Here is a 72,089-nt window from a genome sequence, read left to right on the forward strand (position 1 = left end):
ACCTGTAACTCCAACAATAAATGATATGATGTTCTCTTCGGGACTTCAAAGGTATTCAAATATATGGCACATATACATACAGATATACCCAACACACATAAATAACAAAATGAATCTTTTAAAAATTCCTTAGAAATTTGCCTATGTTATATCCTTTCCTGTGATCTTCACTAAAGTATAAGCTCTTACTATTTTTAGAAATGGTTTTAAACAGAAAGAATGGTGAGCATGACAATTGTATACAACTAAGTCATCTCTTCAGGCACTTTGGGAAGAAACCTGGATTGAATCCAGTTGTTTTTTTATTTCATCTTTGGCTTCGACTTCTCTCCTTCCTTCCTTTCAAATCAATCAACAAACCTCTTCCTGGTCTATACCCTTGATGTTTTCTTTCTCATATTTTAAAAATATTTCCCTTTCAATCTCCTACTGTTATACTGTGTATTCCTTGGAAGAAAGTAATATATTCGGTAAATTCCCTGGTGGTGTTTCTAAAGCTTTAAAATCCTTAATGTCATTAATTCATTTTCTTTTTGCTCATATTTATTTCAAGACTCACCTGGTTTGAGCCCCGTATTAAAAGAAGAGAAATAAAGATTTGCCTCTTGCTTTGGGAAAATTACAACCGACATCAGAGAAATAGCATAGAAAATGTATGCTGCCACAAGAACAGTGAGGAAAAAGCCCAACACGAGAGTCACACAAGGGTAGAAACAGTATGAGAGGAGGTGATTATTAAGCTTTGTAAAAGTCACTCACCTATGTTCAGCCGACAAAGATGGAGAGACCACAGTGTTGCAAATGCAGCATGCAGAGGACTGTAGAGGAAGCAGTGCATGCGCGAAGGCACAGAACAGACAGCTTTTAAAATGATCTAGGTGGAAGCAGGACTAGTTAAGATATTTGTTCAATTGCTTAACTTTGGTCAAGTGATCACAGGTGATTATTGAAATTAAGGAATTGGGCTATATACTTTAATCAGAACTATACCCCTCCCCCTCATGTATATCACAAAATGCCTGGGTCTAGGCCTTTGTATTCTGTGTCTATTACAAGGTGATACCTTTGGTTTCTTATCTGAATCATGCATTAAAATTGTGTGTGTGCATGTGTGTGTGTGCATGTGCACATGTAATTTTTTTACCCCCAGGGTTCTTTGCAATGACCAGCAGCCTTCTGGTCTGTCATAATTACTCTGCTATAAGCTTAATAGACTATGTGATTGACTGTTTTTCATAAAATAAGTTCTATACAATATCCATGGGCTTTTGCTTTGTTTTGTTTTTCTCTGTATTTTATCCAGACATGGGCATGTGTCTGGGGAGCTGAGGGACTTTCAGATGGACACCATCTGTCTTACTAGCATTTTTCAGTAGTTGCAAAATCCCTTAAGCTTTGGTTCTACAGAGTTGCAAGAGCACAGGATAAAGATGGCCTTCCTGAAATGCACTAGTCAGGTAATCATCGTTGTATTTCTGCTTGAGGAATTCAACCGGTTTTCTTGCTGATGTTCCATGGAAAGAGAAGCCAGACACTATAATACCCAGGCCCTAAGCTTTTCATCATAAGGTGACTCATCTTGGTCTCCAGGTTCAAAACCCATTTGATTCATCTGCTAAGTCTTTTCAAAGTACTGATTAGAGCCTCTGTAGCTCAGAGTGGTGTGTCACCAAGGTCCCTCACAGTTGGAGACAAATTAACATTGCTTTGCAAGGAAACTTAACTGAAAGAACTTTTACTGGAATTCAAAAGTGCAACCTAGATATGCCATTTTAACGTGTCTGTGTTTTGTGAAAATTAGGAAGTAATTCATTCCTTTATGAATTCTTGAAAACTCAGTCTTTGGAGATATTTGCATTCCAGATCCTCTTGGCACATTCCATTCCACTCAACATAGGTAATATCTTCATAATCATCATTACTTCTAAAAATACACTTAATGAAGGTAAAAAATGTTTCTGACAGTAATGATAAGCACTGGACTCACAGGCTGGCTGGAAAGAAGTGTGGTGAACCCAACGCTTTAGAGCCTACATTTATTCGGACATCAAGTGGTATATGTCAGTGGAATTGAAGATTACCGTGTTAAGCTAAATAAGCCAGAACCAGAAAAGATACCTATTTCATTATTCCTTTCTTTTGTGTAGAACCTAGAAGACACATATATGAAAATAGAAAGGGAGCTATTTTTTAAGAGGAAGAGGGGGTAAGGAGACAAGAGAAAGCAACAGAGTAAATGTGATCGAAGTACATGTCATACTTGAACAAAAATGTAATTATGCATCCCAGCATGTTGAATAACAAATACAACCTGATAAAATACTTATTTTTTCTTCTACTAATAGAAGAAGAGACAAGGAGAAAAGTGGTATTCCTATAACTCTGCGTCATAGAACTGTCCTTTGTAGCATAAATAAAGCATTCATACACAAAGAGGTAAACAGTAAACCTTTATGCTTGCTCCTTCCCTGTGTCCTTACAGGTTCACCCTTATCCTGATTCAGGAAAGCTCTCACAAATCATCTCACTGACCTTGGCTTTGTGATGCCATAAGATCAAAGTCTCCCTGGCTTGGGAGTAAACTTTCCATTAAGTTTATTGAAGCACTTTGGGGCCATATATGATCCTATAATTTAGCAGTAAAATAGGATGATTTCTACAGAAACCACTGTCCTGGGCTTTAGCCACAGATTTTCAATATTACAGTAAACATAAAAAAAAAATCACAATCAGGGACTTTATAGCCTGAGCCAGTATGACATTTATAAGGCTTTTGTGAGTGAAGCACCCTAGGCTTGAGTCACAGGCTCAGCCTGACAGCATCCTGTCTCTCTCTCTGTCTCTCTGCATCATTTATGGGACCCCTCTTGGCCTCTGAGTGTTGTATGAGCACTAAGAAGGCATGCTATAAATCTTTTCTGATACCTTTAAAGGGGAATTTGATCATCTCTAAAGAGAAAGACATTGGGTCAGCTCTATTCAGGATGCTCAAGGGGTGATGGAGTCTAGAATTGAGTTCCTATTTACCACAAAATACAGATACACTCTCTGACTAAGGAGTCTTCTTGACCATTCCTATCAATAGCCTTAGGTTTAGCTTTGTTCCTGGAGCAATTCAGCAGAATGGAAGCTGATAACATAGTAGCTTCCCTCTTTCTTCTTTTCACCTACCACACGTATCTCCATTGCCAGTGTCTTTACAGCCTATGAGCTTACAATGGACTTTGGTTCATCGTACAATGTTATTTCCTAGTCTTTTTGTATGTATCATTTTCCCCAACAAAGACTATAGCTCCCAGATCTTCCATTCAAGTTAATAATCAAACTCCTTTTGTGTTCCCAAATGCCTGCTCATAATCACCGCATCGTAAATGTTAGCTGGCTAAATGAATGGATGAAGTTGGATTTGAAAATATGTCACTGATGTAGTTCTTCCTTTAAAATAAATCTGGCATGGTAATACATGCCTTTAATTCTAACCCAAAGAGGTATAGGTAGGTAGATCTCTGTGAGTTCAAAATCAGGATGGTATACAAAAAAGTGAGTTGAGGCCAGCTGGAGCTGTACAGTGAGACCCCAATCTCTAAAAAAAAAAGTATCAAAAGACCTTAAATCTCCCTTTCAACTTTTTTTTTCTCCCAAGACAAACATCAACACCTTTGCATATCCTGTACCTAATCCTCTCTTCCAGCATGTCCCCATCATTCTGTGATGTCCCAGTTTCCTGGGTAACCACCATGGGTCTCTATGCCTAAAAGAAAAGACACTCTTACATTTGCCGCAGAGACATATCTACTCCTGGATATCACCTTTTCTCTGAACTTTAATCATGCCTAGCATTTCTGTTTTATTTATGGAACAGACATTTATAGAAATATCTGTTCCCTTTGTAATTCTGAATTTGTCCTTCAAAACGCAGTTGAGTGTTGCCTTATTTTATGTTTGTTAGCATGAAAGTGTATCATGTAACCATCTGTGGTACATAGCCAGGTACACTATGAATTACTAATATGCTTATTTGTTTACTTCTCATCCCACAAAACCACACACTACTCTTTAAAGATTTTCTTCTTTGAGCAAGATGCCTACAGTAAGGGGAAGACATCAAAGTAATATCCCTAAGACATTGTTAACAATGACAGGGGTTTTACAAGGTTTGATAGGAGGTGGTTATTTATTTTAATTGCCATAGTATATTGTTGCAACCATCCTGGGCATGCTTCAAGGAAGAAGAGAGAAGTGGGGTTTTCCAGGGAGTCCAATTTGTTAACTAAACAAGTTCCAAATCAATCGCTATACCTACATCAAAGCAACTGAAAACCAGTGAGGTGTCAGCAAGTGACCTTCAGCTAGATTATTATGGGGGTGGGAGCACAGGGAAGGGTGAGTGGAGAGAGAATTCTCTTTTAAGCTTTTGAATAATCCTTTTCCCTAATAAGTGAAACTTAGTCACATGTGAACTAGAGTCCCTAGAGTATGTGGCAAGAACTATCTTCTCAGATTTCTGTACCTTTGTGCTGCTTACCAGGTAAGTATACACATATACACATATACACACACACACACACACACACACACACACACACACACACACATATATATACAGAGGGTACACACATGCATAGACACTCACACAACACATTCACACACACACACACACACACACACACACACACACACTCACAAATGAGTGGGTGGGAGTTTCTCCTGCCTCTTTTCTCATCTTCCGCTAATCTGTGATGAACAATGTAAGAATCAGCAATGATTCTAGAATAGAAAGGACATTTGCTATTAAGTGTTTAAGGGAAGAAACGTGTTTGAAAAGTAAGTGACTTGAAGAATCCGTTGTGTCCCCTAAGACACTTGCTGATCTCAAGAAGTGTCACAAGTGCTCCAGGTGAAATTAATTTCTAAAATATTCCTCCAGTGGAGGGAGTTGGAGTGGGGGAAGCAGAGGAAGAAACCATTAAGATATGTTGTAACTATGTATGAAATTTCAAAGAATAAATTTATAATATTAAAATTCAAATTACTAACTTTATTTTAAAAGTTATTGTAAACATACATTTCACTTACCCTCTAAATATGGAATAGGCCTGTGATGATTATGTTCATTCAGAGACAGAGATACACACTGAGATGTATATGCATGCATATGTACATACATACAAACAAAACATACATCACTTGCTTGAGCATCCTGAGACCAAGGAGTCAGAACAATATTTGGTGTCATCTTCTATCATGGTGATTTGCACAATAATGCTGCTGCTGCTGCTGCTGATGATGATGATGATGATGATGATGGTAATGATGATGACGTTGATGATGATGATGATATTTTGAGGTAGGGTCTTCCCAAGTAACTCTGGCTGGTCTGGAACCTACTATGTAGTCTCATGCTGGCCTTAAGCTCACAGAGATCTGCCTGCCTCTGACTCCTGAGCACTGAGATTAAAGGAGTGTGTCACCACACCCAGCACCTTCAATATATGCCCCACTTACAAACAGCTGCTTCTTCCATTGGAAAAAAGATGAAGGACCTGCCCTTTAGAGAGCTTCAAGCTTCCAAAGGACCTGCCCATGGGTGTGGACTGCAAGCACACCAGAGAACCAAGGTTCTGAAAATTCGGTTTCTCTTTTCTGTCATAGCCCCCACACTGCTGCTATCTGCTGAGGTCAGTGGTGTGCTTGGCACTGTTCAGCTCACAAGGGAAAGAAAACTGTGCTGGCCAGTGGGGTTTGGAAAACGAGGCTTCTAATACCTAGAATACATGTAAGAACTGGCATGAGTGGGGAGCAATCTAAGCCATGGCTTAAAATACCATTAAAATAATCATTAAAACCAGGCGCCTAACAGGCCCCATGTTCTAGGCCAAAAACACAGGAAAATGTAAGTTGGTTGGTACTTTTTTTTAACCACTCTGTAACTGTAGGCTCTTTTTGCAATCAGCAGGGACAGGGTAAAAATTTCCTTCCTAGATATCCAAGGACAGAAGTATATTTTTGTGAATAGTGTTATTACATACTACTGGCCTAATTCCAAAGATTATGTTGGGACAGTAACATGGTTTGGATTGATTTTGGTTTGTTGAGTTGGAGTTTTACGTAACCCAGGTTGACCCCCAGCTCAGTATGCTGCTGAGAATGACCTTAAGCTCCTGTGCCTTCTATCTCTACTTCTCACGTGTTGAGATTACAGCTGTACAGTTCACATGCTTATTAGAATCTTATAGATCTAATCCAGAGAAGAACACTGTTTCCATATAGAATCCTGTCCTGGTATATGGTCAAAATGCCTTTCACACTAGCAGAAATACTTGCAGATGTATTAAACTAGGGATGCTATATGGTAGTCCTTATATAGAGTTGGCACGAGGGTCGGAGTCAGAGGAGAAATAAAGAGCAAAGGAAAAGCTAAAGGGATAGGGAAAAGCCACGAATCCATAGAACAAGTGACTTGTGGAAGATTGTGGAAGAAAATGGCTTCTCCCTAGAACTTCCCAGGAGGGTAGAGTTTTGTGACATCTTGGATGTGGAATGCCAGGTTCTCCAAAGTCTAAGATAGGGCATTTTTATTGTTTTAAGTTACTAAAGACTATTAAGATAATTAGATAATTATTCAGCACAGGGTAGACACTAACATATAGAGATTTTTTTCAATTTTTTTATTGCTTTTCCTTTATTTATTATGTGGAGGGAGATGTGGGTATGTGTGTCAAGACAACAAGTGTGGTGGTCAGAGGACACGGTATCAGTCGGATTTCTCCTGCTATGTAAGTTCTAGGAATGGAACTCAGAGCATCAGGCTAGGTACCTGTACTGGCTAGTTTTATGTACACTTGACACAAGCTAAAGTCATCTGAGAAGAGGGACCCTCGATTGAGAAAATGCCTCCAACAGATCAAGTTGTAGGCAAAACCTGTAAAGCATTTTCTTAACTAGTGATTGATGTGGGAGGGCCCAGCCCATTGTGGGTGGTGGCATCCCTGGACTGGTGGTCCTGGGTTCTGTAAGAAAGCTGGCTGAGCAAGCCATGAGGAGCAGGCCAGTAAGCATCACCCCTCCATGTCTTCTTCATCAGCTCCTGCCTGTAGGATTTTGCCCTTCTTGAGTTCCTGCCCTCATTGCTTTTGGTGATGAACTGTTATATGGAACTATGAGTGGAATAAACCCTTTCTTCCCCAAATTGCTTTTGAGCATGGTTATTTCATCAAAGTAATAGTAACCCTGATCAAGACAGTAGAAGATGTCTTTTTTTTTTTTTTTTTTTTTTTATTTTATAACACCATTCAGTTCAACATAATAGCCACAGAAACCCCTGTTCTCCCCCTCTCGCCCACCCCTCCCCCCAGCCCACCCCCCATTCCCACCTCCTCCAGATCAAGGTCTCCCCCGAGGACCGGGGTTGACCTGGTAGACTCGGTCCAGGCAGGTCCATTCCCCCCTCCCAGACCGAGCCAAGTGTCCCTGCATAAGTCCCAGGATTCAAACAGCCAACTCATGCAACGAGCCCAGGACCTGGCACCAATGCACAGCTGCCTCCCAAACAGATCAAGCCAACTGACTGTCTCACCCGTTCAGGTGGCCTGATCCAGTTGGGGGCCCCTCAGCCTTTGGTTCATAGATCCTGTGCTTCCATTCATTTGGTTATTTGTCCCGGTGCTTTATCCAACCTTGGCTTCAACAATTCTCGCTCATATAAATCCTCTTCTTACTCACTAATTAGACTCCCAGTGCTCCACCAGGGGACCAGCCGTGGATGTCTGCCTTCAGATTCCTCAGTCCTTGGATGGGGTTTATGGCACCACTATTTGGGTGTCTGGCCATCCCATCACCAGAGTAGGTCAGTTCCTGCCGTCTCGCGACCATTGCCAGCAGTCTTTTGAGGGGGTATCTTTGTGGATCTTCGTGGGCCTCCCTAGCTCTCTGCTTCCTCCCCTTCTCACCTTCTCATGTGGTCTTCTTTTACCATGGTCTCCTATTCCTTGTTCTCCCTCTCTTTTCTTGATCCAGCTAGGATCTCCCACTCTTTCCCTCGACTGTCGCCCTTCATTGTTCCCACTCATGACCAGGCTATTCATGTAGATCTTGTCCATTTCTCCGTGTCTTTTTTTGGGGTCCCATTTTCCAGGTAGCCTCACTGGTGATGTGAGTAGCAGTCTAGTCATCCTTGTTCCACATCTAGCATCTTCCTATGAGTGAGTACATACCTTATTTGTCTTTCTGAGTCTGGGTTACCTCACTCAGGATGATTTTTTCTAGATCCATCCATTTGCCTGCAAACCGTGTGATGTCGTTGTTTTTCTCTGCTGAGTAGTATTCCATTGTGTATATGTGCCACAATTTATTTATCCATTCTTCAGTTGAAGGGCATCTAGGTTGTTTCCAGGTTTTGGCTATTACAAACAATGCTGATATGAACATAGCTGAGCAAGTGCTCTTGTGGTATGATTGAGCATTTCTTGGGTATATGCCCAGGAGTGGTATAGCTGGATCTTGGGGGAGATTGATTCCCAATTTTCTAAGAAAGCGCCATATTGATTTCCAAAGTGGTTGTACAAGCTTGCATTCCCACCAGCAGTGGAGGAGAGTTCCCCTAGTTCCACATCCTCTCCAGCATAAAGTGTCTTCAGTGTTTTTGATCTTAGCCACTCTGACAGGTGTAAGGTGGTATCTCAGAGTTGTCTTGATTTGCATTTCCCTGATGATTAGGGAAGTCGAGCAATTCCTTAAATGTCTTTCAGCCATTTGGAATTCCTCTGTTGAGAATTCTCTGTTTAGTTCTAAAGCCCATTTCTCAATTGGACTGTTGGTCCTTTTGATGTCTAATTTCTTGAGTTCCTTATATATTCTGGATATCAGTCCTCTGTCAGATGTGGGGTTGGTGAAGATCTTTTCCCATTCTGTAAGCTGTCGCTTTGCCTTGTTGACCGTATCCTTTGCTCTACAAAAGCTTCTCAGTTTCAAGAGGTCCCATTGATTGATTGTTTGTCTCAGTGTCTGCGCTACTGGTGTTATATTTAGGAAGTGATCTCCTATGCCAAGGCATTCAAGACTATTTCCTACTTTTTCTTCTAGCAGGTTCAGAGTAGCTGGATTTATGTTGAGGTCTTTGATCCACTTGGACTTAAGTTTTGTGCACGGTGACAGATATGGATCTATTTGCAGCCTTCTACACGCTGATATCCAGTTATGCCAGCACCATTTGTTGAAGATGCTTTCTTTTTTCCATTGTACACTTTTGGCTTCTTTGTCAAAAATTATATGTCCATAGGTGTGTGGGTTAATGTCAGGGTCTTCAATTCGATTCCATTGGTCCACATGTCGGTTTTTATGCCAATACCAGGCTGTTTTTATTACTGTAGCTCTATAGTAGAGCTTGAAGTCGGGGATTGTGATGCCTCCAGAAGTTGTTTTATTGTACAGGTTTCTTTTAGCTATCCTGGGTTTTTTGTTTTTCCATATGAAGTTGAGTATTGTTCTTTCCAGATCTGTGAAGAAATGTGTTGGTATTTTGATGGGGATTGCATTGAATCTGTAAATTGCTTTTGGTAAGATTGCCATTTTTACTATGTTAACCCTGCCTATCCATGAGCATGGAAGATCTTTCCATTTTCTGAGATCTTCTTCAATTTCTTTTTTCAGGGACTTAAAGTTCTTGTCATATAGGTCCTTCACTTGCTTGGTTAGTGTTACCCCAAGGTATTTTATGTCATTTTTGGCTATTGTAAAGGGTGATGTATCTCTAATTGCCTTCTCAGCTTCTTTGTCCATTGTATATAGGAGGGCTACTGATTTTTTTGAGTTGATCTTGTATCCTGCTATGTTGCTGAAGGTGTTTATAAGCTTTATCAATTCCTGGGTGGAATCTTTGGGGTCACTCAAGTATACTATCATGTCGTCTGCAAATAGGGAAAGCTTGACTTCTTCCTTTCCAATTTGAATCCCCTTAATCTCCTTATGTTGTCTTATTGCTCTGGCTAGAACTTCAAGTACTATATTGAATAAGTATGGGGAGAGTGGACAGCCTTGTCTCGTTCCTGATTTTAGTGGAATTGCTTTGAGTTTCTCTCCATTTAATTTGATGTTGGCTGTTGGTTTGCTATATATTGCCTTTATTATGTTTAGGTATGTTCCCTGTATTCCTGATCGCTCCAAGACTTTTATCATGAAGGGGTGTTGGATTTTGTCAAATGCCTTTTCTGCATCTAGTGAGACGATCATGTGGTTTTTTTCTTTGAGTTTGTTTATATGGTGTATTACATTGATGGACTTTCGTATGTTGAACCACCCTTGCATCCCTGGGATGAAGCCTACTTGATCATGGTGGATAATTGTTCTGATGTGTTCTTGGAGTCTGTTTGCCAGTATTTTATTGAGTATTTTTGCATCAATGTTCATGAGGGAGATCGGTCTGTAGTTCTCTTTCTTTGTTGCATCCTTGTTCGGTTTAGGAATCAGGGTAATTGTAGCCTCATAGAAGGAGTTGGGTAATGTTCCTTCTGTTTCTATTATGTGGAACAATTTAGAGAGTATTGGTATTAACTCTTCTTTGAAGATCTGGTAGAATTCTGCGCTGAAACCATCTGGTCCTGGGCTTTTTTTGGTTGGGAGACCTTTAATGACTGTTTCTATTTCCTTAGGGGTTATTGGACTATTTAAATAGTTTATCTGGTCTTGATTAAACTTAGGTATGTGGTATCTATCCAGAAAAATGTCCATTTCTTTTAGGTTTTCCAGTTTTGTGGAGTAGAGGTTTTTGAAATATGACCTTATAATTCTCTGGATTTCCTCAATGTCTGTTGTTATGTCCCCCTTTTCATTTCTGATTTTGTTGATTTGGATTCTCTCTCTCTGTCTTTTGGTTAGTTTGGATAAGGGCTTGTCTATCTTGTTGATTTTCTCAAAGAACCAACTCTTTGTTTCATTAATTTTTTGTATTATTCTCTTAGTTTCTAATTTATTAATTTCACCTCTCACTTTGATAATTTCCTGGCGTCTATTCTTCCTGGGAGACTTTGCTTCTTCTTGTTCTAGAGCTTTCAGATGTGCTGTTAATTCCCTAGTGTGCGATTTCTCCAACTTCTTTATGTGGGCATTTAGTGCTATGAATTTCCCTCTTAGCACTGCTTTCATAGTGTCCCATAAGTTTGGGTATGTGGTGTCTTCATTTTCATTGATCTCTAGGAAGTCTTTAATTTCTTTCTTTATTTCTTCCTTAACCCATTGGTGATTCAGTTGAGCATTATTCAGTTTCCATGAGGCTGTAGGTTTTCTGTAGTTTTTGTTGTTGTTGAAATCTAGCTTTAAACCATGGTGATCTGATAGAACACAGGAGGTTATTCTGATTGTTTTGTATCTGTTGAGATTTGCTTTGTGGCCAAGTATGTGGTCGATTTTAGAGAAAGTTCCATGGGGTGCTGAGAAGAAAGTATATTCTTTCTTGTTAGGATGGAATGTTCTGTAGATATCTATTAGGTCCAATTGGGTCATGACATCGGTTAAGTCCTTTATTTCTCTGTTAAGTTTCGATTTGGGAGATCTGTCCAGTGGTGAAAGTGGGGTGTTGAGATCTCCCACTATTAATGTGTGGGGTTTTATATGTGGTTTAAGCTTTAGTAATGTTTCTTTTACATATGTGGGTGCCCTTATGTTTGGGGCATATATGTTCAGAATTGAAACTTCATCTTGGTCGATCTTTCCTGTGACGAGGATGTAATGTCCTTCTTGATCTCTTTTGATTGATTTTAGTTTGAAGTCTATTTTGTTGGATATCAGGATGGCTACCCCTGCTTGTTTCTTAAGACCATTTGATTGAAAAGACTTTTCCCAGCCTTTTATTCTTAGGTAGTGTCTATCTTTGAATTTGAGATGTGTTTCTTGTATGCAGCAGAAGGATGGGTCCTGCTTTCGTATCCATTCTGTAAGTCTATGTCTTTTTATAGGTGAATTAAGTCCGTTGATATTAAGGGATATTAATGACCAGTGATTCTTCATTTCTGTTATTTTTGGTGGTAGTGTGTGTGTACTTCTCTTCTTTGGGGTTTACTGTTGTGGCTTTATCTATTGCCTGTGTTTTCAAGTGTGTATCTGACTTCCCTCGGTTGGAATTTTCCTTCTAGTGCTTTCTGTAGGGCTGGGTTTGTGGATAGGTATTGTTTAAATCTGGCTTTGTCTTCGAATGTCTTGTTCCTTCCGTCTATGATGATTGAAAGTTTTGCTGGGTATATTAGTCTTGGCTGACATCCATGGTCTCTTAGTATCTGCATTACATCTGTCCAGGTCCTTCTGGCTTTCAAAGTCTCCATTGAGAAATCGGGTGTTATTCTGATGGGTTTACCTTTATAGGTCACTTGGCCTTTTTCCTTGGCTGCTCTTAATATTCTTTCTTTATTCTGTACATTTAGTTGTTTAATTATTATGTGTCGAGGGGACTTTTTTTGGGGGTCTAGTCTGTTTGGTGTTCTATAGGCTTCTTGTATCTTCATAGGCATTTCCTTCTTTAAGTTGGGAAAGTTTTCTTCTATAATTTTGTTGAATATATTTTCTGTGCCTTTGAGTTGGTATTCTTCGTAAGTTTGGTCTTTTTATGGTGTCCCAGATTTCTTGGACATTTTGGTTCATGACTTTGTTGGCTTTAGTGTTTCCTTCGACTGATGGAACTATTTCTTCTACTGTATCTTCAATGCCAGAAATCCTCTCTTCCATCTCTTGCATTCTGTTGGTTATACTTGCATCCGAAGTTCCTGATCTTTTACTCAGGTTTTCTATTTCCAGCATTCCCTCTGTTTGTGTCTTTTTCATTTTTTCAAATTCCCTTTTCAGATCTTGGACTGTTTCCTTTGTTTGTTTCATTGCTTTTTCATGATTTTCTTTCAGTGCTTTATTGTTTTCTTCCAGGATTTTAATGTTTTCTTCCAGGACTTTATTGTTTTCTTGGAGGGCTTTATTGTTTTCTTCTAATTTGTTTGCCCTTTCCTCTAGTTGTTTACAGCGTTCTTCCAATTTTCTTGTCTTTTCCTCTACACAAGCCTCTACCTTCTTCATGAAGTTACTCATAAGGCTACTTTCTTCTGCTTCTTCCAATTTTTGGTGTTCAGGTCTAGATGTTGGAGGCGAGCTAGGTTCTGGTGATGCTGTATTGCTCTTCATTTTGCTGTATGTATTTCTGCTTTGACGTCTGCCCATCTCCTTGTGATTCCTTCTTGGTCTTATCAGTGGACTTGTTTCACAAAGAGCTGACAGACTCAGGAAGACTCTCTCTCTTGTCCAAAAGGGAGTTCTCTTGTCCAACTCTTTGGTCCAGAAGGGAAGTCAGGGGCAAGCTCTGGTCCAGAATGGCAGTCGGGGACAGGCTGGGAGCTGGGGGCCGGTCTCTAAGTCTCAGGAAGTGGGTGGGGTCTTGGGCAGATGGGCGTGGGGGCAGGGCGCGGAGACTGCAGGGGCTGCCGGGGGCTTGGAAATGGGGATCCCTCCCGGTGGGGCTAGAAGGGGAGCTGCCCAGTGGCCAGAACCCGGCGCCAAGCTGGGCAGGTCCTCCCGGGGTGGCAGGTGGCCAGGGATGGGGTCCGGGCTGGACCCAGGCACTCACCTCTGGTCCAGAAGGGAAGTTGTCGGGGGCAGGCTGGGAGCTGGGGGCCGGTCTCTAAGTCTCAGGAAGTGGGTGGGGTCTTGGGCAGATGGGCGTGGGGGCAGGGCGCGGAGACTGCAGGGGCTGCCAGGGGCTTGGAAATGGGGATCCCTCCCGGTGGGGCTAGAAGGGGAGCTGCCCGGTGGCCAGAACCCGGCGCCGAGCTGGGCAGGCCTCTCAGGAGTGGCTGGTGGCCAGGAATGGGGTCCGGGTTGGACCCGGGTACTCACCTCTGGTCAAGAAGGGAAGTTGTCGGGGGCAGGCTGGGAGCTGGGGGCCGGTCTCTAAGTCTCAGGAAGTGGGTGGGGTCTCTGGTCCAGAAGGGAAGTTGTCGGGGGCAGGCCCAGTAGAAGATGTCTTTATCCTTTGAGCCAACTTACCCACCCTGGAGGTGTATAGAAATTCATACATTCACAAAGTTTTGCCAAGGAGTAGAAGTAGAATTAAGCTACCTATTTAGACCTCTTCACAAAGTATCTGGAGATAATTTCACAGCAAATATATTCTCTACAATTTTTCAGGACATAGTCTATGTGCTTTAAAGATATATAACTTGAAGACATAAGATGTATCTAATGGTTAATCTTCATTGTCAACTTGACCAAATTTAAAATCACCTAGGAGACACACATCTGTACATATCTGTAATGATGTTTCCAAAGAGGTTTAACTGGCAAGAGAAGATCTCCTTTGAATGTGGTGGCACCATCCCATAGACTGAGATGCCAGGCTGAATAAAATGGGAAAAAAAAAGCTAGCTAAGCACCCACATTCATCTCTCCTTGCTTCCGGCTGAAGACAGAACATAACAGCTGTTTCACTCTCCTGCTGTCCTGTCTCCTCTGCCAGAATGGACTTTATCCCTTCAAACCATGGGCCAAAGTAAACCCTCTCCCTTAGGTAGCTTTTGACATATGCTTTGGCATAGAATGAGAAAAACAGCTAATACAGATACGTTCATGGTTCTTTTGTGTTTAAGACATCACCTGCAGAATGGCTGAGAAAGGAGTATTTTATTTCCCCTTCCCACCAGTCCAGAATAGTCTAGACAATGTGCCATGTTTGCTGCGCATTCAATCCTCATGGCCATTCCGGAGCATCTCTCTGCTTCACTCCTGAGTGCCAGTCCCACGGATCCAGCTAACATTGCAAGACATGCTTCTGTCTCTTCCTCTATGACTTTGAACCATAAGCAAGAGAGCTCTTCTACTCCCTGTGGGGCTTTAAGTACTCCTGGGACACAGGTTGCTGTCTTCCCATTAACTCTTGTGCCTTTATCTAGGCTACTGGAGGGCAAGCTTTTACTACTGTTGATTTATTTTGCTTCTAAAGCTAATCAGTCTCCTGGGTTCCTACCCCTAGGATGCCATTCAGATAAAAGCTGACCTGGCTGCTGAAATCTCCTTGGCCTGCCTTCATTCCAGGAATTCTTCAGATTGGTGGAGAACCAGTCTCAGTGCCAACTTGTGCTCCATCCTGTGGCACTGGTAACAAAGCAGAGCTGGCACTGACTGGCTGTGTCTTAGAGTGACCACAACAACTCACTTTTATCATCGCTGTGCTGGTTTCCATTTTTCAGGGAGTCTGGAGTTCAGTTGTAGGTAGAGATTAATCTTAACAGTCTGGACTCTGCTGTATTAAAAACAAAAGCAAGCAAACAGACACGAGACTATTTGTACTTCCCTGTTGTAGACCGACAAAAACAAAAACAAAAACAAATTCACAGGTTGAAATGCTGGCTCCCAACACCTAGGACAAGAGTGCCAGCTGAGTGGGTCGGAGTGCTTTCCATCAAACCTGTGTGTGTGTACATGTTGTTGGTATGCTCGCTCCTTCCACCCACAGAGGCTCTCAACATGTTGGCGTTAAGGTTGTGGGGAGATGACCAGTCCATAAGGAAGGAGTCTTTCTGGATGAGATGAGTTCCCCAAATTAAAAAAAGACCTAAGACCCAGTGATGGCTAAGTGGGTAGCAGGACTTGCCATCAAGCCTGATAACCTCAGTCGGATCCCTGGGATCTACATGGTGGAAGGAGATTACCAACTACACACACACACACACACACACACGCACGCGCACGCGCACGCGCACGCGCACGCGCACGCGCACGCGCACGCACACACACACCAAAGACTAACTAACTGAAAATAAATAAATAAATAAATAGATGACAATCTGCCTCCAGAGCAGTGGCCTTTACATGTCATTAAGAAAGTGTGCACACCTTTTTCTACACTTGTATTTCATGAACTTTTCTTGTACATGCTCTGTCCCTGACATGTTGCTCTGTTGGAAGGGGTGGTATCCGGTCTTTCTGCCCATTGGCTTATGTCATGCGCTAGTATATTTTTAAGATTAAAAAAAGATATATGCGCCAAGCTGTGGTGGTGCATGCCTTTCATCCCTGCACTCAGGAGGCAGGAGGCATATCTCTGTGAGTCCAGCCTGGGCTACAGAGTGAGTTCCTAGAAAGGCTCCAAAGCTACACAGAGAAACCCTGTCTCAAAAAAAAAAAAAAAAAAACCAAACAAAGAAAAAAGGCATATATGCATGAGTATTTGCCTACATATATACACATATATGTATATATGATGCACTACATGCCTGCCTGATGCCCCAAAAAGCCAGAAGAGGGCATAGGATCCCTTGGGGTTCAGGTTGGATTACAGGCTGTTGTGAGCCACCATGTAGATGCTGGGAACCAAATCAGAGTCCTCTGCAAGAGCAGCCAGTTCTCTTAACTGCTGAGCTGTCTCCCAGCCCACTCTTAATCTTGATGCCTGCTGCAAAATTACATGAACATCCTCAACTTTGCATCCTTTTTATTTGTCCTGAAGCCGGGCCTGTGTGCTCTAGCACTTTCTTTTTGGGGATGAGTTGCTTCCACAAAGCAACTAAACAGTTCAAGCAAATGCCCCCCACAAGTGCAGGGCCTTCACATGTCCTCTCAGGATGGCCAGCCATGTAAGAGCTCTCAGATATACAGGAGTCTCCTCCCTCTGGACCTTTCCATTATAGCTCTGCAAACCTGTGGAATATGGTCTGAAAAACTGGTGACAAAGGGTAGGTATTTGAAGAATGACACAAACAGGAAGAAACACAGAAACTAGGGAGAGACATTAACTGTCTTCCCAATGATGAGTGACTTCCAGAGGACTAACATATTGTGACATCAAAGCATCCCCATGTGCTTTTGAAGGAGACTGTTTCTACTGGCCCAGGGAGGTTTTGAAATGTTATACTTAATGATAACAGCCACTGTTCCTCCCCACCCACCCACTCCCGCCCCCACGGGTGACGAGTTACAACACAGAGGAATAACAATTAAAAAGCCTTAGAGCTCGCGGTTTCCAGAGTTAGCTTGCAGGCTTTCAGAACTCATTCTGGGTGGCATTACCCCAGAGTTCACAAGGAAACAACAAAGGCTCGCAGAAGGACGTCACTTCAGGATTCTTGAAGTCAAGTCCAGTTAGAATGCAGAGCCACCTGAATAGGGTATTGACTTTCTGGGTTTCACTCTCTTTCTCTGATAAACATTTCTGTGACTCACTTCTCTTTAGACTGTTTTAGCAGTAGACAAGGAAAGGTCAATACATCTCTTCACCAGTTAGTGGGTATAATGGTTGATTATTTGTACACGTTAAAGACAGCCCTATAGATATTACTAGAATGGTAGGATAGATGAGCTTGAAATGCTTTTCTGTGTGGGCAGTTTGGTGGCTTATAAGTATTTTGGTGTTAGTATCTGATGAAAAGCTTTCCAGGAAAATGTCAAAAGGAGACAATAACCATAGGAATCTCAGAAAGATAGGTATCTGGAGACAGAGACTTATAAGCAGCATCAAAATGTGTTCTCTTCATTCTTGTAGGTAATTTGAGCCTGCTTCAAAGCTCTTTTTGTGGATAACCCCAGGAGGAGCCATTATCAGAGAGGGGGGTTAATTAGAGTGAGTTATTAGAATGGTCTGTCTGCCTTAAATGGACTGCAGCTGCTGAGTCAGTGTAAACATGATATTGGGCTACTCTGCTTCTGTGGCTTGTTTGAATTGGATATCCTAATTTTTAAAGTCCAATAGAGTAAAAAAAAAAAAAAAGACAGCACTTAGCAAATATTGGGTTAGAATTTCCTCTTCTCATTCAGAGTCATCATGTAGATGACTTTCTGATTAATTTCAACATGTTGGTGATTAACCTATGTTTTCAGTGTATTATTTAACCAGGGAAATATTCTCCTTCTATAAAATGGTCGTTGTTCCTAGGTATGTGTTTTAGTTGTATGGATGGTATCTATAATAGTTGGAGTCACACTGTTCAATGCCATCACTCCATAAAGGGAGATTTGGCCTGAAGGTCACAATATAATAAAACCATTTTCCTCATCGCTGTTCAAAGAATTTTAAAGGGAACAGGTGCGAGGCCTGGGAGGAAGGCTTGTATAAAAGGCCTCCTCTCTACTCCCTTTGCTTTACTTTTTCTCAAAATATTCTTGGACATACCATTATTAAACAATTTGCTAATACAGATGCGCCTGGCCCTAGAAAAACAAACATTGATTATAAAGAAACCAAAAGACACAGACAAGTTATAAAAAAAGAAGACACATAGCCCAATTTGCTTTCCTCTGCCTCCCTGTGGGCATAGGAATGCTCATACATCTGGGAATGATGAGCCGCCCTGAGGTCAAGGAAGTAAACAGATGTCTTCTGCCCATAGCATCTCTGGTGGATGAACTTTCCAGCCCAGCTGCAATTTACCCAGTGGCACTCTTCTTATCAGGATACTGCTATAAACTCTCACATGAGTAAATGAAGTAAATGCTCCAGCCTGCCCAGGCAACCTTCGTCTGGCATCAATCACGCCATAAAACGAGCCCATGAGTACCATAACAGCCCAGGTGTCTACAATTTCCAATGCCCAAGCCACCTGAAAGCATGCAACCACCTCTCAATCACAGTTTCGCTGCCTCAGCTCAAGGACAGAACTCGAAGTACTGTAGCTCAGTCCTGGCCATGCTGAGGTTGAATGGAAACCCCCTTCCTAGCCTCCTAGGCAGTCCACCATGATTGGGCAAAACGGAACGACAAGCCGGCGAAGTGTAAAAGTAACTGGGCTAATAGCAGGGGTGCAGTTTGTGAAGCCAGGGAGCTCCTGATTCTCAATGAGTTGCCTTGACTCCTCCTGCATGTTTTCTCCACTCGCCAGCTAGCAAAGCATGCTGCCGATACCCAGACACACTCAGCTGTCTAAAGCAGTTGGATGCTGCTGAAGGGGAGGTGGCAGCTACACTCCAAAATATTTCTAGTTGGATTCATGATTTTGTCTTAAGTTTAAAGACATCGAAATAGTTTACAGAGTCCAACACGTATGCCGAGTTAAATACTAGAGAAAAAGTTCTCAGGGAGAGGCAATGGTTGTGAAATGATGAGAAGGCACTAAATGCCACTGAATTATAACTCTTGAAACTAACTAAATCTGTGCTGTTACTCTCCCCCTAATAAAAAATGACTCAAATTCTAGGGAAGGAATTTGCTGAGGAATTAAAACGCAAGTCTTCTGGGAACAATTATCAAATGAATTCTTTTCTCTCACATGCATGTTTAATAAGAACCAAGTACTAAAATGTGGGGCTTAGAAAAGTAGGGTACTTATATTCCCATATTCTTAAATTCTCAATGGATTTACACTCAGAATTTCTCGCCCCTTTGTTGTTTTCTGATCCATTCGTCAGTGATGGTTTGCTTTGGTTGTTTTGAAGACTGAGATATTTTTATTTTATATGTATGAATATTTGCCTGCACCACATACATGTAGCAACTGCAGAGGCCGCAGGAGGGTGTTGGATTCCCCAGACCTGGAGTTATAGATGGTTGTGAGCTGCCATGTGGGTGCTGGGAACTGAACTCAGGTCCTCTGCAAGAGCAGTGCTCTTAACCACTGAGCCATCTCTCTGGGCCCAAGTGATGATTAGTTTTAATTGTCGGCTTGCACAATGCAAAATCAGCTGGGCAGTAAGTCCCAGTGAGGAACTGGCTAGATCAGGTTGGGCTGTGGGCATGTCTGTGTGTGTGTGTGGGGGGGGGATTCTCTTTATTGTGATGGAAATATCCACCTCCTGGCTCTCTGTGGGCTGCACTATTTTAACAACTGGGCCCTAGACAGAATGAAAAGGAGAGAGTAAGCTGGTTACTAACAGGCAGACATGCAGCCATTCTCTCTGTGCCCTTGACTGTAGATGTGACTGGCTGCATTAAGTCCCTGACACCTTCACTTCCCCACAACAATGGGCTGTGACACAGATGTGTGAGTTAGCATGTACCCTTACTCCTCTAAATTGTCTTTATGGGGGGATAGAATATCACAGCAACGGGGGGGGGGGGGGGAATTAAGCCATTGTCTAAGAAGAGAAAAATCTTTTCTTTTTTATCACATTATTTTCCAGAATGAAGTAGTAACTTTCTTTGTTGCTTTAAGAAAGTTCCTGATGGGACAACTGAAGGGTTTATGCTCGCTCAACAGTTAGGGTGTTTGATTTTTACAAATCCAGAAGGTTGCCACTTTATCACGAAAGCGCTGATGTCTAGAAATGGGTCACAGTGGGAGTGTCTACACTGCAGATATCATCAGAGTGTGTTTTTTGGACAGCAGGTTTGTCAGCCCACCGTTGGTAACAAGCACCAACCCCTGTGAACACTGATAACTACCCTACATGGTCTGTGCTGAGATTGACACTTCCAGGACTAATCCCCTAATCTAAGGCCTAGATATTCAAGAAGTCAAATGCCGTCTTTCCTCTGCCAAGATAAGGAGACCCCTGTACAGTTTTCCTCAACTTTTATCTGACTCAAAGTTTAAAATGTCCACAATGAATTAGACATCTCCTCAGTTTTGATACAGGAGTCTGTTACATACTTGAATACCTGAATTCCTGAACACTTGTGGTTTTATTTTTTTTTCTCTTGCTACACAAATGCAGTCTGCTTTTGTCTCAGCTACGATTAGGACGATGACATCATCCGTTTATATTAAGTGTTTAATATTCTGCATTTGCTGTGCTTTATACCAATTCAGATGGCTGCTTTTGTCTGGTTTTGAATGTTATAAATCAAGTTTGACCATAATCCAGATCGAGTGTCAGCAAATGGCCAGTAGCCATCTCTGAGCATGGCCGTGCTGCGAACTGATACCCTGAGACGATGGCTCTTTGGGTTTTCATTTTAGATTGTAAATGTAAAGAGTAATAAAATAAAGAGGAGGAGAAGGAGAATGAAGAAAGGGGCCAGGGAGGAGATGAGTCCCTGTCTTCAGGAGCAGCTTTCTAATGCCTGGTCTTGATGATCACTACAGCATCAGGGCTGGGGAGAGCGGCAGCTCAGCTGGAGAAGTGACATAGACAAGAGGATCCCTGCAGCTGATTAGACACCCCAAAACAGCGCGGATGATGTGAATTCATTGTCTAGCCCTTGAAATCAGTCCTGGAGAATGTGAAGGTAACAGAATGGGAAGAGCAAGGCAGGACATTCTGGACAAAAGAAAAAACAAAACAAGCACAAAAAGTTCTAGGGGCAGAGGGGATGGGCAAATCTGAGGGTCAGGCATCGGGGAGAGCAGGCATGGGAGAAAGGGAGGGATGTGCATGATGAGGTAGACAATTCCAGACCTTGGCAGGTCTCATATAGAACTTGGAACCACCTAAATATATCATTTTAATAATCAGAGTATTTAAAGAAGTGTCAGGAATCCAAACACTGTTGAGGCAGAGACAGGAGGATCTCAAGGTGTCTGGCGTACATAATAAATTTTAAACTAGCCTGAGTTACATAGTGAGACTTTTAAAAACATAATAAAGAGAGAGAAAAATTACTAAAAGAGAAGAGGAGGGGGAGAAACAAGAGGAGAAACAATAGGGGAAGGTGAGGAGAGGCAAGGGCCATGGAGGGAGGCAGGAGCAAGAACAGAGCACAAGTCCACAATTAGAACTGGTACATGGAAAAATAATTACTGATTATTCAGTTCATGATCCAGCTATGAACCCATCCCCCCACACACCCATTGGAATTAAATGAGTTTTCAACAAGAGTGTGCTTGGGGTTGCTGGGACGGCTCAGCCAGTAAACACACTTGCTGCCTGACATGCTAGTCTGAGGATTTGTTTCGGTCAGCAGAACCCACATAAAGGTGAAAGGAGAGAACCATCTCCACAGCATTGTCCTTGGACCTCCACGTGCACCCTGTGACACACACCCACACTGACACACACAAACCCCAGAAAACAAGATGTGAACTATGCCTGAGAATGACATCTGAGATTATCCACTGGCTTTTCCATGCACAGGAACATATGTGCATGTGCACAAATGTATATACACATACACACATGTGCACACACACATTACACACACACACACACACACACACACACACACACACACACACACATGAATCTAAGAAGAATACTAGGGAAAAGATGTGTTGGAATTTAAAAAACTTTTTGAAATTAAAAATAGGAAAGCAATTGTAAAAAAAAAGAAAACTTCAACATATAGCTGAGAAGATTGAAGAAGAAATCAGAAACAGAAAATAAGTATGTGCAGAAGAGTGGGAAACAAATGATCAGATAAATACTTCAAAAGAAAATCTAAAATGGAGAGGATTTGGTTAGAGGTCTAAAGGGATCAGAAAATCCACAGGATAATGGGTGACATCAGACTCATCCCAAGATGCACCATGGAAAATGTTAACTCTTGAAATTAACAAAGAATTTCACAGTTTCGTATTAAGAAAAACTGGAGTTTATGTATATCTCCAACTCTAGCATGGTAGATATTTTATTAGGTCATTCCTCTTAATAAGTGACTAAAATTTTGTCATTGATTTTGGATGTGGAATGTATTCAGCAGGCCCATGTCTTTGAAGACTTCTTTTCCAGAGGTTGGTGTTGTTATAGGTCGTGGGGAGTGAGGAATCTCCCAGATGTCGGATCTTGTTAGTAGGTGTGGATTACTGTGGTAAGTTGAATGAAGAATAGGCGCAGGCTTTTGAATACTTGGTTCCCAGTTGGTGGCACTGTTTGAGGAACTTATGGAACCTTTCTGAGGTGGAGTCTCGGTGAAGGAAGTCCATCACTAGAGGGTGGGATTTGAAAGTTTATAGTCTCCCATCAATTCTTGTCCACACTTTCTGCTTCCTATTGGAGGCTGAAGATTTCATCTCTTGGCTTTCTGCTCCAGACTCTTCCTGCCATGTCTCCCCCGTCATTATTCTCTCTCTCTCTCTCTCTCTCTCTCTCTCTCTCTCTCTCTCTCTCTCTCTCTCTCTCTTCTCTCTCTCCCTCTTCTCTCTCTCTCTCTCTCTCTCTCTCTCTCTCTCTCTCTCTCTCTCTCTCTAACTGGAAGCTGAAATAAATGCTTTCCTAAGTCACCTTCGGTTATGGTAATCCATCAGAGCAATGAAAAGCAACTGATGCAACCACAAAGGGAGGGACTTAAGGGTGACTGGCCAGCTCTGCTTCTGGCATCATCTCTGCTTCATTGTCATTTATGATGTCAGCGAACCACAAACTCCCATCACCTTGAACCAAACAGCAGTACCATGACTTCCCAGTGTAACGGGCTGTATTCTCTGAAACCATGAGCTGAAGTAAACCTGACCATGAAGTTGCTCCTGTTGGGTATTCTGTCAGAACCACAAGAAGAGTAATGTATGTCAATCTCTTAAAATGTTTAGAAAAAAAATGGTTACAGTGTAAATGGTACATTTCTTGTAAAATTCTCAAATCTGTGTGATGGTAGAAACAAAATATCCTCAGATACACTACAAGACGCCAGTATCAGACACCTACATTTACACATAAAATACAGAACGAGTTGAGACAAAGACTAAGGCTGAGTTGAAGTGGTGGATGACACCAAGGAAACGATTTTCCCAGACACGTGCACATATGAACTCATAGTGACTATGACAGCATGCCTAGGACCTTCACAAGCTCAAGCCAAACAAAATTTCAGCATGTGGCAGAGGAGATTGGCAGGAAATCCCATCCCTAACTGAGGAGCTATTGGTTATTGATTGCTGTGGGGAGAGGGAGAGTCAGATTATTAATATTACTGTTATTTATTATTACTATAATTATTATTAATGGTGTGACATTTGGTATATGGACTACACCCCAGAGTAGGCCCAATACCTAAGAGTAGTTGGCCAACAGAAGCTGGACTTGAGTTTAAAAGAGACAGAGACAGAGATACAGAGATCAGGATGGTGGGTGGGTTAGGAGGTAGGAATGGATCTGAGAGAAGCTGTGGGGAGGGGTGAATATGATCAAATTACAAATTGCATGAAAGTTGCCAAAAATTAACAAAAAAATATTATTTTATGAAATAAAAACAATTACAAAAAAGTATAAAAGAAAAGTAATTACAATATACTATATGGTATGATGTGACCATCACTTTCATGGCTACAATACTATATATAAGTGAATACTGGTCTATTAACAATTACCAAATAACTCTCCTGTAAATAAGTGGTAGAATTCTTATAAGCTAAAGTTTAAAAGAAAGAATAGCCAAATTACTCTCTTCTTCTATGGAACCTGAAAAAGCATTTCTTAAAACAAAACAAAGAAAGAATGATATTATCTGACAGTAATTTGAGATGTAGATAAATACGAAGTGAATCCGACAATGAAATTAACTCCGGAAAGATGGCATATGTAGGGGAGGAAGCAGCTGTCTTCAGCAACCACGCAAACACTCTAGCAGAAAATTCACCCTTACAGTATCTTCTTAATAGTCTTACCATCATGCTATTAGTAAATTGGCCAGTCTGGGTTAGCAAAGAAACCCAGGCCTGGGACAATCCCCTCTATGGTCATTATCCTGGAAACTCGGTAATTTTGTTTTTAGCTGACCGATTTTGAATAGTACGCCTTTTAAAAAAAGTATTTGCATGGCTTATATGTATGAAACAAACAGAAACGTCTATAACTGTCCAGATTTTAGGCAATAATGGAAGAGGAGATAGGGGCACTAGAGAGGCCAGATTTATCATTTTTTACTTCTGTTAGATAGTTAACTATTTTCCTAAAGATTCTATATATGTCAAATAATCTTCCTATGTGGCTGTGTGTGCATATGTGTATGTGTGCATGTCTGTCTCTTACTGTCCTCTACACACACACACACACACACACACACACACACACACACACACAAACACACACACACTTCTTTTTTAACTATCGTGGAAAGTTCTTGATAGTTTCCATGGATAGAGCTGATTGCTCACAAGTTACCATGACCCGTAAATTTTAATCATATCTGTAAATGTAAGTGGAAAACTGCAGTGACACCAATATAAGTCAGGGAGTGATTTCCAAGGCATTGCTGGAAAACAGAGTGTCTGCATGCCCTGCCAGACACAGGCTTCCACTCTTTCTTCCTGTGCTAACTCTGGACCACCCAATCCCATCGACAGAGAAAACCAGCTTCTTGTTGGAGTCTGAACCAACTTTCTACATACCAGCTGGCCAGATTCTCAAAGTGGGATTGGATCAGATTTCACATATATTTTTTCATTTAGAGAAGGGGACTTATTCAGGCCTTGGCCTGAGATTATCTTATTCTGTGAAGACTTTCCAAACCAAGGTTGGGTGTGGCGAGCCGAGCTGGCACTTGAAGGAGCTGAGGAGAGATGCCCTGTGGGATCCTGCCATACATCACTCCCACACACCCTATTGTCATGAGGACACGTTAGACAACACCACCACACCCTGCCTGTACTAGGATTTTCAATTAAAAAGAAATCTCCTGGGGTTTCCATGTAGATTTGTTACTCAGGGTAACATGACTTATGAGACCTAACCGAGGCCGCAAGTGTGTGGCCAGAGCCATGGAACAGAAGCTCATCAGGCAAAATAAAGATCTTCGATCCTCTCACTGGGTAGCTGTGTGTGTGTGTGTGTGTGTGTGTGTGTGTGTGTGTGTGTGTGTGTGTTACAATACTGAAATGGGAAACCTTTGAACATCTGTCAATTAAAAAATATAAAGGAATATAATAAACACGTCAATGTCCACCCAAGTGTCCAAGATTCAGAGCCTCTACACTCACAGCACCAGTGCCCATCCTCCCACAATGAGTCAAGCCTGTCAGAAAGGATTATTTTTCATACAGAGTAGTCTATGCTCCAGGTGAGAGGCAACATTAGCCTCTAGCTACATCAGAGAAGCCAAACCATATAATATAGTAGTTTATGTCATATATATTTTTCATAAATGTTTTCTTACACTAGGTATTCTTCTGGTTGGCACAATGAAATTTGGAAGTGGAAATCCTAATCAAGATAAAGCTTCATTTGTTCTTCTTTGATAATTTGCCAGTTGAAACAAAATATGTACCCAGAATGCATCACTTCTCCCTGCCTCAATCTTTACCTGCAGAAAAACAGAGTTTCATGTGGCAGCTCCTCCCTCAAGGAAAAAGAAATCAGCAAACAAGAGATTCCAATCAGGCAGCTTTCCCCACACTACCCTTCCCCTAATTAATGACCATCATGACACAAAGGTTGGGATACTTGCCAGTTGTTAGCTTCAACTTTGCGTTGTTTCTCAACATAGATGCAACAAACAGTTCAAGACTTGCTGGAGTTTCAAGGCAGAAAACTGAAGCCAAAATCCTCAGTATATTAAAACCATCCCTGCAACAGTAAGCTCCAACTGGGCAATAAACGGACTGTTCCTGCTGTTTCCTCTAAGCCGCTCCTGGAGGAGGCTGAAATCGCAGCCCCCTCAAAGAGGAAGCCCCAGCTTAGTGAACAAGGGGAAGGAATGCGCTGACCTCCAGGTACCCTTCGTTTCGGGGCTTTTCTGACATACCCTTCTGCACCACGTGCCTCTCCATCCTTCAAGCCAGCATTTGATAGTGGAGCTTAGGATGGTGAATGGTGATGGGTGACTCATAGCCCATCATTTATTTCCCATTAGGGGAAAATAAGCAAGACAGAGTGTCTGGTAACATGCTCTTAGGCAGACAGTTGCCAGTGGTTTTTTTGTTTGTTTTGTTTTTTTCCCTTAGATGTATCTTTTAAAGGCATCAAGCAGGAAACATTGAGAGCAAAGTTTAGAAGTTGGTGAGTCTGTGTATTATGCACATTACTATGGGGAATGGAGAGATGGTGCATACAGCATCGAAAGTGTGAGTTCAGGTCCCGAAAATTCATATTAAGAAATAAGGAGCAGCATGCATGATACATACTTGCAAGCCCAGTGATGGTGAGATGAAAGAAGAAGACAGGCACATCCCTGGAAGCTCTCTGGCTAGCTAGTGTAACTTACTTGGCAAGTGCCAAGCCATGGAAAGACAGTTATCAGAGCAAAAGTGGGAGAAACCTGAAGAACAACACCTAAGGTAGTTCTCTGACCTTGGCATGTGGATGTATATGTGAACACACACACACACACACACACACACACACACACACACACACACATATGGATATATATGTATATATATATATGGATATATGGATATATATGTGTGTGTATATATATCACATATATAATATATAACCATAACTATATATATATGTATATACAATCACTGTAATTTCTAAGATGCCTAAGCAAGGGTAGTTGCCATGTGGTGCTCTGACATTGTGATAATAGGAAGCTTCTACATGCAAGGTCTATGAGAGAGTAAGTAGTACGTCACCTGTAAAAGCATGGTAACTAAGGACACTTAGCTTCATGGAGAGCAAGTAGTCTTTTCCATGTGTGACTCATTCATAGACAGCAAATACATATTTATATGATTAGAAACATTACACAAATGAAATTCATTCAGTAATTCATCACTACTGTCTGAATACAGAAATTCTTTTTTTTGCTTTTCTGAAATACTTCCTTCTCCTGTGTTAGAAAGATGGTTAAACATGCCGGGCAGTGGTGGCGCATGCCTTTAATCCCAGCACTCGGGAGGCAGAGGCAGGCAGATCTCTGTGAGTTCGAGGCCAGCCTGAGCTACCAAGTGAGTTCCAGGAAAGGTGCAAAGCTACATAGAGAAATCCTGTCTCGCAACAAAAAAACAAAACAAAAAACAACAACAACAACAAACCAGAAAGATGGTTAAACAAGAGCTCTCACTGTTCTTGCAGAAGACCTGGGTTTTATTTCTAGCACTCCCTAAGTTAGGTTTCCTGTTGCTGTGATGAAACACCAGGACCAAAAGTAACTTGTGTAGCTAGAGTTTTCCTGCCTGGCCCACAGTCAGGACAAATCTCTCTCACCCGCCAGTCCTGCAGCCGCTCAGACCCAACCAAGTAAACACACAGAGACTTATATTGCTTACAAACTGTATGGCTATGGCAGGCTTCTTGCTAACTGTTCTTATATCTTAAATTAACCCATTTCTATTAATCTATAAGTTGCCACGTAGCTCGTAGTTTATCTGTATCTTAACATGTTGCTTCTCATCAGAGCGGCTGGCAAGGTCTCTCTGCCTCAGCCTTCCACTTCCCATAATTCTCTTCTCTGCTTGTCCCGCCTATACTTCCTGCCTGGCTACTGACCAATCAGCATTTTATTTATACAGAGCGATATCCACAGCAAACTTGGGCAGGAAAGAGTTTATTCATCTTCTGCTTTCACATCATCAAAGGAAAGTCAGGACAGGAACTCAAGCAAGGCAGGAACCTGGAGCCAGTAGCTGATGGCAGAGACCTGGGAGGAGTGTTGCTCACTGGCTTGCTCCCCATGGCTTTCTCAGCTGGCTTTCTTATAGAACTCAGGACCACCAGCCCAGGGATAGCACCACCCATAATGGGCTGGGCCCTTCTCCATAAATCACCAATTAAGAAAATGACTTACAGGCTTGCCTATAGGTAGGTCATATGGAGCCATTTTCTCAGTTGAGGTTCCCTCTTCTCTGGTGACTCTAGCTTGTATCAAGGTGACAAAAAAACTAGCCACTACAAGCACTCACACAGTGACATGCCACTGTCCATAACACGAGTTCCCAGGGACTCGGATTCTCTCTCCTGCCCTCTGAGGGTCTTGCACACACAGTGTATGTGCAGATGAATAAGCAATCACACACATGCAATAAAAAAACAGTAACTCCTTTTTAAAAAGGAATATCCACATTCTCAATTGACTATTTTGTTCAACTGCATGAATGCAAGGTTTTAGGGTTGTGTATGACTTTACTCAGAAAGACTGAATTTTAGAGCATTGAAGCTTGGGAGCCATTTTTTTATTCCTTTCATACATAGTGAACTTTATGCCTCGTGTGAGACACATTAGATGGAATTTCTCATTTTCCCAGCTTCCCTTGTAACTAGGAAATGAATGCAGCCAATAATTAAACAAAGCAAAGACTGCTTGGAAGAATTTTGAGATAGAATACAATATTTACTATAAAAAATCAGGGAGTAAAAATCTAGCTTTGCCCTCATATTCTTATTGTCAAGTCAAGTGTGGACTAAAGAAGTAATACTTAGAGGTGTAGCATGATGGGAGAGAATTTCAGCACCAAAGGTGACTGAAACAACCTCAATAGTTGACGTTTTTGTGAAACTATTAACATGAAAAACCTATCCCAGGATTGCCATACCTCTAGACTCACTTACAAATGAGTTATTAATTAGTGTTTTTGATCATTTTAGAAATTATGCTTTCAGTGGGGAAGTCTCATACTTGAAATCCAAAGTAAGTGATTGGTTTGGAACTGGGAAGACATAAGACAGTTCAGGCCAACACAGTAACACAAAGGAAGGTTTTCTATGGCTTCTGGATAAAAGAATTCACCAAATATGATGAACATTGATGCATATTTCTTCAAATGCTGGTCATAGCTATTGGAGACCTTGAAAGGAGCCAACCTGTATATGAGCCAAGAGACTCAGAATAGCTGAAAGGGAAGCTGGAAAGTGTCTGTGCCCTTGACAACATTGTTGAGACATTTAGTCAAACAGCTTAGTAGTCAATGCTGCATTTTGGCTTCCTAGTCCTTGAAGTAATTAATCTGCATAAAAGGTTTAAAAGAATTTTGCTTTGTTTACTGTGGAAAATTGAGTGCATTGATGGTCCCACTTAATATTGTCCCCAGGAGCATATTCTTTTCCGAGTAATTTCATAGGATCTGCCACCTGTGGTTACAAGAATTGCTTTACCTGATAGAATGTGGCAAATGTAATGGCAAGCTAGTTATAACTCTGGACCACAAGAGGCCTTGAGTGTCTCAGTTCTCTTTTCAAATCCTGCCACTTCCATGACCACCAGCCTGGTCCAATCTGTAGATAACAAAAGACCATGTGAAGTCAGCCAAATTTTCTCAGTGGTAGACCAGACCACTCCAAAGTCAGCCCAACCCCTAACATGACAGAGAATTAACCTAAGATCAAGGGAGCTGCCTACTGAACCAACTCCCCACAGACTTAAGCATGAGATGTCCCAAGACAGAGAATCTTTCTGCATATCTATGGACTCATGAGTGATGATCAATGCTTATTGTTTTAAGTCACTGAACAGGGAGGATACTGAATTTACAGTTAATAGTTAACCCATTCAGGTAATTTTGTTACATATATAACAATGTTCCTAGGTGGTAAAGCCACATAAGAATCCAAGAAAGTAGGCAGGAGACTACACTGCTTTATAATGTATAGTAAACACTCAGACAGTCTTGGAGAGAGTTTGGTTATGGAAATCACCAGCTATATATTTTAAACATATCACTATTGCACAGATATTGCTAAATAACTCTTCTAGGAACCTAGTTCAAGTCACTCTAATGGAGAAAGCAATGACAGATCAAAGAAATGATTTCACCAAGTTTAACATTGGTGGGCCAATGTGTTTAATTGTGATACTTACAGGTGCATGGGCAGTTTGCAGGTAGCCATTCCCCCAAAGAAGTCTCTGCTATGAGGAACTGTTAAACACTAATATATCTCATGAGCTCTTCTCTCCTTCTACAAGGAAAGGTTATCGGGCCCAATCTTGTGAGGATCACATGGGGGTATTCACAGCTGCATTGTTCTATAGATGTAAGCAGTCATATAGTACCCACACAACCGAGCAGGACAATAGACATGGAGGAGAACACTGGGGAAGATCAAGAGGTGAAATTTGTATAAAAAAAAGATTGATCTAATAAAGAAGAAAAAATTAAACTATAAGACATTATGAAGAACATGAGGTGGGTATCCATAGCCACAAATTGACCCCCACCACTTCATTTATCTAAAACCTAGATCTGGTGCTCAAAGATGAATTTCCACAGAAACAGTGCTAGTAGCACATGGAGATTTGATAGAAATGCAAATTAACCAGATCACAACAGATCTACTGAATGAACTACTATAGATGGGCCCTCTTGCTCCACTCGGTACTTTCCTGAGCCTTTCTGGTAATTCCACTTTACCTGAACTTTCACTGAACTAGGCCATCAGGTAAGAGTCAGCTGAGGGTCTCAGACTGTCAAAGACATTAGCACTTTCTTCAGGTTATTTTTTCTATAAAGGCTTGCACTGGGATAAAAACCAGTGTGCTGTGGAATATTCCTTTACACCGTGTGAATATATGTCATCGCTATGATTGGTTTAATAAACAAGCTGACTGGCCAATAGCTGAACAGAATAAGATTAATCAGGAGAGCTAGACTAGGAAAATGCTGCGAGGAAGAAGGGTGGAGTCTAAAGTAGCCTGCAGACTCAGAAAGAAGTAAGATGGTCATACCATACTGAGAAAAGGTACCAACCCATATGGCAAAGCATAGATAAGAAATATGGGTTAATTTAAAAGGTAAGAGTCACCTAGTAACACGCCTGAGCTATTGGCCAAGCATTTATAATTAATATTAAGCTTCTGGGTAGTTATTTTTGAATGGCTGTGGCACAAGAAAATTCCACCAACAGTGTGTTTTGTCTGGTTGAAATCTTACCACGCTAAATGACATCTTAGTCCCAGAATTTCTTCTCTAAATTTTCATTTTTCAGTGGCCGGTTTTCTAGCAGTAGCCACAATGGCCTCTACTAGCACTTCTTTTTAAAGATTTATTTTATTTATTTATATGAATGTATTGATGTGAATGTATATCAACTGCATGTAGGTATTCAGGGAGGTCAGAGGAGGATGTTGGATCTACTGGAGCTGGAGTGGTTGAGAGTTGCTCAATGTAGGTGCTGGGGACCAAGTTTAAGTCCTATCGAAGAGCAATAAGTGCGTTTAACCTCTGAGCAATCTCTACAGCCTGATGATTTTTCTTTCTAATATAGGCTTCCTCTGTGAGTAGATTAGTAGGTGCTGGAACACAGGGAGCATATATTTAGATGAGGAAAATGGTGTTTAGAATACTACAAAATGAATGACCTTCTCATCTTAAAGAGATCAGGTATTGGCCATCACCCATTAACAATTTGCCATTTGGTTAGATTATCTTCCTCTAAGGAACATGCTGCGCTCTATTCTTAGTGTGCTAGCTCTGTCAGAATATTTGTGGATATCTGTCAATGTCTCAGTTTTTCTTAATTCTGGGGACTTTGGGCACAATTTTTAGTATAAAGACCAGTAGCTGTTCAAGGCTTCACCCTAAACTTCATAAAAGAGAACTTGAGAGCAACGCTATGTAGGTGTAATTAAGGTGTGTAGGAGGGAAGAGGTGTGTGTGTGTGTGTGTGTGTGTGTGTGTGTGTGTGTGTGTCTGTGTGTGTGTGTGTGTGTGTATGTGTGTGTGTGTATGTGTGTGTGTGTATGTGTGTGTGTGTATGTGTGTGTGTGTGTGTGTGTGAGAGAGAGAGAGAGAGACAGACAGACAGACAGACAGACAGACTTAGCCAAATTATTTGGTTGATAGAATGTTAAATCCACAAAGCACCTATAATGGTGGTAAAAATGAATCCTACCTCCCAGTGCTTAAGCATGATGAACCATTGCTGTAGCATGAAATAATAATGGGAAAAGTCCTGAGTGACATTGCAGTATCAGCAAAGCTAAGCTTATTTACCAACCCCCACCACTTCACACAAAGACATGCATTTCTTAGCCTGTTGGAGAACATTGCCTATCTTATCATCATGGAAGTAAAACCAGTTCTTGTTTATCTTTTTCAGAAATGGACATAAGCCTTTCCTCTGAAGGGCTTCCTTCCACTGGGACTTCCTGACTCCAGAAGCCTGGAATAGTGGGATTCCTGTGAGGGGAGGGTATTCCACAACTGCACATGGAAACAACTAGAAAGCTCTTGCAACAGTACTTAGAGCAAGGCAAGGACCAGACTAAGCTTCTCTTTCTGCACTTCACCTCCCTCATCTGCATACAGGCTTTCTTTTTGTTTGGTTTTTGTTGTTGTTGTTTCAATTTTTGTCAGTTTGTTTGTTTGTTTTTTAAAGACAGAGTCTCATGTAGCCCAGAATAGCCTCAAATTTGTTACGGGGCAAAGTCTAGCATTGAATATTTGATGGTTCTGCCTCTGCCTCCTAAGCGTTGGGAATACAGATGTGTTTCAGCACACCCAGCCACTAGGATTCCAGTGGCTCTATGAGGATCAACACTGTTTGTTTGAAAGATTAAATGAGCTAAAAATATTACCTGAATCACTGGGAAGTCTTGCCAGAAGTTTGTAGCTGGCATCATATTAACATATTTTTGACATTATAATTGTTATGTAGTTCTATAGTACTTAGAGTATGGTGTGTAATTGTGCGAGGTGCTAGAGGCACAAGTCCTAGGGACCTGTGTCTGTGATGGCTGTGGTCTGCATTTGGCTTTTCAGGAACCCCCCGCCACCTGAATTCTGCAGTGGCTGCTCCAGTCTACAGTCCCACCAGCAGTGTATGAGGGCTCCCCTTTGCCCAAATTCTCTCCAGCACTTAATACAGTTTGCTTTTTGATGCTAGGCCTTCTATATGGGGTGAGATAGAAGCTCAAAGCAGTTTAAATCAACATTTCTATGATAACTATGGATAGTGAGTGTTTTTTTTCAAAGATTTGTGGGCTATTTGTATTTCTTCTTTGGAGAATGTTCTATTCAATTAATTAGCCAATGCATTGATTAGAATGATGACTAGGGAGTGGTGTTTAATTTTTGGAGAGGTAAAGAGTAGTACATTTGATGTGAAAGAAGGGGGGCTATTTAGCAGGAGGAAGGGAAGCGGGAAGAGGTAGGATGCGGAGTAGTCTTGGAAGGAGACAGAAAATGACAATGGGGGAGGGAGTTGGAGGACAGTGGGGGAGGGGCAAACAAGAACAAAATAAACTGACACTGTATATGAAAATGCTATAATGAAACCTGTCACTTCATTTAGTAATTAACACAAAACTGATCTGAGCTGCCCCATTTGTGTGTTAAGAATGTATGACAGAAGTTAAGCCACAAGGAAGGTAAAAGAAGATGACCCGAAACCAACAGTAGAGAGGATTCCGGAGATGATGTTTCCATAGAAACAATAGAAAGATTCTCCAGAGTCAGAAAAAAATAAATGCAGGAGCCCTCAGACTAAGTGCAAACACTAGCCTTATATGAAGACAAATACTTGAGATAGACATATCAGAAGAGCAAAGAGAGGGCAGATTCCGCACAAAGAAGCCACCGCACTGTTAAGAAGGCAATCAAAACCAGGGGTACCGTCAGACAACCATGCCCTAAAGGTTCCTCTGAGTCACCACATTATGCTTTTCAGCAAAATAAAAAAAAATTCAAGGAATGAAGCAAGATAAGAAACAAAAACTAACAAAATCCAGTGTGTGATAAAAATATAAATAAATATTAAATTATTATTTATATTTGAGTATGTGGATGCTTGTTAGACACGCTGCAATTATACTGTGGAAAATGGCCAACGATACTGAAGAGAGGAGCCTGATGTTTCCAGAGAGCAGCAAAGTCAGCCAGAACTTTGTCCAGAGGCTAATAATACCAGAACAAAATAAACAAGTTTTAAAAAGATAGAGTGAAATGTGGGGATCATTGCTATTAAGTCAAAGTGCAACTTGGGCTCCTAAACACTGCCATGGAAAATACATCAGCAAAACTTTATCATTCAAATGTATTTCAGGCATCAAATAGAAAACGATTATAGTGAGACATGAAAGAGATTAACATTGAAAGGCAAGATCACCTCAGGTTGCTGTGGTGAGTAAGTGTTAAAAGTCCTGCTAAACAATGTGGAGGTTCTGGATATATTTGAGACACCAGCTAAAAATGCCAATGAAATGAGGAGAGGGAGAGAGGAAGTGAGGGAGAGAGGAAGAAGGAGAGAGGGAAGAAGTGAGGGAGAGAGGGAGAGAGGGATAGAAGGAGGGAGGAAGGAAGGGAGAGGGAGAGTGGGAGAGAGAGAGAGAGAGAGAGAGAGAGAGAGAGAGAGAGAGAGAGAGAGAGAGAGAGAGAGAGAGAGATTCATTGATCCACTGATTCTGGAATTCTTTCTCTTTTCTTAGAGTACACAACGTGGTGGAATTCATTGTACATACTATTTGGTAAGAAGTCTTTTACTGAAATTAGCATAGAGGAAATCAGAGAAAAATGTTGGGGTTGAACTCACAATCAGAACATTAACTTGATTTAAAGGACTTAAAGGAAAAAGCATAGAATTCTAGATTTGTTTGTTTGTCTTATTGACATGCTCCCTTTATCAATGCATCTTTTTTAAAATATTTAAGTTCGGGGCTGGTGATGTAGCTCAGTTGAGAGTGCCTGTCTGGCATGCACCAGGCCCCAGGTTCAATACCCAGCACTGCATAAACACTGGTCGTGGGTGCACTCCGACAGTCCCAAGCTGAAACAGGAGAAAAAGTTCAAGGTCGGGAGGAACTGGAGAGATGGCTCAACAGTTCTGAGCACCTGCTGCTCTTCTGGAAAATGGGAGTTTGATTCCCAGCACCCACATGGCATCTCACAACTGTCTGTAGCTCTAGTTTCTGGCTGCTGGGGCACTGCGCACAAGTGGTGGACAGCCAGAGATGCAGGTAAAGGCCCACACTCACAAAACAAAAATTCAAAAGAAAATGTTTGAGAAGAAATGTAAGAACACCCTGGACTATCCTATATAAGGAACTAGAGGCCAACCTGGGCTAAATTAGATACTATCAAAAAATCAACCTGGGCTAGATTAGATGTTATCACAAAACCAAACCAAAGAAAACTAAGTGTATTCAATGAACAACAAATTACTCTGAAATTCTATATTTTATCTGATACCTATCTACAGGATTTCTATCTATTTTCCCTCCACTTGGCCCAAAGTATATTTTTGAATCTTCATGATTTTTTTTTTTTTCGCCTTTCTTATGTTGGCTCCAGATGTCCGTCAGACCACAAGCAGCTTGGCCTAGGGACACAAGCAGAGGCATACTCCCCTGGCAGTTTCCACTCCTGTTAGCATGAAGGCTTGTTTTCCACTGTGAATGCCTCTGGGTGCCATGGGCCGTCTTGGCCCTTCTTTGGGCAACACCCCTACACTCATGGCGATGTAAGAGGTCTCATGCAAGGTGATTAGCTTGGAGAGAGGAGACGGGGAAACGCGCAGCTTGTGCTGCCCTCACCTTGGCAGAGAAAGCGGGATGCCAACTATGGAAAGGTACAGCCTTCCAAACTTAGGCAGCAGAGCCGCGCTCGAGCCAAGAAAGAACACGTGGTGGCTGTGTGTGGCAGTGACACCTTAAGAAAAATCACTTTGAGTCCCGCGCCTGAACCTTTAACTGCTGTGGGCACCGGCCCAGCTTTCTTCCCAAGTCAAACGTAAAAATGGTTTGAGGAAGCTGGTGCCCCCCAACTCCCGCCCTTGCTCCACTTTTCCTATGGCAAATGTCTGGCAGCTATTTCACAGTGTTTACAAATTACGAAAATTGGGGAACAGACAATTATGAAAATCTTGAGAGGCTGCAGGAGAGAGGTAACTCTTGGAACAGGTCAAGGTAGAAAACAGACTCTAAAGTTTTTGAAAAATGAGCTGCTTGCTCTCCACCTCTGCCAGAAAACGTTGGTGTGGAGGCACATTGCCGCGCTGATCTGAAACCAAGAGGACATTGATACATTCAAAGCTGGGAGAAGCGTGGAGGCAGGGCCAGACCGTCACAGCTAAGCAGGTCGGTTTCTGAATCTATATGTACCTCTTCCATGGAAATATATGAAAAAAGAATAAATTCTATAATCTAAAAGAGAGGCGATAAATTTTGAGTTCTCTCTAAACAGGACAGCCTGCTTTCACGTGTGACCTTGCTCTTTCTGTGCCATCTGGAATAAAAATCTAGTTGTCTACCGCCATTCGTTTTCTGTTGAATAAAATAAATGTGTGTTCAGTAATAATGAAAAGGATATAAGTACATTCTAGACTGCTTAGAAAGCTGGTTGGATTTCATGATAGATCATAATAATTTAACAAATGTTTTTTTTTCCACAATAGCGCTCTTTCTTACAGAAAATTTCTGTAGCTAATTTTTTATGTTAACCAAATATGTGTGTGTGTGTGTGTGTACATAAATAGTACAATTGTCCTTTGCCCTGCAAAAAAGATGAACCTCACAGTCAAACAAATATTGTATAGATCATAGATGCTAAAATAATTTTAGAATATAACTATGCCCAGTCATATTCAGAAAATAAGACCTTCTGTGTTTGTGGCATAAAGCTCACTTTATCTTCCACTCCACAACTTGGCATATTGTTACGTTATAAGGCCATCACTATTATCTTAAAATGCATTAAAATCTTAACAGTTGGCTGCGTTTTCATAAGCAGTTCCTGAGTGACAGTAGGTCTACATTTGAAGACTCAAATTCAGAATTTTTTGATAGCTTTTATGGATTTCCACATAAAATCTCATCATTTTTGATTCTGACTGATCTCATCATTCTTGATTCTGACTGATGTGGACATTGTTAATAAAATAATGGAGACTTTATTAGCTGACACAATGTAAGAAGCTGTGGCCTCATTTTCAACACCCTTCCCCTTGCCACTTGTATCCACAAGAAACGGGCTCAGCTCTGGTCTGCAGCTCTTATTTTGATGTCAGAAGACAAAACACTGACAAAATTTCCCCAGACTTGCCATTATTAAGGTCATCATTTCCAGAAAGTACAGCGTGTGACAGAGAGAAATGAAAAAGAAAGCCAAGAAATGAATTCTTCATGAACAACTTATTTAATTAAATACACAGCTATACATGTAATTTATGCATTCCAGTCATATTTCAATTGGGTATTTGCAAAGATATGGACATAAGCAACTTTAGTTTTCTTATCTGGAGCACAGGAAGTACAATGATAAATGTCTCGATAGAGGCCACGCATGTCTTTATGGCCTGCAGCAGAAGTCAAGGAAAAAAACATGTTTGGCTGGACAGTGCTCATTCCTAGTGGGAATGAGCTCTGGATGTCCCTGGGAGCTTGTCTCACTGATGTGCATAGTCTTAGCATCTTTCTTGGAAATTCAAACAGCCTCATAGCTGGCCGGGTTCACATGGGAGTTTGAATTAACACAAACTCTGTCTCTTGTTAACTCCCCACCCCCAATTTGGGTTCTTTACAGAGGGAAGATTTCCACTTGCCTGGTTGTCCTGTCAGTATATTGCAGGAAGTAATTTAACTGAGCCCCTAGATTGGAGTTAATTATTAATTATGAATTTTATTTATTATCATTATTTTTCATTAATACCAGGGAAGTTTCTAAAATATAGTAGCAAGATAGCCCCATAGCTCAGGAGGTAAGTTTTTGCTGAACAAGCATGAGGAACTTCCTTGTTTCAGACTCCAGTGCCCACTTATTAATAAGTCTCAAGACAAGGAGAGAGCCTTTCTCAAAAGCCAAGGTAGACAAAACCTGAAAAACAAACCCAAAGTTGTCTTCTGGTATGTGCAGATACAAGGGCATCTGCACAGATGTGGACATGACCCTGCACACATACAGACACATACAATCACACACACAGAGAGAGAGAGAGAGAGAGAGAGAGAGAGAGAGAGAGAGAGAGAGAGAGAGAGAGAGAGAGAGAATACAGTCCATCTTTGTTCTCATTCTGTCCACAGCAAATTCTGAATTCTGCCTGGCCCCCTTTATGCCCAACCTCCACAGTATACATCCAGAATTTAAAATATCAAGAAAGAAGAATCCAATACCATTTAGTAAAGAGAAATTAATCACAATGTTCATAGCAGAAGTTCTTAGTTTAATGAGAAATTAGTTTGGAAATTAGAATATAAAGAAACTCAATTCCTCAACTCCAGAATGAAATTTAAAAAAAAAAACTTAGCCCTTCTGTATCAACCATTTCTCACTGTTTTGTCACAATTTGGGACACTATCCATGGACTGGCATTTTAACTATGTACGAGTCACCTGATTTTGATGGCAGGCGACAATATTCAAGCATTTGGACATAATAACCATTGTCCTTCCTTGGGCTAGACATGCCTAAGTTAAGCAAACTCTGTCTGTGTTTAATTCTCAAAGAGGAGAAGGTGGAAACAGACTGCTCTAGTTATTTTTTTAAGACAAATAAAAAAGCAGGCTCTTCATTAGAACTGAGGCACACCTGATATGCCGAGACAGGAGATTTTGGTTTTCTTTCTTTCTCTCCTCTTTTTCTCAAAGCCCTTAATAGAATGAGGCAGCTACTGCCCCCTTTTCAATTGCTGTAATCAAGTTAGTCTACATTCTTTCTGCTGAGGTATAATTTTGAAGTCAACAGTGTGTATCTCCCCACATGGACATTTTGGGGGCATTTGGGCACAAACCAAGAACACCTTGTATCCTGTTGTCATGTCTCCAGCAGCCCTGGAAAGATGTATGCACCAAGAACCCTGACCACAGACTCAGATTTACAAGGAGGGGAGGCTGCAAACTAAGGACAAGAAATGGTCTGGAAAAACAGCATACCCATCCATAATCCCATGGAGACTGTTAAACCTGGCGTCTTCAAACAGGGTTTAGTTTGGGGCTTTTTAACATCAACTCCTGATTGTTTAGAATGAGCTTGATATTGCCTTTCAATGTATCCATTTCATCTGCAGTTGCTAGTACAAAGACATAAAATTTTCCATCATTATGGGAAACAAAGGTCTCAGTGAACAAAGCTCCACACATATGTAGGTTGTGTTTACTGATGCATAGCTTCCAACTGTGGCATAGGACTCTATAAACTATTGCTGTATGCCCCAAATTAATGTCTCATGGTTCACCAACCACATTAGACTCCAGCAACCACTGATTCTGCAGTTGTAACCCCAAGGTACACACAATAAACGTATGGATGCAATTGTGTTCCAATAAAATTTTATTTATTAAATATCAAGCAGCAGGCTAGGGAGGTGGTTCCATTGGCAAAGTGTTTATCATGCAAGCATGAGGGACTGAGTTTAAGCTGCAGAACCCAGGTTTAAAAGTTAGTTGTTATGAGGCATGTTTGTAACCCCAGGAGGATCCTTGGGCTCACTGGCTAACCAGCTTAGCCTATGTACAAGGTCAGGTTTCAGTGAGAGACTCTGTCTCCAAAACACAATATGGACAGTATACTGAGTAATGACACCCACCAGTGACCTCTGGCATCCATGTGCATGAACATGAACACTTACACACACACACACACACACACACACACACACATACACACACACACACACACACGCACACACACACTCATTCTCACAGGCGAGGTTTTACATACAAAGTCATTGAACTATGACTTACAACACTATTTTGAATTCTGGATTCCTTAAAGCTTGGCCTTTAGAATCTAATGGTGTCCAATTTTCTTTGTCACACAGCTCACTGAGGGCAGATTAATAACAAGTTACTCTGATGACTAGGTGCCTGAGCTCACTGCCCATATGTCACACCATTACAGTATCTTAAATGAGGTGAGTACATAGTGGAATTCAGCATTTTTAGAAGAACATGAATGGAAAGAACTGGAGATGGGTACTGACAATCCTCTGCCAATGGTCTCAATAGAGACACACTCCTTTCTGTCTTCTTGGTCACCATCATCATTTTTCTTTCCATTGCATCTTTTACTTTCCCTATTATATTCTTTGATTCCAACAGTATCACTTTAGTATGAAATTCTCATATGAAATATGTCTTTGCTGTTCACAGTTACATTTTCCTCATTATCCCAGCTTCTTTAGAGACACCAACTGGATGAAATCCCTGATCTGACTTCCCTGTATAACCTGGGAAAATAGCAAATATCTCTCAAGCCCCCTTTAGACAGCTCTTAAATGTCTCTTGCAGTTTTCTTGTTTCCGCCTGTCTTTAAAAACTGTGTCCACCCCTCCTCTTGTACTTTAAATTCTTCCCACAGTTATTGATTCCAAGCCTTCTTAACCCTTTCTGGCCCATACCCTGTCAGTCAGTTGTCCCTTCTATCTCTTATTTACCATTTACTCTTTTTATTGTTGACAATTTCATTCATGCACACACTGGGTTTTGATCAAATCCACCCACCAGCAATGCCTCTCCAGTTTCTCCCAGAGCTCTAACTTCCTTGTCTTAACCCACAACATATGGAAGCCTCACCTATATTTAAAAAATATCAGAACAACTGTCATCAAGCCATTTTTTCTTTTTAAACAAGTGTATGAGTTTGCATGTTAGTGTGGATGTATGTATATATATGCATAGAAAGGAGTCTGTGTGTGTGTGGAGGCCAGAGGTCAACTTCATATGTCATTCCTCATGTTTCTCTCACTATAGTTAGTCAGTTAGTCAATCAGTTAAATAGATACTTTATGTGTATGTGTGTGGAGTTATGTCATACCTTTTTAAAAAGATTTACTTTTATATATATATATGAGGGAGGGAGTGTGTTTCTGTGTGTGCATGTGCCCCATATTCATTCAGGTACCTGAAACAGCCAAGAAAGGACACTGGAACTAGAGTTACAGACAGTTGTGAGCCACCATGTGAGGTGCTGGTGACCAAACTAGAGTTATCTGCAAGAACAGCCATTGCTTGTAACTTCTGTGCCATCTCTCCAGCCCCCAAGACATTAAATTCTTGGGTATATATGCTTTCCATTCACTTTATGAAAAACATTTTGAAATTGTTGTGTACATATACACACCATTATTTTATATTTTTCTAAAACCATTTCTTTTAGAAAATTCCATGAAGCAGGATTATGCTAAGGAATATAAACATCTTTGCTATATCATACATTCTAACATGTTGCTTATTCCCACTGTGCTGCTTCCTTAGCCTAAAATACCATACCCAAAGAATAACCAGACTCCCTTGTGCATCGTCTCCCTCATCTAGTGAAATCTTCATGTTTCTACTCTTCTACCTCATTCTCATAAGGCTTACTATGGTTTCCTAATCAAAATCAATTATGTTTCAGTTGAAGAAAACCACCGAGTCTCTTGGCATCCCCCTCAGACTGGAATATGAGGATAAAAATAATAAGTGTTTTATAGAGTTGCTAAGTTATATATAGATCACTTGAGAAGGTGCCTGGAAAATAGCAAGCATGCACTAGAAAGTGAGCTTGAATAAAGCCTCATTGGAAAATCACACTTGAGTAGACTCCAGCACTACTACAAAGCCCGTACTCTACACCCATTGTTAGAACCAGAAAATGCTCATTTCCTATCTTTGAATTCATAATTGGAAAAAAATGGTAGATGTCAACAGAACATTTCCTCTCTGGGGTAAATTTAAAAACAAGACTAAGTAAAAGGTTGAGTTAGTGAGACCTCCGTGGATATGATCTCTCTCTCTTGTTACCTACCTCTTGTCACTTTAACTCCACATTAAGCATGATCAACTCTGCCCAGCCGGTCACCTATTGACTCCAAATAGATGAAATCGCCTCCTTCTGGTCTATAATACTACAGTTTTCCATGTCTACAATATTGCATCTTTTCATATTTACTTTTTTGTTAGTGAGCATTAATGTTTTAAAATAGGAAGTAGAAATACAAAGTGTCCTAGGGAGCTTTAACTGCCAATGCAGTATAGATTCACCTGAGAAGAGAATGACAATTGAGGGATTGCTGAGCTCGGATTTGTCTGGGGACTTGTGCATGGGTGTGGGTGGGTGGGGTATTTTGTTTATTAATGGATGCAGGAGGGCCCAGTCCACTGTGGGTGGCATTATTCCCTGAGAAGATGGTCCTGGTCGGCAAAAGAAAGCTAGCTAAGCATAAACCTGTGAGCCAGCAAGCAGTGTTCCTTCATGATATCTGCTTCAAGTTCCTTCCTTGATTTCTCTCACTAACGGACTGTAACATTTAAGCTTAAATAAACCTCTTTCTCCTCTAAGCTGCTCATGGTCCTGACACCACAGCAACAGGATGAAAGGAGAATACCAAATAACTAGATAGGGAAGACAGAATTATAATTAGGCTTTGTTCTCCTAAGCCATCAGTTTCAGTGTTCTAAGACATTGCAGGAAAAAAAAAGTATTGGTTGAAAGGATAAATATCAATGGTTACAGCCACATATCCTTCTGGTGATGAGAACCACTGTGGCAAAGGCCAGCCAAACCTGCAAGGAAGGTGTCAAGCTGATTTGAACATGGCACAAGGTTGGGTTTCAGAAATCAGTTCCTAACTCCTCTGCAATCCCAAGATCAGAGGCCACATACTGGTGTCTCTCCCTGCTGGATCTGCTGATACCCTCTTTTCTCAAGCCCTTGAGATAGACAAATCCCTTGGAAATACAATTCTGTGCGGTTAGTGGGGAGACATGGGCTCCTATTCCTGAGCATGTGGAAGAACCACATTCTATATAGTGCGTGAAATATCAGTTGAGCAAGCTCCGTCTAGAGCTAAATTGATCCATATGATTGGAATTTTGCCCAGACCCCTTAACCAAAGGGAAAAAGAAGGCATCATTTTAAAATTAGCATTATCAATACGGTAATACGTTTTGAATGTTAGTTGGGCCTGACATAGGAAGTGATGTAATAAGAGGGTGCTTACTTACTGCTCCAGTCCCTTGAACAGGAGATATTTTCCTTGAGGAATAGAATACTTGAAAACTGCAGATTGCATTTTAATATTAACCAGATTTCTACATTAAACATGATTTCCTAGAACAATTTGATTTTTCTTTTTTTTCCCCCTCGTTATCCCCACTGCGCCCCTCAAGTAAGTGATCAGAACTGCATTCAACCACGGGCAGCTCCTGGGACAGACCCAGGGCTGCCTGCAATTTAAATGTCAAAGTCTGTGCCAAAGAGCAGGAGGGAATCTCTCTGTGACATGTGTCAGTCATGGCTGCCCCACCCATCTCAATGTTGCCTGATGTGTTCGGATGGTTACAAATTCTCTCCTGGTTCCTTTGTCTCCAAGTATGAGATTTCAAAGCCTGTTTATCCTTCACTGGGTTTGAGATATGTAAGTGTAATCAACTTCTAGAACTTGCAAGAAGAAACAAGAAAATTGCCAAACCTGTTTTAGATTTTGAAAGGTGCAGAAAGGAGGGTTTTTTTTCTTTTTTTCTTTTCACTCTTAGAACTAACTGCAGAGCTGAAAACTCTTTTAACTGGCTAAAATGTATCTATCCCCAGTGGACAGATACATAAGAATTTAGTTTAAGCTACCAAAAATGGCCCCTCTTAGAGCAGCTGTGAGAGCAACGACAGCTTCTGATTGGTTAATGGAAGCATTTCAAGATTTATGGATTTTGATTACTTTCATCTTTGGCAGCCAGTAAAATGGTGAAGTAAAGACAATTTAACCACAGTGGTGCAGAGGTGGGGAGGTGGTGAACAGATGGACTGCTTACAAGTAATGTGCTGTCATCCTTGATTCCTTGAAAGCAGATTGTCGTGATGTCCAGGACACAATGAAGGACACATATGGAGAACCAGAATCCAGAGATGCAAGGTAGGCATCAAAAATGGCAAAGAATTGATGCATGCATCAACATGGGAGAGAATATTCACTGTAGCTCAGTAACATGATTAATGACCAATGGTGAGTAGCTGTTATGAACAGAACAATGGTTTGGATACATGGCTCAGTGGGTAAAGTGCTTGCTGAGCAAATAGCAGGACCCAAGTTTGCATCCCCAGCACCCATGAAATAAGGCAGACATGTGACTTGTAATTCCAGTGCTCAAGAAGCAGAGACAGGAGGATCTTGGAAGCTCGCTGGTCAGCTAGTCCATCTGAATCAGTAAGTTCCACGTTCAGTGAAAGAGCCTGCTTTAGAAATAAAGTGGAGACAAACTAGCAGCTCAGCCCACTACCCAGGGTTAATGAGGTAATGGATCTTATAGGAGCACCTACTGTCACCACGTTACTGGACCAGCATCCATCCTAACTGCATTCTAGAATCCATCCTTATACCCACAGTGAAGTACAGTTCTCATCCCTCACCAAAAAAAGCTTCTTGTTACAGTAAATGAAGACCATTACAGAGAAACATAGCATAGATCAACAGATCACAGGTACCCATACCCAACAGTTACATCTGCAACACAGCTTCTTTGCCAATCAGCATCTCCCAAAGACGAGCCTCCTAATTGGTTATCCGATACAGAGTGGTCAGTCCTGAAATCATATATACACAAGCAACAACACCAAATGGGCACAACAGGTTTTATATAGAGAGTTATGCATATATACCCATACCTATACATATATACATACATACATATATACAGACACATATCTGTAACAAATATAGTCAGAAATGATCATCAATTTGAGAGAGAGTGAGGAAACATGGAAAGCATGGGAGGGGTTGGAGGGAAGAAAGGTAATGGAGGAAATTACATAATCTATTTTAATAAAAATTAATTTTCACAGAGCTTAAAAATAATATAGCAGTGAGTAACAGAAGAAGACAGTCAGTGTTGATCTCTGGTCTCCACATGTTTACTTAATACGTATACACAGTTACATTTATATAATATGCATGTCTACATCATGTATGTACACACACACACACACACACACATACACACGGAACAGACAGACAGAGAGAAGATAGTTCAAAAAGTCATTTTGACTTATCCAGCTGTGGCGACTCACATTTATAATCTCAACCTTGTCAGAGGCAGGAGTATTACACAAGTTTGAGGCCAGCCTGGGCAACATAATGAATTCCAGGCCACCAAGGGCTTCAGTGTAAGATCCTGCATCAAACAAACAAAAAGACAAAGTGGGGACATCTAAGAGGTAAGTCAGTGTCAAAGTGCTTATATGGGATGTCCCAGACCCTGGAGTCCAACCTTAGCTTCCCTAGCCAATCATTCTTTACAGGAAATATGCATTTCTAATACAATGAATGAATGTAAAAATTAGGAAATCAAAAAGCAACCCCAAGATTTCTCTATAAATCTAGAAGACCCCACCACCACACACACACACACAGAAAAAAAAGTTGTCTTGTGCAAAGGACCTACTGATGCAGAGCATGCAGAGCATACCTGTGGGGGGACTATTTCAATAGGTTAAGTGAAGTAGGAAGATGTGCCTGTCTACTGTGTGTGGTGCCATCCTATGGGCTGCAATTCTATACTGCATTTCTTCAAAAGAGAGGAAGTGAGGAGAACAGGGCCATTCCTCGTTGTCTTCTTCCTGCATGTGTGGATGCACTGTGACCAGATGCTTCAAGTCATACCGCAGACAGTGCCTCCCACTGTGCACCCTAAACTGTGCGGCCAACAATCTCCACTTCCTGCAAGGGAAAGGAAGATATGGCCCAAGTTTAAAAATGAGAAAACAGATGTAGAAAGATCCAAGTTCCTCTTCCAAGACAGGAAAAATATCAATTACAGGTGCAATAGTAAGTCACTATATCTGGACTTGAACTCAACTTGTTTGAATCAATGATAGGGGCCTTTCCATTTTGTAGCCTTGCTACCCACTTTACTATTACTCTGTTCTCCATTTGATCCACCAACTGGCAGTGGGTACCTGGGGTTTGACTGTCTCAGCCTTGTCTCGGTACACTGACCCGGTATACAGAGTGAGCCTTCTGCTTTGACATTATTCCTCATTCGAAGCAGTCAGTCTGCCTGACATACACTGTGTGGTGGTTTTGTGTTCCCCAAAATATTGTGTACCCTAATAAACCTATCTGGGGTCAGAGAACAGAAAAGCCACTAGATACTTAGGATAGGCAGTGGCAGCACAGGCCTTTAATCCTAGCATTCCAGAGGCAGAAATCCATCTGTTTAAGGATACAGCCAAGCATGGTGACTCATACCTTTAATCCCAGAAGGCGAGCCTTTAATCCCAGGGAGTGGTGGTAGAAAGCAGGAAGGTATATAAGGCGTGAGAACCAGAAACTAGAAGCACTTGGCTGGTTAAGCTTTTAGGTTTGGAGCAACACAGTTCAGCAGTTTGGATATGAGGACACAGAGGCTTCCAGTCTGAGGAAACAGGACCAGCTGAGAAGTTGGCCAGGTGAAGTTAGCTGTGGCTTGTTCTGTCTCTCTGACCTTCTAGCGTTCACCCCAATAACTGGCCCCAGGCTTGTTCTTATTAATAAGAACTTTTAAGATTCCTGCTACAACACTGCAGTGAGCTGGACTTACAGATGTTTGTGACCTACTGTGGAGGTCCTGCGAACTGTGTTTCAGTCCTCTGTAAGAGCAGCAAGTGTACCTAACCACTGAGCCATCTCCCCAGCCTCTTAGACTCATTTTAGATAGACATGATAGGCTCAGTGGACTAGAAATAAGTAGGAGCTCTGTCACTTTCAGTGAGACATTTGTGGAACAACTTCTGCTGTCAGACTTAATGATAAAGTACCAGTTCGATATAACTTCAGAAGCCAGGCAGATTTCACTTCTAACAACATCTGTTCAACATGGTATTTGATTTCTAGCCAATGCAAATAAGATGGGGGAGCATTCAAATGAGAACTGAGAAACTACACAGTGTTCACTGACAACGCGTTCAGTTCACATCCTTAGAACTTTCAAAGGAAGCCTACAATGAAGCAGCAGTAACTCGATAGATGACTTTATGAGTGTCAGCAAGGATAAGGCTAGTATTATACAGCAGGTTTCTATACACTGTGTAGGAATAACTGAAAATAAACTTCCAAAAATTGGTTGAATATTTCATATTCTGAAGACTTCATGATGGACTATAATGGAGGAAAAGACAACTCATCTTGGGGACAATCAAGGGACCTAGATGATTGCCAATGAAGAGAGACATCCTCTCTTTGTGACAGTTGAGTCTGCTGAACAATGTGTCTCTTGAAATAAACAATATAGATATAATTCATTCTGCCAACTTGAGAGTGAGACAAGAGAACAGGTCTAAGTTGCTAGCAATAATTAAAGGAGACATCAGTTTCAAGCTTTTGAAACAGGATTCCAGCATGTGAGTCACAAACTTCCAGTTATAAGAGAAACGCCAAATATATTTAGAAGTTGTGAATAGGGGTGGGAGTGATGGCTCAGCAGTTAGGAGCTTCTGCTTCTCTTGCAGAGGACCCATGTGGCAGCTTACAACTATCCATAGCTCTAGTTCCAGGGTATCTGACCTCCGTGGCACTGCTTGCACATGAGCCCATACATGCATGTAGGCAAAACACTCATGCACACAAAATAAAGGCAAATACAGCTTTTAAAACTTACTGTAAAGAACTTCTGAGCAAAGAGAATATTTGAACATTGAATCAGTTATGCTAGGGGATCTAACGTCACTCTGGCACCTGTAATTTGTCATTATTATTAAGCCATGAAATGAAAAGGTGAGCCAAGCAGTATGTGTTCTCCTGTGGTAAGTTTATGTTGGAATGAGATACTAGGCCACCAGAGCCGCTAAAATATTTTTTAATGAATTCATAAAGAAAATCCAGACACTTAAAAATAACAAGGCCTACAACAGTGAGTTCCAACAGGGTTTGCTGAAGGGGAATCAATATTTTTCCTAGAGACTTTCTTCCCCTCATTTTCTCTTGCAAACACAGACGTTAAGGGGTGAAGAGATCATTAGTTGCATCTTAAATACTAATGAGTTCAAAGCCAGATGTTTCAAATTTGGGGCTTCGATTTTTTGATAGAACTACCTTCTCTAACAGGCAACTTTACCTCCAAAGTTCCAGGGTATGTAACAGCAGGGATTATTTTTCAGAGGTTCCTTAAGTAGATAAAATGACACATGGGCACAAAAACCTCATCACAGAGTTAGAAGTGATCACAGTTCTGAATAAATTGCATAAACATAAAAGGATCACACTCCCAAATCTCAGTCTTTATGAAAATACATAGGACAATATCTCCAAGAAATGCTAATCCATATAGATTTAACTAACACTTATGGTATCAATGTATTAATATTATACTTAATACTAAAATGTTAAGAGCCCTCCCTTTATTTTCACTATTTACTGTCTATAGCACACTACACCACAGCACATTCAACCCTCAAAACAGCCCCCATGAAAAAGTCTTTTCATTATTGATCATCTGAGAAGCAAGCTAATCAAGGCAACATGTTCAAATATCCACTGTGGCTGTCTCACTAATGTTTGGTAGAGTTGTTTTTTTCTTTTAACCCAGGTTGGCCTTGAACTTGCTATGTAACCAAGGATGACTCCACTCCAGATCATCCTGCTCTTAATCCTTCAGTGTCTCACACCCAGTTTATGAGATGCTGGGGGCTGAATCCAGTACTTTATCCTTTAGATACTTTAGACAAGCATTGTACTGAGCTGCATCTCAAGCACCCGAAGGAATGTTTATGTCAAAAACCAGTAGTCAGGATTCAAATTCACAAGCAAATGTGCAATGCTCTCAACACTGGATTGTTCAACACTGATGCTCTAACACACAAAGAAAAGATTAAATACTTAGAAATTCTATATAGTTTGTTGTTTGGATCCCACCCCAAAAGCATTGTACATGAAGCAAAGGTCTAATTAGCTGCTGGGGTAATTTGTACTTAATAAGGAATCTCCTGCTAAGTGTTAGACATGAGAAGGTATTCTATAAGATCCAAATACTCAGATTAATGTGAGTTGAACAATCCTACAGAAATAATCATAATAAAAATAAACTATCAGAAGAAAACAAGAGGACTCCCTAAGAATCTATATCCTTAAAGAATTAGAATGAGGAAAATACATTCTACCCTATCTGAAAAGGAGTTTAGATACAAACTTATGGATTCCTCCTCCTCCTCCCCCTTCTAGATCTTCCTTTCTCTCTCTCTCTCTCTCTCTCTCTCTCTCTCTCTCTCTCTCTCTCTCTCTCTCTCTCTCTCTCTCTCCCCTCTCTCCCTCTTCCCCCTCTCTCTCCTCTCTTTCCTCTTTCTCTCCTCTTCTTTTCTCCTCTCTGTCTCTCCCTCTCCCCTCACCTCCCATTATCTCTATCTTTGTCTCATTGTCTCTCTGCATACACCTTTCTTGCATTATTTGAGTTGTTGTAACTTAAGTTCAAATTACCTACACTATCTACTTTTTATTATTATTTTTTAATCATAAAACAAAAAAGCCTCCAAAATAGCTTTGGAGAAGAGGAACCTAAAAATCTATTGACACATGATCTGTATAGAAGGAAAGTGACTGCAGAGGTAGGAATACAGACAGAATTCCAGCTAAGGACTAGCTGGGCCAAAGGCTGATTACTCATGTAGAATTATGAAGATGGAGCCGAAAGCATCCCTGGGGATGTAAGAATCCCTCCCCCAAGCCCCCATAGTAGCAGGGAGCCTTAATCCAAACAATTCTAGATAGATGGGTCTCTTCTTTGTCTTAGAGAAATCTCCAGGGTCTTGGGTTTCAAATGTGCCCTCACTCACACCTAACATATTTCCTAACCTTCATAAATCTCTTTCTACTAACTAAACCTAACATTCCCATATGAGGATTGGGCTTCAAGAAGAAATATTATACAAGCTTTTCTACTTCCCCACCCAAGGAAAAAACACTAAGAAAATGAAGTTCAATCTGACCATAGGAAAATACTCCCATTTCCCACAACGTCTGCAGGTCAAGGATTTCCTCAGCTACCATCTTTCCCTTCACACATCCACATAAACAAAATGCTTGTGGCATACCGAAACATACACCTTCTTTCTTCCATGAGCTTCCCCCACACACCCACACATCACAGACCCTAGAATTCATTCTCAGCCAGTCTAATTCTGTTTCTAAAGCTTATATTCTGGGTAGTGATTGTTAAGCACATAGATGTCATGATTCCTTTCTGTGTGAATGCACAGGGTTGGATCCCTGGGGTCTCCTATTTTAACCAGTTCTTGTACCAGTTTGCACACAAATGAACCACAGAGAGGTACTGAATTAAGTGAGCATTAGGTATTGGTTGTAATGTAGAGCTTCTAATTTCTTGGAAGAAAACTGCAAGACACCTAAAAGCCTTTCGTGAACAATCCTGGGCTATTAAAGCAGTGTCTGAGTTGCTATAACAACTATCAATGAACGACACCTAAAGTTATGAGATGACACACTGCTGGCCAGGATGTACTGAAAGCAAACAATGCTCAGCTGCTTATAGTTTATACAACATAATAAGAACTATCTGTGTATGTCTGTTAAATCTTTTTTTTTTTTTTTTTTTTTTTTTTTTTTTTTTTTTTTTGGTTTTTTGAGACAGGGTCTCTCTATGTAGCTTTGTGCATTTCCTGGATCTCACTCTGTAGACCAGGCTGGCCTCGAACTCACAAAGATCCACCTGCCTCAGCCTCCCAAGTGCTGGGATTAAAGGCATGCCTAGCCTAATTCTTAACTTGACACAAATTAGAGATACCTAAAAAGAAGGAACCTCAGTAGACAACTTGTCTCCATCAGATTGTTCTGTGGGTATGTCTGTGGAGAATTTTCTTAACTGATGGTGAATATGGAAATGTCCAGCCCACTGTAGGTAGTATCACCCCTGGATAGGTAGCCCTGGATTATATATGAGAGGTAGCTGCTGATCAAGTCAGTAAGCAGTGTTCCTCCGTGGTCTCTGCTTCTGTTCCTGCTCCAGGTTCCTGCCTTGGCTTCCTCTAACTATGAACAGTAACCTGTGAGCCAAATTAACCCTTTCCTCCTCAAGTTGGTTTCAGGTGATGTTTTACCACAGCCACAGAAAACAACCTAAGACACTGTGAAAAGAAACCACATCTCTCCCGAGGTTCTCTTGACTCTTGCTGACTGATTGGAACCTGGTCAGCAATGTAACATATATTCCCTATCACTAATAATGGGAAATTACAAATCCCTGTCATCTCTGAAGAGGCCATTTAGCTCTCATCAGTTCTTATCATGTTAATAACAGGAGAATACACATTAACCAGCTCTCCTGAGGGAACATCAGTAGCAGTTTTCTTACTAAAAAAGTGAGAGGCATTCTGCTATACATCTTATTATTTCTGTGACTTCTTGAACTTTTGCCCAGGACATGAAAACATGAGCCACATATGTAGAAATATGATTTAGGGTTGGTATAGCACAACATAGAGTTGATGAAGACACAGCCTCTGATACTTTAAAAGATGTATAGAGCTGTTACTACGCAGCTCGGGACTGAAATCGCTGTATCTGTGGTACTTAACAAGCTCAATACTATGTTCTCCACAGGGTCTCTGATGTGTCACTGTGTACACCAAGCTAGATGGCAGCTGGAGCTCCTCAGTAATGATTCCCTGTCTCCACCTCTGATATCATCTATTTCATCTCTACTACTTAAAAAAATTCCCCGTGTCATAACAATTCACATAAAAGGGGGAATAATACAAATAGGTTCTTTGTGTTCTTGTTACTATAGATTTTGGTACTGTGGGTCAGTAACAAAAGTTGAATGTCCACCAGTTATTTTGATATCAAGGTAAGGCAACTAAATCTTTAACAACAATAGTAATAAGAATAATGATAATAATAATAGAAGATACAAAATGTCCAAGGTGACATTTCACATGATAGGCCTTCATGATTCCATTCCCAAAGCTTTGCTGACAGTAAATAACAGCTGTGGACATAGCAAAGTTTAATGAATCTACCTCAGTTAACACTCTGATTTATGTCCACATGTTGTGTTCTGTACGTCCACATCCACTTGTCTATGTATTGCCATATTCTGTGATAAGATAGAAATTTTCACTCTGGTTTGAAAACATCCTTTTACAAGCAAAGAAAACCTCCTCTCTCTCTCTCTCTCTCTCTCTCTCTCTCTCTCTCTCTCTCTCTCTCTCTCTCTCTCTCTCTCTCTCTCTCTCTCTCTCTGTCTCTCTCTCTCTCTCTCTCTCTCTCTCTCCCTCTCCCTCCCCCTCCCCCTCTCTCTCCTCTCTCCTCTCTCTATCTCCTTCTCTCTCTTCCTCAGTCCTTCCCTCCCTCCCTTTCTGCCTCATCCTTTATAAGCAAAGGAAACCCTCCCCCTCCTCTCTCCCACACACACCACACATCTCTTTGCCTGTCTCCTTCTCTGTATTTCTATGTGTGTCTGTGATATGTGTGTGCCTGTCACACATATGGAAATCAGAGGATAGAATGAGCTGTGAGCCCTTCATTCTGGTTAAGCCAGAGCCTCTTGGCCACCACTGCATACTCCAAGGCTGGCTGGTCCATGAACTTCCAGGGACTCCTCTATCTCCTCCTCTTACCTCAGCACTGGAGTGCTCGGGGTGCAAATGTGCACTGTTGCATCTGGCTTTGAATGGACTCTGGGGACCCAAACCCAGGTCCTCATACTTGCATAGAAAGTGCCTTACCCACAGAGCTGTCTCCCAAGCCTAGGAAACATCTTTGACATAGGTCACATATTCAAATATATAGTGAAATTGTCCATTATTTCTCAAGGTCTACGCAATAGCATGAATAGTTGTTATATACTTTTTTTCTCTGCAAAATATATAGTATTTTGACTTATCATTTGACAGATTTTCTTTAGATAAGTCAACAATAAAGCCTCAGTCATTAGGCCACAGCTTTAATTACAAAGCTGGGCTTGAATCACTGGGGTGAGGAGGGAGACTTGTCAAAGATTTTATCTTGTGATCACACATCTATTCAGGACTGTAAATGTGTCAGAGAAACCCACTGAAGGTTCCTGAGGGAAACTGGAGAAGGTTTGCAAAGGAAACGCTAACCCCATACAAGTGCCAGAAGTATAGGAAATCAATGTCTACAAAATCTTTAGACTGTCAAAAAAACAGGGTTGGGGCGGCTTTGGCTCTGACTCCCTGAGACACCCACAGGAATTATTAGAGGCTCAGAATGGCAAGCCTCATTACCATAGATGGGATATAGCTTATTTTCTGCAGACTTCTTGGTCATCACCCCTTAAAAGTGGTGAAATGCTGATATCCCCCAAACTCTCATGAAAGATGGAGTAACTAAATTCAATTTTTGACTCTAAAATTGCTAACTTCCTACCAAAACCATTAAGAATTACACGGAGGACTACTTCTGTGCCTAGAAGCAGAAGTGAAGTGTTATCTCTAAAGCCTGTCATGGTTAAAGGTATGGGGGAGAACAGCATCTAACTTTATCCTGATGAGTCACAGATGAAAAGCAGCTCAGTGTACCACGACTGTAAATGAGCTTGGCTTAGGGCTATACTTACAGTAGAATACAGAGCATTAACAATTCACTTTGTGTTTTAGGGGGTGTGATGGAGTCATGTGTATATGTCCATGTGTTTGCACCTGTACCCATAAGTGTGAAGATGATGTCAAAGCCAGGTATCTCCCCCTATTTTTGCAGGGTCTCTCAGTGAACCTGGGGTTCACTAACTAAGCAAAGCTATTAGGCCAGCAAGTCCTGTGGATTATTTTAATCATCTCTGCCCCTGATGCTGGGGCTCTAAAGGTGTGCCACTGTGCTGGACTTATTGCATTAGTGATGGGTGGTCCAAATCCAAATCTTCATGCTTCCTCAGTAACCACTTTACTGAAGGAGCCTTCTCCTCAGTCCTCAACTGTGGCTTTTACAGTCCATGAACAATATAAGAGCAAATAGACATCTGGAAGAGATAGGGGACATACAGTCTATACTGGTCAACATTAAACATGCCTTCAAATAGTCTATCCCACATGCTGGACACAAATGAAAGGAACTAATCAATATGCATTTGCCATGTTCATTCCTATCATGAATAAATAGTTCTTTCAGGTTGTGCACTTCTAATGTTTACTGTCTTCATGAGTGTGGTTTCCGTGGTCACTAACATGGGAGCAGAAGAGATTGTTGTGACATCAGAGCTTGCAAATAAGGAGGCTGATAACAAAAAAATGACTCTAGACACAACATTGTTTTCATAGTTTAGCTTCTCTCAATTACTGCAAATGACAGACCTTTTATCACAGCTTAATTCTCTTGAATTGGACCAATTATATGAATTTCCTGGCATGCTTATAAAATACAGGGGCCAGATGCATTCCTAGAGAATGTTACCCCTGTGGAAGAGGTGGGAACCTGATTCTTCAGTAGGGAACCAGGTATCAGAAAGCAAATGTCGGTGCTACATAATTGCCCTGGGATTGACATAGGTTCATTGAGACCTGGTTACAGCTCATTCTTTTCAGCCTTGTCCTAATGTTTAGGGACGTGGCCTTTAGGAGATGTTTGCAAAATGTTGTCCATATGCTGTTGAGGATGGGGCACATGAAACATGATCTATTAAAGCTGTCTTTCCACATTTGGTGTTGGGTGTCACAATTTTGAAGAGTGACTCCTCTTCTAAATCCCCTCAGATTCTATACTTCAATCAGTTCAAGGTGAAGACTTTACAGTAGAGATTTGTATGCAGCAAGTCAATTGGGAAATGCTGGGGACCAACATCTTTCAAAGATTCAAAGAAACAAGAACAAGCAGAAAGCTGTGTTGAAAAGCTGGCAACCCAGTAAACAACGGTCCAGCTGATCCCAGTAAATGGTCCAACTGATCCCTAAGAAAGTTCTAGCACAAAGAAGGCCCTTCAGTGTAGTCAGATCCTTATTCTGCCCAATATGTGTTTTATCAGATGTGGGATGCCCTTCGTGACCTTGCACAAGACAGTTGTCTTATTAGAACTGTTCTAGAGACATCAATCATGACGCACGGGTAATGAAAAACAACTAGAAACTAAGTTGGCCTGAAAGTAGCATCTGGGACCCACAACACAGCATCCACTCTTAAGATTAGCATCAGTTCAAATCTCCCTCATCTTTGTGTCTCATACGTCATAGCCCTGTATTTCAGTGAGGAAACAAATTATCTTGATTCTCCAATCACTTCTAAGAAAACTAGGATGATCTGAAGACTTTGAACCTGGGATGTAGCAGTTAGTTCATGCAGTTTCAATGAACAATGAGGGCAGAGAAGGGAAGTTAGCATACTTTAGCACCAAGATGCCAAGTTTCATTAAAGTTAGTTGGTCGAGGAGGAGAGCAAAGGGAACTAAACCAGAGAAGCAATAACAAAATCTCACATTACCAACCTCTTTAAGTGAACGAACCATACATTGGTAGTTTACATTGAAAAATAAAGAAATGTGCATTTTGCATATCTCAGAGAATCCAATAAGCCCTCTCATCAATCATGTAGTGGTCAGACAACCTCACAAATAAGAAGTGCATCCAAGCTTACTTCTGTAGTTATGGATGAATTTCAGGTGTCATGTGCAAGCCTTTACAGTGATCACTTTGACTAGGTACTGGGAAAACATGAAACATCACTCTGCCACTAAATGGTCTGTTTCTCAAGTTTTCAGCTGAGGATAAACATACTCAGGCCAATTGTCAGCAGAGTGTTTGACCTCAGCAAAGCCACACTGCTATCTGTGTTCTGGCATTTGTGTGTAGGTAGAACACATGTTCTCCAGAGCTAAGAGGCCTCCTGTTCTCTCCGACATGGAAGATTTTTAGATGTAAACTAACAATTATGAATGGCTCTCAGACACACCTCCATATTCTGTGTAGCTAAGGTGGTTTTTAATATGAGTGATTGTTATTCTGGTAAATGGCAGATATTTGTTAAGCCAACAAATCCTTGAACCCAAATCTAAGTCATTATATCCTCAAACAGGACAGAGGTCAATGCATATAATTGGCTTTGATAACAAATCCCAATGCCGGGTTCATATCAACCATATGTACAAATTATTCAGAGGTATTATAAAAGAAAAGATCTCAGTAAGTCTTCACACTCTAAACTCAGTTGACAAATGATGATGTCTTGTATTTTTATTCACGTTGATATACATCAGCTTTTGTTCAAATTTTAATCTCTCTGTGCAGTGAGATGCCAAGAAGCCTGATTCTTTCCAAGTCTCTTCCAGTGTTCCTCAGTATTTCCTAAGACTACTTGTTGAGTCTCTTTTTTTTTTTCATTACACAAAACACTCTAGTGTCTAAACCGGCAAGTGGCAGATGGAGTTCTCTTTTCTGCTTTATACTGACTAGTAGAATTTCTACTGAGGCTGGCACAGGTTTTTGTTTTGTTTTGTTTTTGCTGTGAGCTAAGCCTGGGGGTTTGTGTTGGGTTGCATGATGGCACACAGGTGTAAGGACTGTCACTCCTTCCTGGGAAAGTAAAGCAGGGATCTGTCCTTCCTCATTTGCATCTGAGACAACTTGAACTTTACAACTATGTGCAAGCCAAGTGGGTTTTGCTTTTCTCTGCTTCCTTGTACTTATTTTAGAGTCTCAACTGTTAGAAAAGAGCTGAGGTGGTAAAATACACACAAAAATTTTGGTAGGAAGCTATTTTTCTTTTTCACTGCAGGTTTAAAAGAAAAATATTTGGCCATTGTAACTTCTGCAACTAGAGCTAGTCAACAGTGGATTATGTTCATCTCCGTTCCCAAGACAGGCCTTGGAAACTGGTTTTCTATTTCTAAACTTTCAGCTTAATCTTTTTCTTCTATTTTTTTCGAATTTTTAATTTAAATTTTTTTTTGTATATGTGTGTCTGTACCTGCACATGTGTGTGTGTCCAGAGAGGCTAGAAGAAGGTGTTGGATCCCCTGGTATAATTACAGGCAGTTGAAAGCTACCTGATGTAGGAGCTAGGAAACTGAACTCTGGTCCTCGGAAAGAGCAGCAAGTACTCTCAACCACAGAACCATCTCCCCAGCCCAGTGTTTTTATTCTTCTCACCACTTCATTCTTCCCCCATCACCTAATTATTGCCAAGTCCAGAGCCTAATCATCTCCTTCTTGGATGATTGAAACATCTGGAGCTCATATGTCATCTCTCGTTCTTCACAAAAATCCTCATTTTCTGTGAATGATACTATAATAAAACTAAAGAGAAATGATATTTTTACTCCATTACTATAAGCAATATAAAGTAAAAAAAAAAGTTTAAAATGATGAACAATGACCTCCATGGGGACTGACATTCTACTTTCTCATATTCATCTAGCTTAAAAACTATAATGATGCACATCTTGAACTTCAGCTGTTGAAGAATACTTATATTCCATTACAGAACCTCATATCTTTATAACAATACCTTTGCTAGCTGCAAATGTCTTCCTCAACACTTGTATCATTTTTATTAATTTTTCAAATTCACTTCAAGTTTACTTCCTCTATGAGACATTTTCTGTCTACTAGAACTCAAGCAAGGATCTCACAGTGCTCATCTCAATGTGTTTATGAGTCTATCTACAGACTTCATCCTAGAGGTTAAAATTCTGATTACCTTCATCCCACGTGAATGGATAGAGTCCTATAAAGGGAAACACTACATTGTGACCATGTTATTTCAGAATTCTATGGTTTACCTTTCTTCTGTAGTCTGTTTATCTGAAGGAGAGATTTGTATCTGTATGATGGATGTGATAAAATAATGAGCTGGTCATAGATCTGCTATGAAATAATAAGTCCTCAAAATCCATACTTAGAGGACTTATTAGCAACAGTGCAAAGAAAACTAGCAACAATCCTAAAAACTATAAATTTGGAAACAGTGGTTATAAAAATGGAAGACTCCTTTGAGACACATCTTCCCTATAACATTTAAAGTAGGCTCATGAGCCCCAGAGGCATTTGGGATTTTACTGGTTGATAAACAGCTTCATTGCTCTGTTTATAAGGGTTTATGGACATGCAAACATGAAGAGGCTTATCCTGAAGCAAGAATTTGTGTGAGATGGGATGGCACGGCAGGTACTCTCCCAACGTAATTCTCCTCATATTTCTCTCTGTGATAATACATGAAAAGGGTCCCACAGACATGCTATCATATCTATCAGATATCTAAATGTTAAAGGTGGGGCATTTAATATAAACTAAAGAGATAATAAAAATCTCACTTTGTCAATTTTCTTCTTCATCCATTTATTTTATAATTATTTAATTAAGGTATTGCTTCCTTTATATTTGATACAGCAACTGTTCTGTGAGATTGCAGCTGCTCCCATAAACATCCTATCAGGTGTCTGTGATCCAGTCTTTATCTTCCTCACTGCCAGATCCTTAGTTTATAGTCTGGATAGCTGTGCTCAGGTCCAGGCAGTTTGAACTAAGCCCATTCTTAAGCCTTGCTCCTAATGTGCTACCTCTTTTGGTTACGCGAACTTGTGGTCCAATGTGCTTCAGGAGACATACAGGGATTCAGAAAACTTCATGACAAATTGTTAAATCAAGCTGACCAAACTGTCTTCTCATTTTCCTGGATCTTCGAAACATGTATCTTGATGGATACAGGCAAAATGAACATTCAAGAAAGTCAAGAAGAAAGCAAAAAGGGGTGTTGAATTTAGTGATTTGTATTTAGCTACTGAAGCAAGACTGCATGCTCATTATGGAACAAACACAAAACCATATTTTGTAGATTATAAATATTTGTAGCTCAACATGGTCTGATGCTGTTTGGGAAGGTGTCTTAGGCTTTCTATTTCTGTGAAGAGTCACCATGAACACTGCAACTTATATTAAGGAAAACACTTAACTGGGCCTGGCTTACAGGTTCAGAGGTTTAGTCCGTTAGTGTGAGCCACTGGACCTGGCTTGAGCTTTTGAAACATCAAAGCCCACACTTAGTAACACACTTCCTGCATCAAGGCCACACCTCCTAATAGTACTACTCCCTGGTGACCAAGCATTCAAATCTATGAGCTTATGGGGGCCATTCTTCTTCAAGCCACCACAGGAGGCGATAGAACTCTAGAACATAGAGCCTTGCTGGAGGAGGTGTGTCACTGGGAATGGGCTTTGGGAATCACAGCTTCACCCAGAGCTAATTTCCAGTTGGTTCCTTCTGGGCTTCCTGGTTGGTAAAATGTGAACACCCTCCTCACCAGCCACCTGCTGCCATCCCTCCTCTCCCATCATGGATTCTCTCTCTAGTAACATAAATAAACTTAATTCTGCCATAAACAGCTTTTGGTCATAGTGTGTCATAACAACAACAAAAAAGTAATTAATACAGAGTGTAATGGATGATTGAGAAGAAAATCTTAATAAATTTCCCTCTAAACTGATTCTGGTGAATAATCTAGAAAAAGAACTTAATGATTTAATTTTCTTGTCTTTATTTTAAAATTGCATTTATTTATCTATTTATTGAGATGATAGATAATAGATGAGAGAGAGAGAGAAGGAGGGAGAGAGAGAAAAAGAGAGGGAGAGAGGGAGAGAGAGACAGACACACACACACACAGAGAGAGAGAGAGAGAGAGAGAGAGAGAGACTCTAAGTGTCTCTAAGGTTTGCTTAGAATTCATTACATAGCCCAGATTGATGAAGAACTGTTACTCTCCCTGCCGCAAACTTTCCAGGGCTGAGATCACAGGCACATACCTCTCACCCAGTTTTTAATGATTTTTTTTTTAAATATAACTATACAGACTTAAAGGAGTTCCCCTACATCTATGATAGGCCCATACATAACACACTAACCATATGACAACTGTCATTTGCACTAATTTCAGAACAATAACACTTTTAATATCACAGTAAATTGTTTTAAAATATATATAGCTGGAGCTTAAGTTGCTAAAGGCAATAATCCAAATTGTTAGGACTAAGTAGAGTTGCATTAAAAGCCTATGTCTTTGCATAGAAACAATCTGCATATTTTAAAAATAAGAAAGCATGGCCACAGTTAAGGGATTTGCTTACAAAGGCAATATCAAGAAGACAAGGATTCAATGATTTGCTTCTCATTAGGAAAGTGGAGCTTTTGGGGGTAGATGTGTTTGACTGGCCAGTCGTTTAACATATGTATTGAGGGCAATTAGTTTTCAAGTTACAATTTTTTGCAGGGAGGGTACTCTTTAGGCTTCACATTTAAGTTTATTTTGTCTTAAACAGATTTTTAGAGACCTGAGCTGATATTTTGATACCTTGATAATTTGTGGTCTTGCTAAAGACTAAATCTTTGCCTAGCCTCCAGGACTTGATTTGTTATTTCAAACTTCCAATTATTTCACACCTTCCTCTGAGACTTTTTCTAATTGGGTTGTATTTTTTCAATTGAAATTAGAACTGAACTGAATTTTGCTTCAAAATCCTAGACCACTTTGAAAGATTAAAATTATATTCTTGCTTTTAAATAGATGTTACTGTTTTTATAAACTTAATTTCATTTTGTGGGGAAAATTAGGAACCCAAAGCAGTAGGAAATTATTTTCTCACCCAGTCCTCCTACTCTATTTTTATTTCTAATGAAGTTGTGATAAATAGACAAAAGAAAAATATTTATCATTTTTAAAAGCTTCGAAGATATTGTGGTAATTATCTGAGCCAGCAAATGAATTTCAAGATTTGTGCCTAGTACCAACTTCATTCCATCTACAGGTAGAAAATATCCTGTTACTGTAAAAGAAAACGAAACACTGAGCTCAAACAAAATAAGTCTAAATCCAAGTATCTCTTGAGAAAGAGAGAGAGAGAGACAGACAGACAGACAGACAGACAGACAGAGAAAGGTATTCTTTCAAGACCTCAGTGGTTCAACATCATCCCAAGAATAAGAGTTTTTGTTTAGTCCCTTGTATACCAAGAATGAATGTTTTAAGTTAACTTGAAGGGTGCAATTTTTCCACTATTTCCCATTTCCTGAAAAATCTTAAAAAAAAGAAAAAAGAAAAAAAACAAAAACTACAGCCCACATATTCTACTGCTTCTCCCTAGACTGTTAGGCGTTCAAATTGCCTTCAAAAACACTCATTAGTTTTCACATATGTATCTGTCTAGTCATGCAGGTATTTGAAAAAGTGACTGCTTCTGTGTATATCTGTTCATTGAATCATATTTTCAGAATGGAATATTACTTGAGATAATTAGTAACTTCACAATAGTTTATCAGACCGCAATTTAGAAACTAAATAAATCTAAAAGTAAGTTTATATCTTAAAGTCTCATGAGAAAGAAGAGAATTGCTGCATTGTTTTCCATCTAAACATTTTTCCCACAATCACAATCAATGTTGTAGTTATCTTTTTAATTAATTCTTTGAGGATTTCACGCTGTGTATTTTGATCACATAAATCCCCTCATAGAATTGCTCCCAGATCCATCCCTCCCTTTATGCCCACCAACTTGACGTTCTTTTTAAAGTCCATCATAGTCAAATCTGTGCAGGTGGATGAAAGGCCATCCCTTGGAGTTTGCTGGCCTACCTGGAACCGCATCCTTAAAGAAAGTTGGCCTTCATCTTGAAGCTATCAGTTGTCTATGGCTCCTCAGCTAGAGGTAGAACTTGATGCCCACCTCCCCTCTCCATGCTGGACTCATGTCTGTCATAAGCTTGGGAAGATCTTGTCCATTCTGACACAGCTACTCAATTCATAGAAACAACTGTCTTTTTTGTCTAGAAAACAATATTTCCTAGTAGCCATTACTGCCTGTGTCTCTTACAGTCTTTCTGCCCTTTCTTCTGCAATGATGACCCCTGAGCCTTGGAGGGAGGGTCTGTAAAATAAAGATGTCCTGTTTAGGATGGGTTCCATAGCTCTATTTAGATTAGATCCTTATCTCTCACCCTGCGCAAAATTCAACTCCAAATGGATCAAGGACTTCAATATAAGACGTGATGTGTTTGATAGAGGGAAAGTATGGAGCATGCTTGAACTTAGTGGAACAAAAAAAAAAAGGACTTTTTGAACAGGACCCCAGGAGGATAGGTATTAAGACCAACAATTAAAAAATGGAAAAATGGTACCTCATAAACCTAAAAAAGGTTTTCTGTATAACAAAGGGCATTCATTTGAGTGAAGTGGCAGCCTACAGAATGGAAAAAGAAAATCTTTACATACTATACAGCTGACAGTAAGTATCTAGAATATACAAAGAAATACACACAAAAAAATCAAGAAAAAAAAAAACATTTTTTTTAAATGGGGCATGGGACTAAACAGAATTCTCAAAATACAAAATACAAATGGCTGAGAAATGTCTTTAATTGTTCAACATTCTTAGCCATCAGGGAAATAAAATGCAGATTGAATCTTTAATATTTTGTCTTATCCTAGTTAAAATCTTTAACTACTTGGAGATTTCATCTTACTTCTGATAGAATGGCTTAAAAAAATAAGCAAATAACAACCAATGCAACTAATGCTGATGTGGATGTGGGGAATGGGGAGCACTTACACACTGCTGATGGGCTTGAAACTGGTACAGCCGTTGTCAAAATCAATGTGAAGTTTTCTCAAAAAGCCAGGAACCTGCCACATGATCCAGGTGGACCCCACTCCAGCCATACCACACTTGGTCATATTCTCAAAGGACTCTGCCTGACTTCTTAATAGCAGGCAGCCTTCTCTGCACAAGCAATGCTGTAGGCATCTTGGTCCACCAATGTATTTTTCTAGGAAACAAAAGCTCAAATTATTGGCAACACAAAGTGTCAAATGCCCTTTAGCCATTCAATATTAATGTTACTTTGCCATTAGAAAAGTCCCATCTTGGGCCGGGCAACGGTGGCACACACCTTTAATCCCAGCACTCAGGAGGCAGAGCCAGGCAGATCTCTATAAGTTCAAGGCCAGCCTGGTCTACAGAGTGAATTCCAGGACAGGCACCAAAACTACACACATAAACCCTGGAGAGAGAGAGAGAGAGAGAGAGAGAGAGAGAGAGAGAGAGAGAGAGATGTCCCATCTTGGATGGGGATGTAGCTCTGTTGTAGGGTGCTGGCCCCGAATGCTCGGCACCCCATGCATAAACCAGTCGTGGTGGTGCATGCCTGTATTCTTAGCACTGGAGAGGTGGAGGCAGAAAAATCAAGACGTTCAAGATCATTCTTGGTTACATTGAGAATTTGAAGCCAGCCTGGGACACTGTCTCAAATAACAAACACATTTTAAAAAAAAAAAAAGAAAAGTCCCATCTCTTCTCCGTGCCTAGTAAATCTTTCTGAGCCACTTACAAAGACACTTTAGAGTTACACAACACAGAAGTTTCACAGTGTCTGTTTCAAGTGAAGTTTGTTTTGGTAAAAGGTTGGCTGTGGGGTGGGATGGGGGGTTACAAGAGAATATCTTGAAGGGGGCCAAAGGCAGAGAAATCCCAAAATTCTAAAAAAAAAAAAAAAAAAAAAAGCCAGTGATGTCTACCTTCCATTTCCGGTAAGAAACACTGATACTTAACTAGTTATCACTAATTCCAAAACAGTTCAGAAATTTGGATGGTGGCTAGAGATATGGTTCATGGTTAAGAGCACATACTGCCCTTCCAGACAACCTGGGTTCAATTCCTTGCATTCACATGGTGGTTCACATGCATCTGTAGCTCCAGTTCTAGGTGATCTGGTGTCCACTTCTTGTTTCTGAAGTCACTACATGCATCTGGTGCATATACATATATGCAGATAAACACTCACCTACAAAAATTACAGTTAGATAAATCTTTAGAAACAGATATCCGATGCACAGAGAAGCACTGTCTCATTTCAGCCTGCTGTGTTGCCACTTTCTTTTTCTGTAGGAAAAGGAATGATACTTTTGGTCAGAGGTGGTTGTGGATCAGAGTTGTCCATTAGAAAGAAGAGTAGTTCACACATGTGAGCCACACATACGGTTTTAAATCTCCATGAGCCTCAATAAAAGGGAGGAAAGGTTAATATTATTCTAATGTGATTATATAACTAAAACTATTACAATTTTAATATAGTATAGAAATTATCAATGTAATATTTACATTATTTTTAAAACCTAGTATGGACTTTATATTTGGATATAACTGGTGACTAATCACATTTTGTTTTGCACAGACTTTTAATTTGGCTGAAATCATTCTACATTTCTGAACCAGAGATGTGAACTAAGCATCAGCCCATAATGTTGCCATATTTCTCCATTCATTTTATTTGTTAATACCCAAATACCATTTTACTATGGCTAAGACAGAATAGTGCTGATTGTCACTATGGCTTTCAGTCATTGAACAGCAAAGTTCTTGAGGCTGGCAATAAGTTAACAAGCATATGACAGGAGGTAAGGAAAGAGAAAATACGGATGGGGATTGATTTATATTCTTAATGCTTCTCTACATGTTCTTCCTTTTCATCATGGTGAAGAAAACCGAATAAAACTCAAAGTACGAAAATTACACAGAATATGAAAATCAATTCCAGATAAAGAATTTAGTGTCAAAACAAAACAAAAAAAACTTATAAAACAACCATAATTTTAAAAGGTGCAAGAAAATAGTACCTGGTCCTTCTAAATACGAGTGTAAAGTCTGCAACTGGTAAGGGAAGGCTGCTCTTTTCCTTGACCTATGACTTTTTTTTTTCTTAAGCAAAACACCACAACCAAAGTTCAAAGACTCTGGCCAAATGAGAAAATAGCCAAGCCAGGTGTGCGATGGAAACATATGCAATAATTAAAATCATATTTCACAGGCATATTTAATGACATGGAAAATGCTCATAATTTGTATTTACATTTAAAACGGTGTATTGGCTCTTCTTCCAAGTGAATATGGAGGGGCAAGGATTGGATTAACCCCCTCACACTAAGAAACCTGAGCATCACTCAGAACCTTGAAGAGACCCTCTGCAGAACTGCAGCACGCTCTGTGCACCCCTCCTCCCTCTTTCAGACATCTCAACTTCTGTCCTCCACTGCCTTCATTCAGGGTGATCCCTGGCTCTATTTGGTCCCTTCCAACTACAGTGAGGTCACTTAGAAAGCTGTCTTGAGACAGCAAACAGGGCTCATTTCAACTCCCGCTTTTGTTTCTACTGTCTCCCCAGTTGTATGGCTGTGAGGTACCTTGTGTGGTGTCTACATTCAGGTAGTTTGTGTGATGTGATTAAATGAGGATGGATGTTCTTGATGATTACAGCATTCATTTCTATAGCTGAATATGTACTCGTATGTTGTTTTTAACTATGCTCTTTTCCTACACATTTGATAGTCCTTTTGCCTTCAGGAAGCAATTTAGTTAATTATGGGTCTCTACCTGGTAGATGACCTTTCATTCTTGAAAAGGCTTTAACATTTGGAGCCCTGTTTTCAATGTGTTGTCATTTCTTGTTGAAAGAATCATAAGGGGCAGTCATACTAGCATCAATGAATGCCCTAAATGATCTCCTATCTTCCAGACACACAGTTTCTTACTTCCAATGTGTAGTAGTAATCCAACATCTTCTCCATGGTTAGGATCCATCACAGCAGCCAGAGCAGTCACCTTCTTCATTGCCTGTTAATTTAGAAGCTGGAGAGCTTTGATGTAGCCCAATAGTAGTTTTAAATTCTAGTTCTGTAGAATCATTTTTTTTCTCCTGATAGAAGCATTTCCTCCATTAGCTAAAACATCTCATTCAGAAAAGTATTAGATTCTATGAATAAAAAGCAAAAAAATCTTGCCATTAAGAAAAAAGGGGTAACAGTGAGTGGCTCCACTCTTGTTCCCACCCCTTGATTCTGAACTTGTTGGCTGCAGCAGAACACACAGCGACTGATCTAGAATGGATACATCCTTTAGACAACTTTGCCCCACCCTGCAAAGTGTCACCACCTAGATGGTTCTCCAATTGTCTTCAAAAGTCCATTCCAGAGTGTGGGACTGCAGCTGGTAGAGGGCTTGCCTAGTATGCACAAAGCCCTGGGTTCAATTCCCAGCACTGCATAAACTGGGCATTATGGTGCATACCTGTAGCCCCTACACTTGGGAGGCGAAGGCAGACATACAAGGTCATCTTCAACTATGTAGTGAGCTGGAGGCCAATCTGGGATATAAGAGACTACATTTTGAATGTTTTAAAAAACCCACTATTCAACCTATCTGTTTCAGAATAGCAGAGAATGTGATAGCAAGATCCTTGACTTCAATAAACACAGGCCCATTGTTACACATCTCTTAACTTCTAAATTATCCCTTGTAAAGTTCACCCTTTGGTGAACATTCATGTGGGGGAAAATTAGCCTTGACTTTATTTTTTCCATTTTGACAAGTCTATAAACATACCACTTCCCAAAATTTCTATGATTAAAAAAAAAAACACTATAAAACAAAGCTAAGAATAGAAGAGACCTCAACAATGTGGTGGAAGCTGTCAATGCAAAGCCCATAGGCTTTTCATGCTCAGAGGTGAAAGACTGCTAGGGTCCCTTAATAGCGGGAGGAGGACTAGGATGCTCACGCTCACTGCTGCTGCTCAACATCCTGCTGGAACATCTAACCTGAGCAATTAGAGAAGAAAAAAACAAAAGAACTCTAAACTAGAATCAAGTAACTATCTCTGCATGTGGATGGTATGATGGTTAGAGTGAGAATGGCCTCCATAGGCCCATGTATTTAAATCCTTATTCACCAGAGAGTAGAACTGTTTGAGGATTAGAAGGATTAAAAGGTGTGGCCTTGTTGGAGGAAGTATATCACTAGTGGGTGGGATTTGAGATTTCAACACTCCCCAACTCTCTAGTCCTACCCCACTGCACTCCCACCCCCACCCTCCCACACTCCAAACCCCACCCCCACCTTCCTTCCTGAGGTTCTGAAGATAGGCTCTCATCCCCATGGCTGCCTGCTTGGGACCATGCATCCTGTCAAGATGATAATGGACTAATCCTCTGAAACTGTAAGCAAGCCCCCAATTAAATGCTTTCTTTTATAAGAGTTGCTTTAATCATGGTGCCTCATCACAGCAAAAGAACAGTGACTAAGACAGATGTTGTGATCTTATATAGAGGAAATCCTGGAAAATCCACAAAATTTAAATAGATTAAGTATTCATGTAGGCAAATTGATTCAGTAAAGTTGCAAAGCACAAGATCAACACACAAAATCAGATATATTTCTGTAAACTAGAAATGAATAAGACAAAGCAATTGTTCCTTGATGTCAGAGGTTAATAAGGAATGTTTTGAGGAATATTTCAGACTGATTCATTTTTATGTGTATTAGTGTTTGACTGCATGGATGTCTGCACACCATGTGTATGCAGTGTCCATGGTGGCCAGAAGAGGGAGTCAGATACTCTGGAACTAGAGTTATGGATGGATGTCAACCAACTGGGTCCTTTGCAAGAACAAGAAGTATTCATTAACTATTGAGCCAGCTCTCTAGTCTAGTGGAGGAGATCTGTATCATGATTATGTTGGTGGGTATGAGAGTATATATTTAATAACCCTATGAACGATGCATTTTAAAATGGACAATGGTCTTCTGTACAAATTATACCACAAAAGGATGAGCAAAGAGGTTTTGAAATAAAACACATATTTGAGAATGTCCTTCTAAATATCTGAATGTGCAGAGAAAAATATTAACTGATGGGCTACACAGTGAAAAGCAGGAGAGATGGTTGTGACAGACTGAGGCTTGTTACATATTTCTTTTTACTTTGCGTAGTTTATGGGGCGTATCCCTTACTTTATGATCATAAAAATGCTATTTAAAAAGTATATGCATGATCTTCTTTCACTTTATTTCCATATAAGAGTTAGCACTGTAAAGCACCAGTATTCTTCCTCTACAGGGTACCAGCCTTTGACCATGGCAGATGAAGAAAGGCACTGCAATATATTGAGCTGACATCAAGTGCTGAATGCCCATTTCACATTCAATCCCATAAAAGTCTGTGTATCAGAATCCCATTTTTATATGGGTACAACTGAAAAGATTCCAGAAACCTAAGTCATAACTAAAAATTCACAAACCATGTCCAATAAAATTGTCTGGTGTGTTTACCTAGAAATCTGGAGAGGCCTATGACATTAACAAAAGAGTTCCAAAGAACGTAGCAAACAAATTGCCAGAGAAACACAGATTGGCTTGGATACTAATGGCCAGGCACAGGGCTGCTTCTGGGCTCTTGAAGAAAGCTAAACTGATAGAAGAGGGGAAGCCAGGGCTGGGGACATGGTTCGGTCAGTAAACATGCTTGCTGTGCAAGGACAAAGACCTGAGTGTGGATCCTTAGTTCCCTCCTAAAAAGCCAGGTATCTCATTTGTGAGCCTGTAGCTCCAGAACAGAGACAGGATCTAGCTGTGTGAATTAACTCTAAATTCAACAAGAGACCCTACCTCAAAAAACAGGCTGGAGAACAATTAGAGAAAACACCTGCTGGCCTCAACCTCTGGCCTCCATACACCCCCCTCCTCACATGAACACATACATACATATGCCCCCACACACACAAATAGATAGATAGATAGATAGATAGATAGATAGATAGATAGATAGATAGATAGATAGATAGATAGATAGATAGATAAGGAGAAAGTACCGTACCTAAGGACAGTCTTAACACTTATCAGGAAAGACAGACATCGGAAGGATGTGCCATATGACTAAAACAAAACCAAAGCTGGATCTTGCATCTAACTTTGAAATTCTGATAGTTGGTCTAGTTTCAGAGTGGTAACAGGAATCCTATCTAGCACATTAGGTAATATAAGACACTGGAACCTGCTGGTATTGATACTGGGGGAGGATAATTGATCCAAGACTCTCTTGGGTTCAGGCGCATGCTCTATACCACAGTGCATTCACTGTGTATATGTCTCAATTTTGCCATGACATAGTCTCTTAGATGAAACTATGCCCACCCTCCACTTGCACAGTGCTGGTATCTAAAAATCCTAGCAGAATAATGCATGTACACTACCCCTACTCTAAATATTCAGATGTGTCCCCAAGTTGATGATGGAACAGTTGACAGAAGTCTCTGTAAGAGATGGAATAAGACTCAAGCTTCAGCTCTACCCCACTGAAAATGTTGGACTGCCTTCAGACTCGCTCCTCTTCTCCCACACTTAGCTGAGAAATTAGAGTCTGCCTGTGGTTAGGAAGAACACAGAACACAGAGAAGAGGTGTCAGAGCACACAGTCTATGTCTCCTGCATGTACCACATAAAGCATCCCTGCTTCAGTGTGTTTTTTGGCGTTTCCTGATCTTTATTCCCATGAACCAATAGTGAGGGCTAAGTTCACATCCAATCAAGATTTTCCTTCCACAAATTTACTGTGTGTAGCTGCTATTTTCCCTACGTCCCAGAACTGGTAAAAGTGAAGCCCAATCTTCCTTGTTCTAAATCTATTTTGTTTCAGTCACGCTAAATTTAAAAGAAAGAATGGTTGTGTCAGGATCCATCTACTGTGGAAGCAGAGAGTGAGAATTTACTATCCACTAGATTAGAGTTCTTGGTATGAAGTGAACATACAGGCTATGGTGGCTTGTGTGTGATGTGGTGTGTGTGTGTGTGTGTGTGTGTGTGTGTGTGTGTGTGTGTGTGTGTGTGTGTGTGTCTTTAGGGGGATATGTTTACATGGGCATGCATGTGAGTATAATGGTCCAGAGGACAACCTTGGGTGTAGTTCTCAAGATATTGTCCACCTTGTTTTTTGAGATTATGTCCTAGAACTCACCAATTTGGCTAGGCTGGCAGGTCAATAGACTCTGGGCTCCTCCTGTCCCTGCCTCACCTGAACTGGAATTGCAAGCAGGTGCAGTCACACCCAGCATGTCTTACATGGTGTGTTTGGGGGTTTTGTTTGATAGTTTGCTTTAATTTTTTTTATTTGTTTAAGTTTTTTTCATTTTACTTACCCAACCACAATTCCCCCTTCCATCCTTCCTCCTATTCCCACCCACCCGCCTCCCCAATGACTCATCTACCATCCACTCCTCCAAAAGGGCAAGGCCTCCCATGAGGAGCCAACAAAGCCTGGTACATTCAGTTGAGGCAGGACCAAGCTCCAGCACCAAGGCTGAGTAAGGCATCCCACCACAGGGAATGGGCTCCAAAGAGCCAGCTCATGCACCAGGGACAGATCCTGATCCACTGCCAGGGGCCCCTCAAACAGACCCAGCTAGACAATTGTCTCCCACATGCAGAGGGCCTAGTTCAGTCCCATGCAGGCTCCACAGCTGTCAGTCTAGAGTTCATGAGTTCCCACGAGCTTGGTTCAGTTGTCTCTGATAGTTTCAGTGGGGGTTGTGGGACTTGAAATCAGGTCATCATGCTTGCGCAACAAGCTCTTCACCAACTATGCCATCTCTCCAGCCCTGTGCCCTGTGGTGGCTGTTGCTGATATCAGTTCTGTGTCTTTGCATAAGGTAGACAGCATCATCCATGTAACAACCCCATTTAAGAAGTCGCCGAAGTCACAATTAGAGAGACCTGCACTGAACCTCCCCAAACGGGTCTTTCTTTGTTTATAAGGAGAGGAATTTGAAAAATAGCTTAGGCGTAGATTAATCATTCTCTCTCTCTCTCTCTCTCTCTCTCTCTCTCTCTCTCTCTCTCTCTCTCTCTCTCTCTCTCTCTCTCTCTCCTGTCTGATACAGAGTCTCACTCTGCAGCTCAGGGTAGACAAAAATTCACTAAATAGCTCAGGTTAGCCTCAGACTCTTAGCTATCTTCCTACTTAAGCTTCCTGGGTGCTGAGATGGCATATTAGAGACACCTCATGCAACTTGATTTTTCTATGTGCATTTTGAAAGGAGAAGATGAAGAAGCACAGGGACATTCATGTTTGCCTCGCCCTATGTACTCAGAACAGTCATCAGGAATATCTGTAAAATATACAAAATTCATTGTATGTATGGAGGGGTGGTGAAAGAGGGAGAGGGAGGGAGAGAGAGAGAGAGAGAGAGAGAGAGAGAGAGAGAGAGAGAGAGAGAGAGAGAGAGAGAGAGAGAGACTTTTATCTCAAACACAGCTTTTGAAATTCAATTCAGCCTTTTTCACTTTGGGTTTTTCCTGGCAAGGATACTAAAATAACCTTCTAAAGAGCAATGAGTGCTGAATTAAAACCCTCCCAAGCCATGCCCTGAGCTGCATTCTGAAGGTGCATCAGTGCACCACGTTTGGCTCACTCTGTTTTCAGGGACCTATCTTGTTTAATATGCATTCATTTTACTAACAAGGAACAGCTGGTTCCAGTGCAGCCACAGGAGGTGAGTCTGGCACCCACCTAGGTCACAAAGACAACGCAAGAGACATAGATGAGGAAAGGTGTTTAAGGAAAGACTTTGAGACATGATGAGTTTTACTACACCCTGTGTGTCCCCTTGGGGACCATTCTGCTAAGGGAAACACCTACAGGAACAAACTTTTTAAGGTTTTGTAAAGCAACTCTAGTAAGTGAAATGAAAAAAAAAAACTAGCCCACAGGAAAGTCACAGAACATATCTCTGGGATTTAAAAGCA

The 72,089-nt window shown here is 40.8% G+C and overlaps 1 long non-coding RNA gene across 5 annotated transcripts; it reads left to right on the forward strand.

The window, feature by feature from the left end:
- The first annotated feature begins 23,196 nt into the window (after window positions 1-23,196).
- LOC121831506 (uncharacterized) lies at window positions 23,197-52,287 on the forward strand. Of its 5 annotated transcripts, none has more exons than XR_013041948.1 (8): window positions 23,197-23,331; window positions 25,924-26,474; window positions 32,740-32,892; window positions 35,066-35,104; window positions 36,601-36,712; window positions 40,390-40,482; window positions 44,397-44,550; window positions 52,129-52,287. It is a non-coding gene; the product is annotated as an uncharacterized LOC121831506 (long non-coding RNA). The 5 variants fall into 5 exon arrangements; XR_013041949.1 differs by having other exon boundaries at window positions 44,397-44,460; XR_013041946.1 differs by lacking the exon at window positions 32,740-32,892 and adding an exon at window positions 34,684-34,760.
- The last annotated feature ends 19,802 nt before the right edge of the window (window positions 52,288-72,089 follow it).

Source organism: Peromyscus maniculatus, chromosome 8, assembly GCF_049852395.1.
Source record: "Peromyscus maniculatus bairdii isolate BWxNUB_F1_BW_parent chromosome 8, HU_Pman_BW_mat_3.1, whole genome shotgun sequence".
NCBI classification, from domain to species: domain Eukaryota; kingdom Metazoa; phylum Chordata; class Mammalia; order Rodentia; family Cricetidae; genus Peromyscus; species Peromyscus maniculatus.